General features: G+C 65.7%; 9 protein-coding genes across 14 annotated transcripts in view; 4 read left to right on the top strand and 5 right to left on the bottom strand.

The window, feature by feature from the left end:
- The window catches only part of MTX1 (metaxin 1), a 4,190-nt gene extending 2,932 nt beyond the window's left edge, over positions 1-1,258 (bottom strand). Inside the window, exons 1-3 of one of the 2 annotated variants that reach the window (XM_071456741.1) lie at positions 1,010-1,258; positions 115-298; positions 1-31 (exon numbers count right to left, since the gene is read on the bottom strand). The exon at positions 1-31 is cut by the window's left edge and continues 39 nt beyond it. In XM_071456741.1, coding sequence (XP_071312842.1) covers positions 1-31; positions 115-298; positions 1,010-1,125 — 331 coding nt within the window. In that variant the 5' untranslated portion in view covers positions 1,126-1,258. Of the gene's footprint in view, positions 32-114; positions 645-742 lie in introns of both variants that reach the window. The other variant, XM_071456742.1, reaches the window with a different exon arrangement.
- A 442-nt stretch (positions 1,259-1,700) lies between these two features.
- THBS3 (thrombospondin 3) lies at positions 1,701-8,995 on the top strand. 2 transcript variants are annotated; one of them, XM_071456739.1, is made up of 23 exons: positions 1,701-1,820; positions 2,524-2,730; positions 2,839-3,095; positions 3,187-3,289; positions 3,509-3,535; positions 3,798-3,880; positions 3,976-4,027; positions 4,112-4,260; positions 4,419-4,559; positions 4,728-4,805; positions 4,887-5,039; positions 5,140-5,250; positions 5,352-5,459; positions 5,683-5,842; positions 5,929-6,047; positions 6,170-6,222; positions 6,374-6,567; positions 6,642-6,820; positions 6,927-6,975; positions 7,116-7,312; positions 7,390-7,562; positions 8,402-8,541; positions 8,696-8,995. In XM_071456739.1, exons 1-23 carry the CDS (start codon positions 1,742-1,744, stop codon positions 8,752-8,754), a joined length of 2,871 nt encoding a protein of 956 aa, XP_071312840.1. In that variant the 5' UTR covers positions 1,701-1,741; the 3' UTR covers positions 8,755-8,995. The 2 variants fall into 2 exon arrangements, with proteins under 2 accessions (XP_071312840.1, XP_071312839.1); XM_071456738.1 differs by having other exon boundaries at positions 3,976-4,260.
- A 2,864-nt stretch (positions 8,996-11,859) lies between these two features.
- MUC1 (mucin 1, cell surface associated) lies at positions 11,860-16,512 on the top strand. The gene is made up of 7 exons (XM_071456740.1): positions 11,860-11,998; positions 12,699-13,300; positions 13,477-13,550; positions 13,658-13,800; positions 14,060-14,178; positions 14,281-14,427; positions 15,949-16,512. Exons 1-7 carry the CDS (start codon positions 11,956-11,958, stop codon positions 16,021-16,023), a joined length of 1,203 nt encoding a protein of 400 aa, XP_071312841.1. The 5' UTR covers positions 11,860-11,955; the 3' UTR covers positions 16,024-16,512.
- Positions 16,513-18,945: 2,433 nt separating this feature from the next.
- On the bottom strand, positions 18,946-28,389 carry TRIM46 (tripartite motif containing 46). The gene is made up of 10 exons (XM_071456761.1): positions 28,202-28,389; positions 25,846-26,101; positions 24,687-25,030; positions 24,041-24,184; positions 23,824-23,919; positions 23,447-23,700; positions 23,233-23,354; positions 20,838-21,137; positions 19,950-20,247; positions 18,946-19,617 (listed from the first exon to the last, which is right to left on the bottom strand). The coding sequence occupies exons 1-10, from the start codon at positions 28,262-28,264 to the stop codon at positions 19,242-19,244; spliced, it is 2,253 nt and encodes a 750-aa protein (XP_071312862.1). The 5' UTR covers positions 28,265-28,389; the 3' UTR covers positions 18,946-19,241.
- Positions 28,390-28,725: 336 nt separating this feature from the next.
- Positions 28,726-31,608, top strand: KRTCAP2 (keratinocyte associated protein 2). The gene is made up of 5 exons (XM_071456762.1): positions 28,726-28,883; positions 29,439-29,593; positions 30,252-30,315; positions 30,519-30,585; positions 31,404-31,608. The coding sequence occupies exons 1-5, from the start codon at positions 28,829-28,831 to the stop codon at positions 31,522-31,524; spliced, it is 462 nt and encodes a 153-aa protein (XP_071312863.1). The 5' UTR covers positions 28,726-28,828; the 3' UTR covers positions 31,525-31,608.
- A 453-nt stretch (positions 31,609-32,061) lies between these two features.
- Positions 32,062-32,869, top strand: DPM3 (dolichyl-phosphate mannosyltransferase subunit 3, regulatory). Its single transcript, XM_071456725.1, has 2 exons — positions 32,062-32,297; positions 32,561-32,869. Exon 2 carries the CDS (start codon positions 32,567-32,569, stop codon positions 32,852-32,854), a length of 288 nt encoding a protein of 95 aa, XP_071312826.1. The 5' UTR covers positions 32,062-32,297; positions 32,561-32,566; the 3' UTR covers positions 32,855-32,869.
- A 3,771-nt stretch (positions 32,870-36,640) lies between these two features.
- On the bottom strand, positions 36,641-40,159 carry SLC50A1 (solute carrier family 50 member 1). Of its 3 annotated transcripts, XM_071456751.1 has the most exons (6): positions 39,056-40,159; positions 38,237-38,314; positions 38,011-38,134; positions 37,777-37,935; positions 37,592-37,711; positions 36,641-36,882 (listed from the first exon to the last, which is right to left on the bottom strand). In XM_071456751.1, the coding sequence occupies exons 1-6, from the start codon at positions 39,811-39,813 to the stop codon at positions 36,781-36,783; spliced, it is 1,341 nt and encodes a 446-aa protein (XP_071312852.1). In that variant the 5' UTR covers positions 39,814-40,159; the 3' UTR covers positions 36,641-36,780. The 3 variants fall into 3 exon arrangements, with proteins under 3 accessions (XP_071312852.1, XP_071312853.1, XP_071312851.1); XM_071456752.1 differs by lacking the exon at positions 37,592-37,711; XM_071456750.1 differs by having other exon boundaries at positions 36,749-37,711.
- A 148-nt stretch (positions 40,160-40,307) lies between these two features.
- Positions 40,308-43,496, bottom strand: EFNA1 (ephrin A1). The gene is made up of 5 exons (XM_071456753.1): positions 43,348-43,496; positions 41,814-42,109; positions 41,651-41,716; positions 41,344-41,394; positions 40,308-41,045 (listed from the first exon to the last, which is right to left on the bottom strand). The coding sequence occupies exons 1-5, from the start codon at positions 43,446-43,448 to the stop codon at positions 40,927-40,929; spliced, it is 633 nt and encodes a 210-aa protein (XP_071312854.1). The 5' UTR covers positions 43,449-43,496; the 3' UTR covers positions 40,308-40,926.
- A 4,983-nt stretch (positions 43,497-48,479) lies between these two features.
- On the bottom strand, positions 48,480-59,075 carry EFNA3 (ephrin A3). 2 transcript variants are annotated; one of them, XM_071456755.1, is made up of 5 exons: positions 58,859-59,033; positions 51,625-51,914; positions 49,558-49,623; positions 49,343-49,420; positions 48,480-49,198 (listed from the first exon to the last, which is right to left on the bottom strand). In XM_071456755.1, exons 1-5 carry the CDS (start codon positions 58,969-58,971, stop codon positions 49,077-49,079), a joined length of 669 nt encoding a protein of 222 aa, XP_071312856.1. In that variant the 5' UTR covers positions 58,972-59,033; the 3' UTR covers positions 48,480-49,076. The 2 variants fall into 2 exon arrangements, with proteins under 2 accessions (XP_071312856.1, XP_071312855.1); XM_071456754.1 differs by lacking the exon at positions 49,343-49,420 and having other exon boundaries at positions 58,859-59,075.
- Positions 59,076-62,907: the final 3,832 nt, after the last annotated feature.

The following is a 62,907-nucleotide window of genomic DNA, read 5'->3' as shown; positions in this document are numbered from 1 at the left end:
TCAGCGGCGCCCCCGTGAACCGCGCGTAGGTCTGCGGGAGGGACGGACGGAGGGATAGAGCGGGGCTCTGCCCGCGGGACCCCGGCCCACCCCCGTGCCGGCCCCGGCGCTCACCAGCACAGCCAGGCAGTCGGGATCCACCGAGGGCAGCCCCCAGCCCCCGGCCCAGCAGAACAGCTCCATGGGCGCCGCCATCTTCCGCCGACCCGGAACCGGACGGGCGGCCCCGCCCGCCCCCGCCGCGGGGCGGCACCGACCGGGGGTCCCCGCGATGGAGCGGAGCCGAGCGGGGTCCGGGCTGGGAATGGTGGTGGTGGGGTCTGCAGGGTCCTTGCAGCAGAACCCGCGTCCCGCTCCGCACCGCACGGCTCAGCTCCACACCGCTGGGCCCCGCACCGTGCTCACAGCCCTGCCGTGCCCCGCATCTCTCTGCATTGCCCCGCACCGCTCAGCTCCACGCTGCTCAGCCCCGCACCGTGATCACAGCCCTGCCGTGCCCCGCACTGTGTCACAGCTCTGCCGTGTCCCGCACCGTGATCACAGCCCTGCCGTGCCCCGCACCGCGCTCACAGCCCTGCCGTGCCCCACACTGTGTCACAGCTCTGCCGTGCCCCGCACCGTGTCACGGCCCTGCTGTGTCCCGCCTGTCCCCGCACGGCTCAGCTCAGCTCCACACTGCTCGGCCCTGCACCGCACGGCCCTGCCGTGTCCCGCACCGTGTCACGGCCCTGCCGTGCCCCGCCTGTCCCCGCACGGCTCAGCTCAGCTCCACACTGCTCACGGTGCCGTGCCCCACACCGCACAGTCCCGCCGCGTCCCGCATCTCTCTGCACTGCCCCGCACTGCTCAGCTCTACACTGCTCCATCCTGCTCAGCCCCGCATCTCCCCGCAGAGCCCCACATTGCCTCGCACGGCTCAGCTCAGCTCCATCCTGCTCACGCTTCTCGGTTCCGCACCGCACACTCCTGCTGCGCCCCGCATCTCCCCGCGTGGGCCCGCACTGCTCACCCTGCTCGGCCCCGCACCCTCCCGCAGCTCTCCACGGACAGCAGCCGGGCCGGGAGCCCGCTGGCAGCGGCGGAGGGAAAACGCCCCGTGTGCGGCTTGGGACCACCCCCCTCCATCGCCCGCACCCCCTCGTTACGCGGGATCGCTGGCGCGGAGCCGGGCCGGGGGCGCGGGGCTGCGGCAGCCCCGGGGCCGGGCTCGGCCGGTTGTTATGGTACCGGGGGAAACAGCTGTAAACACGGCCGGGACGCCGCGGGCCGCCCGCCCGCCTTGGCCGGAGCTCCGCGGGAGCGGCTCCGCGGCCCGAGCATCCCCCGGCGGTGCGGAGCGGCCCCGGGGCCCTGCCGGCCCCGGGGGCTCCGCGGCGCGGGGCACCCCCGCACAAGCGGCCCCGCGGCCGGTCCCGCTCTCCCGGGCCGGGATGCTCCGGCTCTGCTGGGGCGGCCCCAGCCCCCCCCGCCTGACCTCCCGGTGAACCGGCGCTGTGAACGGGGGCTGCCCCGGGGCCGGCAGTGCCGGGGGGGGTCTCCGAAGCCCCGGGCCCAGTGCGCTGCGCCGGCACGGTGCCCCTCTCCGGGGCTGGAGCCGCGGCCGGTGGCCCGCCGGTGTCCCCGGGATGCGCCCGGTGATTGACGGCTCTTTGTTTCCTCCTCGCCGGCCCCGCCGGCCCCTCCCCCGTGCGCCACCCCGCCCCGCCGCGCTCCGCTCCGCACCGGCGGCACCGGCGGCACCATGGGGGCACCGGGGAGCCCCGCGCTGCTGGCGCTGCTCCTGCTGGGCGCCGCCGCCGCGGCGCGTCAGGAGCTGCAAGGTACCGGAGGGGCTCGGGGAGGCGGCGGGGCGGCCACGAAGGGGCGGCGGGACGGGCGACACTCGGGGGTCGGCGGCGGCAGACCCCGTCCCACGGCCGCTGACAGCGGCTCTGCTCGCCCCGGGGGAGCGGGGCTGCGGCCACCGGGGACGCTGGAACGTTCACCCCGGGGCGCTGGGTGGCCGCCGGCTCCGGTGCTGGCTCGGGGCCGCGGGGGAGTGCGAGGCGGGGACTGACCCCAGCGTCGCAGCCCCTTTCCGTCTGCCCGGTGCGTCTGCACGGAGCAGGAGGGCACCCGTGCGGCAGCGGGACCGAGCTGTCCGCGCTCCCCCCTAAGCGCCCCGAGCCGGTACCGGAGCCCCGACCGTCCCTCCGGTGTCTCCCGGTCCGATCGCCCCTTACTGGGGCTGGCCCGCCGGCAGCTCCGCGGAGCGGGATGCAGGGAAGCCCCAAGAGCGGGGCGGGCTCCGGGCCGGGACTCTGCCGGTCCCGCCGGTGCGGGGGCTCCGCGGGTCCCGTTAGGAGGCGCGGCCGGTCCTGGAGCGCCACCGCGCGGGGGCGGCCCCGGAGCCCCCCGGGCTTCCCTGGTCCCCCCAGAGCCCGGCGGTCCAGGAACACCCCCACCCACCCTCGCTCTGACCGCACCGGGCACCGGAGCTGCGGCTGCCGGTGCAGTGGCGACCCCGGTGCTCGTGTCCCGCAGTCATCGACCTGCTGCTGGTGAGCGAAGCTCGGCAGATGGCCAGCGTGGCCCACAAGATCCGCATGGAGCTCCTGACTGTCAACGACGTGTACCTCCTGTCCACCTTCCGCCTGCCCCCCAAGCAGGGGGGGACCCTCTTCGGCCTCTACTCCAAGAAGGACAACACCCGATGGCTGGAGGTGTCCGTCGTGGGGAAGATTAACAAAGGTGGGTGGGGATGGACCGGCCCTGGCTGAGCTCCTGCAGGGAAGAGCAGCTCCCAGGGTGCTGCCGGTGCTGGGGGGGAGCTGACGGCCCCTTCCCGCTCCCCTGCAGTCCTGGTGAGGTACCTGCGGGAGGACAACAAGGTGCACTCGGTCAACCTGCAGCACGCGCACGTGGCGGACGGGCAGAGCCACTCTGTCATCGTGCGCCTGAGCGGGCTGCGCAGGGACACGCTGAGCGTGGAGCTCTACGTGGACTGCAAGCAGATGGACTCCAGCGTGGGGCTGCCCGAGCTCTCGGAGATCCCCCTGGCCGAGGTGGAGTCCATCGAGGTGCGCACAGGGGTGAAGGCTTACCAGAGGATGCAGGTGAGTGCCAGGGGGATTGAGAGCCCGGCCAATGCATGCTTGGGGATGGGCAGAGCCCTCCATGCTGACTGCATCTCCCCACACACATCAGGGGTTTGTAGAGTCGATGAAGCTGATCCTGGGAGGGTCCATGAGCCGTGTAGGGGCCCTGAGTGAGTGCCCTTTCCAAGGAGATGAGTCCATTCACAGTGCAGGTAAGGGCTTGGGGGGTTTCGGGGTCATGCGTGTGGGTCGTGGCACAAGGAGGTGGGGGGTGACAGCACAGAGGGATGTTCCTGTCCCTCCTGGCCCAGTGTCCCCACACAGGTGGGAGCTACAGTGCTGCACATGTGCTTACCAGTAGTGACCATGTGAGGTGACGCTGCTGGGGTGTGACAGCAACATTTGGTAATGTCTCGTCTCTCTCCTTGCAGTGACAAGTGTGCTGGCCTCCATCCTGGGTAAGTCCCTGCTCTACTTCCCTCGTTGCCTGGTGTGAGGCATTTGGGGCTCCTCAGAGGCAGAAATCCCTGCACAGCCTGTCCCAGTGCCCCATGTGGGATCAGAGGGTGTGGGGTGTGCCATAGGGAAACGCGCCCTGTGTGAGCATGGGCTGTCAGTTGCCTCATCCTCCTAGCTCAGTGCCAATGGGCAGAACAGTCCTGGCCCACAGCCCTGGGAGATTTTGTGCTGGGATTGACCTTTCCTTTCTGCTGCTGGCAGGTGAGCAGACCAAGGCACTCGTCACGCAGCTGACCCTCTTCAACCGGCTCCTGACCGAGCTGCGGGAAGACATCAGGGACCAGGTGGGACTGAGAGGGTGCTGGCACTCCCTGGGCTGGGTTTTCCCAGAGCACAGTGCCAGCACCCTCCTGATGCTCCCTGCTTTGCTGCCTTGCAGGTGAAGGAGATGTCTTTGATCCGCAACACCATCATGGAGTGCCAGGTCTGCGGTGAGTGCTGGCGAGGCTCTGCTCCCACCTCGGGGGGCAAAGAGCCACCTTGTCTCACCCTTCACCTGCCTCTCCTCTCCTCAGGCTTCCACGAGCACCGGTCCCGCTGCAACCCCAACCCCTGCTTCAGTGGTGTGGACTGCATGGAGACGTACGAGTACCCTGGGTACCGCTGCGGGCCCTGCCCGCCGGGGCTGGAGGGCAACGGCACCCACTGTGCTGACATCGAGGAGGTGGGCACGGGCTGGGGGGCACCAGCAGCCCCGGCACTGCCAGGGCTCTGCGTGCAGAGGATGCTTCCTCTGGGAACGCCTGGGATGGCCTGGGGCAGCAGCCACCCTGCAGGATGCTGTGCCCAAGGATGAAGCCTGTGTCTCTCCTGGTGTTGCAGTGTGCCCATGCCAACCCCTGCTTCCCTGGCTCCAAGTGCATCAACACAGCCCCGGGGTTCCGTTGTGAGCCTTGCCCCCGTGGCTACCGAGGCAACACCGTCTCTGGCGTGGGGGTGGACTATGCCAGGGCCAGCAAGCAGGTGAGTGCAGTGCCATGGGACTGCGGGGTCCCTGTGGGGTCCCTGGAGTGCAGCACAGCGTGGATGATGCAGTGCCTGTGGAGGAGGACAGCTTCTCATGGCGAGGAATGGGCAGAGCTACCCACAGGGACAGGCCCCAGGTGAGCATTCCTCCCACATTACTCACAGGTTTGCACGGATATTGATGAATGCAACGATGGGAACAATGGGGGCTGCGACCCCAACTCCATCTGCACCAACACTCTGGTGAGCAGTGCTGTCCCGCTCCCTCCCTTGCTCCTGGGGCCGCTCAGCTCCCTCATCCCAGCCCTGTCCTCTCTCCCCCAGGGCTCCTACAAGTGCGGGCCCTGCAAGTCGGGCTTTGTGGGCAACCAAACGTCTGGCTGCATCCCCCAGAGGTCCTGCAGCACTCCCACCTCCAACCCCTGCGACATCAACGGCTTCTGCCTGTTTGAGAGGAATGGGGAGATCTCCTGTGCTGTGAGCAGGGGAGAGGGACAGGAGGAGGGTGTGGGAGTACAGCACAGCAGCATTTGTCTTGCCAGGGCCCTTTCCAGTTCCTGATCTCTTCTTTATTCAGTGCAACGTGGGCTGGGCTGGCAATGGCAACGTGTGTGGGCCAGACACAGACCTGGATGGGTACCCGGACGAGCCCCTGCCCTGCATCGACAACAACAAGCACTGCAAGCAGGTGGGCTCCTGCAGGGGAGGCCCAGGGGGTGCAGGATCCACAGCAGGGCTGTGCTCCAGGCCTCATCTCCTCCCTGTCCCTAATGCTGGCTGTGCCTGCAGGACAACTGCCGCCTGACGCCCAATTCTGGCCAGGAGGATGCTGACAACGACGGCATTGGGGACCAGTGTGATGACGATGCTGATGGTGATGGTGTCAAGAATGTGGAGGTGGCTGTGCTGGTTGGGTGGCCATGCCAGTGGCTCAAGGAGGGTTTCTTGCTTTGGCTCAGTTCTGAGTCCCTCAAGATGCTTCTCCTGGGGAGCAGCAGGCTGGTGGTTTGGGAATGGTCTCAGGGTGCTGGCGATGTCTGTCTGCCCTGACCACTGTGGGACTGTGGCCTCTTGTCTGCCCACCACCACACTGCCAACATCCCCATCCTCTTCTCCACAGGACAACTGCCGGCTCTTCCCCAACAAGGACCAACAGAACTCGGACACTGACTCCTTTGGGGATGCCTGTGACAACTGCCCCAATGTGCCCAACAATGACCAGCGGGACACGGACAGCAACGGCGAGGGGGATGCTTGTGACAATGACATTGATGGGGATGGTGAGCTGCTCTTGGGTTGGCCTGGCTGTGCCAGGGGGGCAGGGTATCCTGTAGGGGAGGGTATGCACTCAGCACCATCCTTGCAGGGATACCCAACATGCTGGACAACTGCCCCAAGGTGCCCAACCCTCTGCAGACTGATCGGGACGAGGATGGTGTTGGGGATGCCTGTGACAGTTGCCCTGAAATGAGCAACCCCACTCAGGTATGGCTGGGGCCAGACTGGGCCTGGGGGCCTGGATGATTGGGGCCTGGCCCAGTGGGGAGCAGAGGCTCCTCTTCCTCGCCCCAGGATGTGCTCTGAACTAGGGCTCCGCTCTCCTCCAGACAGATATGGACAGTGACCTGGTAGGAGACATCTGTGACACCAACGAGGACAGGTGGGGACAGCCCTGCCATAGGGTGACCTCCCAGTTGTGTCCTGGGGGGCAGAACTGGGCTCCTGGTTCAGGGACCTGTCAGGAGGGACAATGGGGCCTTTGGGGAGATCCCCAGTTTTGTCCATTGCTCTGACCTTGTTCTTGCTCCCAGTGATGGAGATGGGCATCAGGACACCAAGGACAACTGTGCTGAGATCCCCAACAGCTCCCAGCTGGACTCGGACAACGATGGGCTGGGGGATGACTGTGACAACGATGATGACAACGATGGCATCCCGGACTATGTGGCACCTGGGCCGGACAACTGCCGCCTCATTCCCAACCCCAACCAGAAGGACTCAGACGGTGAGCACGGGGTGGGCAGGGGGAGGACGACCTTCCTGGGCTCAGCCCAGCCCTGACTGAGCACGTGTCCCCAGGGAATGGTGTGGGTGACGTCTGTGAGGAGGACTTTGACAATGACACGGTGGTGGACCAGCTGGACGTGTGCCCCGAGAGCGCCGAGGTGACGCTGACCGACTTCCGCGCCTACCAGACCGTCATCCTTGACCCTGAGGGGGACGCCCAGATCGACCCCAACTGGGTTGTGCTCAACCAGGTGTGGGTGCTGCGCCCCGTGTTTCTGGGGGCTGCGCTGCAGGGTGGGAGCTCAGGGGACTGGGAGGTGCCCAGGGGTGCCCCTCACCCAGCTGTCCCCCCCACAGGGCATGGAGATCGTGCAGACCATGAACAGCGACCCGGGTTTGGCTGTGGGTAAGATATATTCACCCCCTTACTCCCACCGTGCAGGGGAGTAAGAGCCGGTTCTTTGCCCCACAGATGAGGGATGAAGGGTGGGTGGGCTGGGAGCCCTGTGGGGAGAGAGGGCTCCCCGCAGCGTTTCCTGCCTGTAGGTTACACGGCCTTCAACGGGGTGGACTTTGAGGGCACCTTCCACGTCAACACCATCACCGACGATGACTACGCCGGCTTCATCTTCAGCTACCAGGACAGCGCCAGCTTCTATGTGGTGATGTGGAAGCAGACGGAGCAGACTTACTGGCAGGCCACCCCCTTCCGGGCTGTGGCCGAGCCGGGGCTGCAGCTCAAGGTGGGTGGTGGCCCCACCCACGGGCTGGGTCAGGCTCCCCTGTTGAGGCCCCCCCTGAAGCCCCCATGCACCTGCAGGCAGTGAAATCCTCGACGGGCCCCGGGGAGCACCTGCGCAATGCTCTGTGGCACACGGGCCACACGCCCGACCACGTCCGCCTGCTCTGGAAGGACCCCCGGAACGTGGGCTGGAGGGACAAGACCTCCTACCGCTGGCAGCTGGCACACAGGCCCCAGGTGGGCTACATCAGGTAAGCAGGGGGGGCGTGGGGACCGCTGGGGAGGGGGCTGTGACTCCACGGTGCACCCCCAGCAGGACCACACCAGTGGGGGGATGCCGGGGAGAAACCAGCCCTGATGATAACCACGAGTAAGGGTCCTGCCCTGCGGATCCCCCTCAGGGGCAGGAGGATGCCCGTGAGGAGGCCTTGTGCCTCCTGGGACCACCCTAGTGAGGGGATACGGGCCGTGGGGGAGAGCATCCAGCCCCTGAGACCACCGCAGTGTGGGGATACCGGCCATGGGGGGATCCAGCCCCTGAGACCACCGCAGTGTGGGGATTTTGGCCGTGGGGAGGGTTTCTCCCCGGTGGGGCCGCAGCCGCGTTTCTCCTTTAAGGCTCCCGCCGGGACGGCCGCGGCGGGGGGGCTCCGCCGCCGGGCCCTCCGCCCCCCGGGCCCCCGGGGCCATTGTCCCGTCGCCATGGCGACCCCGCCGGCGCCTTTCACATGCAAAGCGCCCGACAAAGGCGGCGGGGCCGGGCCGGGGGCGGCGCGGGGGGCTTCAGCCCGGCCACGGCGGGGGGCCCCGGCCCGAGAATCCAGCCGGTCCGGTGCCCCCGGCCCAGTCTCCCGCAGGATGCCCCGGCTCCAGCCCGGTGCCACCGTCCCCGGGTCGGGATGCCCGGGGCCCGGTGCTGGTCGTGGAGTGGTCCCAGTGGGATCCAGGTGCTGGCCCCGATGGAGTCTCAGTAGGATCCCGATGTTTGCCCCGGTCGGTTACCGGCGGGGTGCCGGTGGAATCCCGGAGCTGGCCCCGGAGGGGTCCCGGTGAGGGCCCGCTGACCCGGTCGGGCCCCGTTCCCCGGCAGGGTCCGTCTGTACGAGGGCCCGCAGCTGGTGGCCGACTCCGGTGTGATCATCGACACCACGATGCGCGGGGGCCGGCTGGGGGTCTTCTGCTTCTCCCAGGAGAACATCATCTGGTCCAACCTGCAGTACCGCTGCAACGGTGAGCAGGGCCCCCCGGGACCCCCGCACCGGCCCGGCGGCCGGCTGAGCATCCCCTCCCTCACCGCTGCGGCGGGCTCAGTCCTGGGCCGGGGGCTTTACCGGGGCTCGCTCCCCTCGGCGGCTCCTGACGCCCCCCGCGCTGCTCCCCACAGACACGATCCCTGCCGACTTCGAGCCCTTCCGCCGGTTCCTGCTGGAGGGACGCGAGTGACCGCGCCCGGCACGGGCCACCCCCGCCAGCGGCACCGGTGGCGCTCCGGGCTCCCGCCACCGGCGGCACCCGGGGGCGCACCGGGCCCCGCCGCTCCTCCCGGCCGGGCCCCGTTCCCGGCCCCCCGCGGACTTTGCACTGCCAGTACCGGGGCCCCGCAGTGCCGGGGCTCCCGCCACGCCTGCCCCGGGCGCTCCGGTCCTTGCCCCACGCCTGGCCATAAAGTTTTGAGTGTTTTCTACCCTGCGCGCCCGGTCCCTTGGGGGTTCCCGCTGGCCCGAGAGGGCCGTGGGTCTCCCCCCCGCCCCGTGCTCTCGGTTCCGTCCCGCGCCGTCCTCCCGGTGGTCGCGGGGTTGGGTCAGCGCCCGGCCGGTCCCGCCGGCGCAGCCCGCGGCGGCGGGAGGCCGGGACGAGTGCAATATTGGTGGGCGAGAGCACAACACTGCACCGCATCCCGGCCCTCCCGCCGCCCCGGAGGGAGCGGAGCCGCCGCCGCCGCCGCCCGGGCCGCTCCGTGGGAACTGCGCGGCGCGCACCGCGGCTCGGCGGCAGGGACCGGTCGCCACGGCGACGGCTGTCCCGGCAACGCGGCGGAATGTGCCCCCACCCCCCCATCCCGCCCGCCCCGGAGAGCGCGGCCCCGGCACCGGCCCGGCCCCCCCGCCCCGCGGCGGCGGCGGCGACAATGGGCGCGGCGGCACCGGGCCCCTCTTAAAAGGGCAACGCGGGGTTGCCCTCCGGTGTTGGGAACCGGACCGGGGCCGGGGCCTGTGCCCGGGGCCGCGGCGGGAGCGCAGCTGGCTCTCCTCGGGAGTACCGGGACAGGTGAAATCACCGCTGGCTACTGAGCGCGTCCTCCCGCGCCCCCGAGCTGCGAGGGGCGACCGCGGTTCCCGTTCCTGTTCCGGTCCTTCTTCTGCACCCTGTCCGATCCCGGTCCGGTACCGTTCCCGGTTCCATTCCCGCTGCGGTCCCGCTCCGCTCCTGCTCCCTCTCCTAGTCCCGCTCCCGCTCCCGTTTCGCTCCAGTATCGGTCTCACTCCCGTTCTGCATTACTGCACTCGACTCCCGATGCTGCTCCCGGTCTGTTCCCAGCAGCGGTTCCGCTCTCGCTCCAGTGCCAGTCTCTGTCTCCCTCCCGGTTTCACTCCAGTAGAGGTCCCCTTTCCCCTCTCGGTCCCGGTCCCGGTCCCGGTTCTGATCCCGGTCCCGGTCCCGGTGCGCGGCGGGAGCGTCGTGCGGGGCTGTGCCCGCCAGGGGGCGCCGCAGGTTCGGGACCACCGGCCCGGGCCGGGCACGCGCGGGGCGGGGACGGGGAGAGTCGGGACCACCGGGCACGGACACACGGACACGCCGGGCACGGACACACGGACACACCGGGCACGGACAGGCTGGACACACGGACACACCGGGCACGGACACACGGGACACACGGGAATCCACCGGACACGGACAGAGTGGACACAGACAGGGTGGATACGGGGGACCCACCAAGCATAGACAGGCTGGACACAGGGATTCCACTGAGCATGGACAGGCTGGACACGGGGGATCCACTGGGCACGGACAGGATGGACACAGGGAATCAGTGGTCATGGACAGGCTGGGCACACGGGATCCACCAGGCATGGACAGGCTGGACACACTGGACACAGACAGGCTGGACACACGGGAATCCACTGGGCTTGGACAGGCTGGACACACAGACCCACAAGATATGGACAAGGTGGATGCATCGACCCACTGGGCATGGACAGGGTGGGCACATGGAACCCACTGGGCATGGACAGGGTGGGCACATGGCTCCTGCTCCCAGGGCTGGTGAGTGAGAGCAGTTGCTGGGACCCTCCTGGCCCTCAGCCCCCCCCACAGTCCTCTGTGGGTGTCTGCAGGAGGAAAAGTGCAGCCCTCACTCTGGGGGGATGGCTGGCTCAGGGGAAAGCCCCCAGAGCTGCGTGGGGAGAGGGATTAGGGCTGGAGCAGAGGGCAGCAGGGGTCAGCATCACTGCACGGGGAGAGCCATTCCTGTGCTGAGGCCTTTTGGGAAGGAAATGTTTGCCCAGAGGTGCTGCCTGCATCCTGCCTGCAGCTGCCTGCACGTGGCCTGGCTTGCCCAGGCTGTGGCCGCTGTGGGGGGAGCAGAGTGCTGCTGGGTCCCACCCCACCTGCACATCCATCCCTTGCCCTCAATCACTGCAGAATTCAGGGTCCCCCTCTCTGCTCCCCTTCTCAGCACCACCTCGCCTTTGGTGTGGCTGGGGTGGCACTTTGGCCTCACATGAGGCTGGCCAGGAGCCAAGTGTGGAGACCCCAACCATGACCTCCCCAGGAACTGGGACCCCCGCAGGAATCAGCACCCTGCTGAGAGACTGGGGCTCTCCCACGGATCAGGAATTTCTGCAGGGCAGGAGCAGAGTGGGACCAGTAGCTTTTGATGCCCATCCATGCCAGGAGCACATGTCACCTGTGCCCAAGCACGGGCGGTGCCCGTTACCTCTGGGGTGGGGCACTGGCACCTGGCATCACCCGTGTCCTGACTGGGGATGGGGGTTTGTACCTGCTGGGGGGGCCCTGGCACCTGGAGGGAGCTTACTGGGAGGTACTGGGATGTGGTGGGGCCCTGGGCTGTACCTGCGTAAGCGTTTCGGGGGGGTCAGTGTTTATTTGAGTGTAGGGCGAGGCGATGACCAGCCGCTAATGATTAACCCTGGGCTGAGCCAGAGGATGAGGCCCCCCCTGCACGAGGGGCTGGAGGACTCCGTGTCCCCCCCCCGTGCCCCTCACCAGGTCGGTGGCTCCGCGCAGGGAGCCCGGCAGATGCTGCTCCCGCCCCTGCCCCAGGATGCCCGGCTGCTGTCCCGTCCTGTGCCCACCGCGGCTGGGTCTGCCCGAGGAATGGGGACGCTGCCAGCGGGGTCTCCCCGAGCCGGGCAAGCGTGAGAGACCCAACCTGGGGGGCTGATGCTGCGGGGACCCCATGGGCGCCGTGGCACCCCCGTGCCAAGCGGGGCAGAACGACCCCCCCTGCCTGGAGCCGGAGGCGGGGCGGGGCCTCCCCACCTGCTCCAGGTGCTCTATAAAGCTCAGGCCGCTGCCGAGCTGCCAGTTCCGGATCCCTGGATTGAGGCGTGTGCCGCCAGCTAACGGGAGAGCAGCGGCTGCCGAGCCCCGAGAGGCGCCGGCACCCCCCGGACAAGCCCCATGGCGTTCCCAGTCCTCCTGCTGCTGCTGGTGCTGGGCACAGGTGAGGGGCTGGGCACAGGTGAGGGGCAGGGGGAGCAGAGTGGGGTCCCTATCAGCGTGGGGACCGGGGGATACTGGAACTGGCAGCATCCTGGCAGCAGGGACGTTGTCCCCGTTCTGGCTCTGGGGTGCAGCGCCCCAGGCCTGGTCGTGCCCAGGTGTGTTGGTACCTGGGGGCTCAGGGCACGGCCCCTCTGCCGTGTCCACAGCTCGGCCAAGGGCCGGGCTGTGCCGGGACCAGCCGGAGCAGGCTGTGCCCGGGGCTCGCGGGCTGGAATGCAGGTGTGTCCCGGTGAGCACCCGGACCCTGCTGGGAACCTGCCTGGGAGCTGCCTGTACTGGCCCCCAGCCAGGCCAGGCAGGACTGGAGGGCACGAGGGCACCCCAGGCTGTCACCCACAGCAAGGGGGGCTTTACTGGGTGGCGTGCCTGAGCCCCCAGCATGGCAGGGACACCCCAGGGTTTGCAGGCTGGGCATGGCGCAGGTGTCAGCGCCCAGCCAGCTCCACCTGGACCCTTGGTGGTGCCACAAGTGCCCGATGTGGGGTGTTGTGAAGGTCTCCTTAGCCTCGTGGGCAACAGCAGCTGGCTGTTGGCTGCTGGGGGTTGTGGTGCTGCCCACAGTGCCCAGCTGATGAGCTGTTTTGGGTGAAACCTTCCCTGATTGGGCTGCAGGCATTGACTCCAGGGGTTTCCTCCAGGTACCCGTGCCATGACCACCGAGACAACCATGGAGATGGAAACCACTGAAACGACCACTGTGGAGATGACCACGGAAACCAGCACCACCACCTGGTTGCCAAATATATTCCCCAAAAGCACACGGGCCAGCCGGCCCCAAACCTCTATCTTTCCCTATGCCACTGCATTCCCTGGCACAAACACCACGAACTTCCAGTTTGGCAACCACTCCACAAGCAATGCCACATCCAATGGCACTGTGGTGCCTGTCCCCAGCAGCCCAGCCATCCCCCATGCCAATGTCACCTCAAACAGCAGTGGCTGGGCCCCCCACCTCGGCACCAACGGCAGCTCTGCCACTCCCACCACCATGCACGGCAGCACCAAAGGCAACGGGAGCACCAGCGCTCAGGTCCTTCCCACCCAGATAACGTCTGAGGGCAGCACAGCTCCCACCCAGGGTGGCCCCAACCCCAGCAAAACCTCAGCCCAGCTGCCTGCTGCCCAGCTGCTCGTCCGTGTCCCGCTGTCCTTCCGTATCATCAACAGGAGCTTCAATGAGAGCCTGCGTGACCCAGCGTCACAGGAGTACAGGAGCCTGAGCCGCACTGTCCTGACCATGGTGAGTCCCAGTCCCACCAGCAGAGGCCCTGGGCTGTGCTGGGAAGGAGCCCCCTCCATTTGGGGCTTTCCATGGAAGCACCTGGAGCATCCATTCTGCCAGCTCTGCATGGAGACAGGAAACAGGGGTGTCTGTGTCTGTGGGGAGGTGGCCATGACCTCAATGCTTCCTTCCAGTTCCAACACGTCTTTGGCTGCGCGGGCTGCATGGGCACGCAGACCTACACCGGGTGCAGCGAGCTGCAGTACAGGTGAGCAGCAGCAGCACCAGTACTGCAGTGAGGTGTTCTGCAGTGTATCCCCCTGCTTTGTACCCCCTCAGGGGGCGGTCTGGGTGCTGATGCCTCCTCCCGTGCAGCCAAGGCTCGGTGGAGGTCCAGTCCACCCTTGTGTTTGGGAACGGAAGCGGTGCCGTCACTGCCGACGCTGCTGAGCAGCGCCTGAGGAAGAGCCTGGACCAGAATGGCTTCATCATGGGCCTGCAGCTGGACAGCATCCAAAGTGAGAGGCTGGGGATGGAGCCTGGGGGAAGCTTGGGGGGCTCCAGAAGCATTGCCCTGCCCTGGTTGAGGCAGGGGCCCTGCTTGGTGCTGTGATGGGCTTGGGGCTTGCAGAGGGTGGGGCTAGTGCACATTCCCAGCGCCTGTGTCAGGCAGGATCCCATGCAGGAGGGCTCAGACCCTGGTGTCCTGTCCCAGGGACCTCTCAGGGCTCTGTCCCAGCTCTGCCTGTGGTGCACACACAGCTCTGCTCCTTTCAGGCTCTGCAGCAGTGATATCCCCAGCTCCAGCACCCATGATCCCGGACTGGGCCATCGCTCTGTTGGTCCTGGTCAGCATCCTGCTGCTGTTCACCATCTTCACCTGTCTCCTCCTGATGGTGAGGCCCCATCCCCACCCCAGTCCTCACCTGCACTCTGCTGCTTGGTGCCCTGTCCCTGTCTCGACACCAGCCAAGCTCTGACCCCTCTCTCTCCCCAAGTCCACCTGCAGCTGCCGCTGGAAGAGCCGAGGGAAGCTGGACCTGCTCAGCCAGAAGGATTCCTACCACCCCATGGCTGAGTACCTGCAGTACCAGAGCCACGGGCGCTACGTGTCCCCCAACAGCAAAGCCAACCCCTACAGCCAGGTGAGAGCAGAGCCCCACACCTGAGGGCTCCCAGAGAGCAGGGGGGCATCCCTGGGTGAATGGCTGGGGTCCCTAGGTTAGTGGGAGATGATGGCAGGGCAGGGATGGAGATGGAAGGGCAGGGACAGAGGTGGCAGGGACAGAGGTGGCAGGGACAGGGATGGCAGGGACAGGGATGGCAGGGACAGGGATGGCAGGGACGGAGATGGCAAGGCAGGGATGGAGATTGCAGGGACGGAGATGGCAGGGACAGGGATGGCAGGGACAGAGATGGCAGGGACAGGGATGGCAGGGATGGAGATGGCAAGGCAGGGATGGAGATTGCAGGGACAGGGATGGCAGGGACAGGGACAGAGATGGCAGGGCAGGGACAGGGATGGCAGGGACAGGGATGGCAGGGACAGGGACAGAGATGGCAGGGCAGGGACAGGGATGGCAGGGACAGGGACAGAGATGGCAGGGCAGGGACAGGGATGGCAGGGACAGAGATGGCAGGGCAGGGACAGGGATGGCAGGGACAGGGATGGCAGGGCAGGGACGGCTGCGCGGGGAGCTCGTCCCTCGCCGGCCCCGCCGGGAGGTGAGTGGAACATTCACGCCTGGCTGGAGCAGCGGCCGGCGCGGGCAGACCCGGCCCGGCTCCGGGGAGCTCCCGGCGACCTTGGGCAGCCTCTCGCCGTGCCCGGCAGCAGGGGGCTCGCTGCCTGCCCACCCTGCCCCTTCTCCTGCTCTGCTGTGTCCCAGCCGCACCCTCAGGCCTCCCGCATCCTCTGCCGTGGGTGGGGAGCAGCGCTGGGGCACGGCAGAGCTGATTGAGGCAGGGGGCTGAGGAGGCGATTCCCGCAGCCAGCATCCCTCATCCCGCACCGGCAGCTCCCAAACTGCAGCTGGAGCTGCTGCTGCGGCGCCGGGAGCTGCCTGGAGGCACAGAGGGCTCTCCAAGGCGATGCTGGGCACGGGGGGCCGCCCTGTGCTCCCCCCAGGCGGGGCTGTGGGCGGGGGCCGTGTCCAGCTGCTCCGGCTCCCTGAGAGCAGCTCACCCTGAGCAAATACCAGGGGCCTGGGTAAATATTTACCTTCGCACTCGCCAGGCCGGCTTATCGTGCGGGAACACGGCCGGGGCCACCGCGGCTCCTCCTGCGCACCGGGAGGGGCGGCCCGGGGTGTCCCTGGGGGCCCAGGGTGCCGGCAGTGCCCATGGGTGGGGGCCCAGGGTGCCCGCAGTGCCCATGGGTGGGGGCAGTATCCCATCACAGTGGGAGGATGCGATTTTTAGTTGCCCACAGTGGGCATGGAGAGGGTGCAGCTCTTCCTGTGCCCATCATGATGGGAGGCTGTGATTTTTAGTTGCCCATAGTGGGCATGGAGAGGGTGCAGCTCTTCCTGTGCCCATCACGGTGGGAGGATGAGATTTTTGCTTGCCCATAGTGGCCATGGAGAGGGTGCAGGTCTCACTCGGCTGCCCCGGGGTGGGGGCTCAGCCCAGTCCTGACACCCCCTCTCACCTTTCCTGCCCCGAAGGTGGCCGGAGGCAGCACCACGAGGGCCGGCACCTTCACCTACACCAACCCCGCCGCCGGCTCCGACAATCTCTGAAGGGATCGCTGGAAGGAGGGCGGCTGCCGAGGGGAGGGGGCGGCCGCAGCCCCCCACTCCCGGGAGGGCAGCACCGGCCCCGGGCACATCCCCCGGTGCTGCTCGGCCGTGGGCAGCGGGAGCCGGATGGTTCTGGAGCAGCCGGATTCGTGCACATGGCAGAACGGCATGAACGGAGATCGGCGGCCGGGAGGGAGGGAGGGAGGGTCCCGCACAGCCCACGGTCCCCGCACTCGCTTGGCTTTGCAACCCTGCTCCGTGCCGGGGGGCGGAGGACGGGGCTGGTGCTCCCCCTGCGGTTCCATGGCTCTTTTTGTGGTGTTATTTTATATCAATATCTCTGTTTGCGGGGTGTTGGTGCCGGGCTCGGCCCGGCGGGGTGGCAGCTCCTCGGCTGGGGTGTATTTATCACAGTTCAAATAAAAGGATGGGGGCAGCCATGTGCCAGGGGGGCTTCTCTGGGACAGGGCTGTCACCCACCTAGGTGGCCTGGGCTTGGGTGGTGGCTCTTGTTTCCCATTGCAGGCACTCCTGGGCTTGGTGCTGGGGGTGTCACCGTGTCCCTGGTCCCTGCACGCCTCTGGATGTGTGTGACACGTCCTGCCAGACCCCGTCCCTCCCACTGCTCCTGGCAGTTTCTGCTCGTGATTTAACGTGTCTGGTTTGACGTGCCCGCTTTCCCCGTGGCTGCACAGGTGGAATGTTCAGCTGCACGTGTGTCCCTGGCTGCCTGCAGCATGTCCTGCTCCCCTCCCCGGTGGGCTCAGGCTCTTCCAAACACTCAGTGAGCCTCAAAAAGGCTCCGGGGGTGCTGGAAGAAGAGGCTGTGTGGCAGCAGCAGGGCACAAACCTTGGGAGCAGCCATCCCTGGTGGCCCCCTGGCAGCTCCAGTTTGAGCTGGGCCTGTTCCTGGGCACTGGGAGTGTTTTGGCAACCGCTGAAAAGGCAGAAAAACAAGGAAACCAACCCTTCCCCAAAGAAAAGCCCATGTGGTGGCAGGCACGGAGCCAGGGCTTGGCTGGGAACAGCCCCAGGAGCAGCCCAGCACTGGGCAGCTGATGGAGCCCTCGGCCACAGAATGTGGGCTCTGGGTGGGGCCCGTGGCTGTGCCAGGAGCCCAGGAACCCTGGCACGTGCTGGAGCTATCAGAGCCGGGCTGGGGTGCAGGCAAGGGGCTGGGGGGGTCTCTGGAGCACAGGGGGCTCCCTGAGATACTGGGGGGATGCACTGATGGGGGGGGGTCTGGCACAGTGGAGCACCCCCCACCCCCAGATCCTTTCTGCCAGCTGGATATGGGGCCTGGGCTTAGGACAGAGCCCCAAAGGGGATGGGGTATGCCTGGCACTGCTGCTTCCCCTCCCAGCCCCCCAGCTCAGGGATCAGAACAGGGGCCTGATTTGAAGGGCTGGGCCCTACAAAGAGGTGCCTGTTCACAGAGAGCTCAGCCCTGTGGCCCCCTCCCCTTCCAGCTCAGGGGCTGGGAGCTCCAGGGACAGGCACCCACCCAGGGGGGCCCTGCCCTGACTGTGGCCCCTCCACCTGCCATGCAGAGTACCCAGGTGCAGGGATCCAGCTCCAATACCCATCTGAGAAGGTGCCTCAGCACCCAGCAGCTCCCCTGGCTGGACTGGCTGACCATGGGACTCCCCAGCAGTGCAAAAGGAGTTTGTTCTGGGCCCAGTGGAGAGATGTCCCCTCCAGGAGCCCCCTGTGATGGGGTGGCAGTGACCACGTGGCCAGGCAGAGCACGGGCAGGACCTGACACGTCAGCACTGCCCGGGCTGGGCAGGGTTGGCACCTGCTGGCCACAACCCAAGGGACAGCCCGGCCCCAAGGCCCCGGTCCCGTGCACGCCTCTGGACACGTGCCTCTGGACAGCCTGCTCTCACGGGCCCATGGCCAGCCCAGCACCACAGCCCTGCTACCCCACAGCCCTGAGACCCCATAGCTCTGTGACCACATGGCCCTGAGACCCCACAGCCCTGCTACCCCACAGCCCTGCTACCCCACAGCCCTGAGACCCCACAGCCCTGCTACACCACAGCCCTGAGACCCCATAGCCCTGAGACCCCACAGCCCTGAGACTCCACAACCCTGTGACCCCATGGCCCTGAGGCCCCACAGCCCTGAGACCCCACAGCCCTGCTACACCACAGCCCTGAGACCCCACAGCCCTGAGACCCCACAGCCCTGTGACCCCATAGCCCTGTGACCCCACAAATCCATGACTCCACAGCCCCATGACCCTCTAGCCCTTGACCCCAGAGCCCTGAGACCCCCCCAGCCAACCCAGACCCAGCTCTTCATGTCCCTTGGCACCCTGCCCCCATGCACAGTCTGGCCCCCTGCACAGCTCAGTCCCATGGCCCCCTGTGCCAGGGAGGCTCTGGACGAGTCTGGCATTGCAGTTTATTGTAGGAAACCATGAAAATACAGCGTTTGTTGTAACAGAACCCAGGAGAAATGACAGCAGCTCGGACAGACCCCGGTGTGGGACTGTTGGCACAGCCCCCACAGCACTGGGGCTCCCTGGCGGGTCAGATCCAGACCCTGCAGGCCCAGCCCACCCCGGCCATGGGTTGGGCACCCAGAGGTGTAACGGGAGCCAAGTGTGGCCCTGAGGCCACGTGCAGGGCTGGCCAGGCACGTTGCTCCCCAAGGACAGGGCAGAGCAGGCGGCAGGCACTGAGGTGCCCAGCAGCCCACGGGAGGGACCCCACGCTGGCTGTGTGCAGGGGCTGTGCCTGGCTGCAGCCAGATGATCCACGTTGAAAATGAGCCATTTTACAAAACATCTTCACACCTTGTTCCAGCCCAGCCTCCCCCCACCTCCCTCTCCCCCACCCCAGCTGCCTCCCCCACCCCAACCAGCACCCAGCCTCTCCCCTGCACTGTCACCCCACTGTCACCTTCCACCCCCCTCCCTGCGCAGCCCTGTCCCCCTCCCTGACCCATCTCCAGGGCTGACCCTCTGCCAGCCCTGCCCACAGCCCCAGCCCAGAGCAGCCTGGGGCTGGCTGGAGCCAGGGGCAGGCAGACAGAGTGAGGAGGGGACGGCAAAGCTGTCCTAGTCCCCCCCATCCCACAAAACAAACACCTGGCCTGTCCCCAGTGGTGGCAGGGCCGGGGCCACCCCTGCTCTGCTCTGCTCCCTGGCCACTTGTGTCCCCCTGGTGCTCGCAGGGTGCCCGGGGGCATGTGGGGACCATGGGCGTGGCTCAGTCCAGCTTGGCAAAGTTCCCAATGGTCACTTTCCTCTCCTGCTTGTTGGCCACCAGCTCCTGGAGGTGCAGGGCCCCGCCTCCGATGAAGCAGAAGGCGGGGCAGACGGGCCCCGAGCAGTCCACGCCGCACTCCCAGAGCTCGCGGAAGGACACGGCGTCGTAGAAGCTCACCTTGCCCTGCTCGTAGTCCAGGCAGATGCCAATGCGTGGGGGCAGGGGCACGGTGCAGCCGTTGGGGTCGCGGGACGTGAGGGCCGAGCCGTGGGACAGCAGGATCTTGCCCATGCCGATGGTGAGGAAGGCGTAGGGAGGAGGCGCCTCCACCGTTGTGTCCTCTGCCCCGCTGTCGTGGCCACTGTCGGGGTCATACCTGTGGAGAGGGGACAGGTGAGTCCTCCCACGGGACAGGCTGGAGATCTCCCCACGCCTCCAGGGACAGGCACCCACCCAGGAGGGCCCTGCCCCACCTGTGGCCCCTCCACCTGCCATGCAGAGTACCCAGGTGCAGGGATCCAGCTCCAATACCCATCTGAGAAGGTGCCTCAGCACCCAGCAGCCCCCCTGGCTGGACTGGCCGCCCATGGGACTCCCCAGCAACGCTGAAAGAGTTTATTCTGGGTCCAGTGGAGAGATGTCCCCTCCAGGAGCTCCCTGACACCCTGCTGGGGAGGTAGGAACAAACCCTGCACCCCCCAAGCTCACCTGGGGCTCACCACATCCTGTGGCACCTGGAACCACTCCTGCAGCTTGCTCTCCAGCCCCACGCCCACCTTGACCAGGTAGGAGCTGGGGTCCACGCAGCAGGCCCAGTAGCTCTTGCCCTGGGTGATGGCCACGTCGCCGATGACCAGGTCGATGGACAGGTGGCAGCTGGTCATCAGGCGCTCGGCGGCGAAGAGCATGGGGATGCCGGGCACGCTGCGCACCGCGCGCTGGTCCTTGCTGATGGCCAGCCGGTCCCGGTTGAAGCCCCAGCGGTTGTCCAGGAAGAAGTTGAGGACTGTGGGGAGCAGACAAAGAGGAGAAAGGTGAGCAGCACAGCACAGTGGGGCGCCCCGCGTTGATCCAAGCACCCATCTGTGGTAGTCACGTATCCTCTGAACAGAGACATAGTTCTCCCAGGATTTTCCTGGGAAGCTGTGAGAAAGCTCAGAGAAAGAATTAAAACAATTGTTATCTCAATCTCTGCACCTAACAGCCAATCTCTGTTTGTCAAAGATGTTTACAAGAGGGAGCTGTCCCTTCTTGACGAACAGGTGAGAGAAGATTCCTAAAGGCCAATCAGGTCTTAGGTCCACCATTGTTTCTATAAGAACTGTAGATTTCTAATAATAAAGTAACTTTTTTCATGCCTTCTGATGATGGAATCTCTATATCACCTTTGTCTGTCCCCAATACCCCTTTGGTGACAATTAGTGACCCCGACATGATCCCATCCCCTCTCACCTGGGGCGGGCAGATGGGTGATGCCCCTTTAGTGACAACTGGTGACCCCGACGTGATCCCATCTCCTCTCACCTGGGGCTGGCAGGCGGGTGACACCCCTTTGGTGACAATTGGTGACCCCGACGTGATCCCATCCCCTCTCACCTGGGGCGGGCGGCGTGTGCAGGTAGATGTCTTCGCTATAGTCCCCAAAGCCCGCCTTGTTGTAGCCCTTCACCCTGAGCACGTAGACACTGTCGGTGTCCAGGTACTCGACGAGGGCGCAGGTGCCCCTGACCTCCTCCCGCCGCTGCCACAGCTTCAGCCCCTTGGCCTTGGCGTCGGTCTTGCGGAACTCCACGGTGTAGTGCCAGGCGGGTGGCGAGTGCTGCGGCAGCCGCCAGCACAGGAAGATCTGGTCGTAGGTGTAGGTGCGCTGCGTGTCGATGACGGGGGCCTCGGGCGCTGCGGGGAGAGGCGGCAGCGGGCGTCAGGCAGCATCCCCCACCCCGCGGGCAGGGAGGCGGCCGGACGCAGGGAGGGGGCATTCCGGGATTCCGGACGGACGGACGGACGGACGCACAACCAGCGGAGTCTAGAGGGGTCTGACTGCAGAGGACCGTGTGTCGGCACCGGAGGAGAGCGAGAGTCAGGGAGACAGAGGAGCTGCTGCTGTGGGGCTCCAGGGACCAGACAGGCTGAGTGCAAGTCAGGAGGGAGGAGAGAGAGAGAAAGAGAGAGAGAGAGAGAGAATGGAGGCAGCAGGAGAGGAGGAGGAGGAGGAGGAGGAGATGGGAATGGAGGGTGGTAGAAGGTACTGGCAGGAACAGAGGCAGGGTGGGGAGGGGAGATGAAGGGTGGCAGGTGGGAGAGGGGTAAGGAAAGAATGGGGATGGGGCAAGGAAGAGAAAGGAAACTGGATGGTGGGGAAGGTAGAAATAGGGCAAGGAGAGGGATGGAGATAGGAGAGGAAGAGGACAGAAATGGGGTGAGAGTAAGATGGAAATACAGAGAGAAGGAGAATGGACATGGGGCAACAATGGGGCAAGGACAAGGTGGGAATGGGATGCAGAAAGGAAAAGAAATGGGGTCAGCACGATAGAATTGGGGTGAGAAGGCAGATGGGAATGGGGTGAGGGGGGAAAGAAATTGGATGAGGAGAGGGGTGGAAATAGAGTGAGGAAGAGGATGGAAATGGGTTGAAAGGGGGAGAGAACGTCTCTCTTGTTGTCTGCAGGGTGCAGATGGGAAAATAAATGGGGGAGGAATGTGGACATAAATGGAGTGAAGGGGGGACAAATATGGGGCAAGGAAGGGAATGGAAATGGGACAAGAGGGGGAAGAAAGTTGAACAAGGAGAGGGGTGGAACTGGACCAAGGAGAGAATGAAAATGGCATGAGGAAGAGGATGGAAATGGGGTGAGACTGGGATGGAAACTGAGAGTGGGGGAATGGAAACAGGATGAGAAGAAAGTGGGAAAAGGGCAAGGATGGGGTTGAAATGGGGCAAGGGAGAGCAGAAATGGAATGAGGAGGGGGCAGAAACTTGGATGACGAATGGGACAGAAGTGAGGTGAGGATGTGGACAGAAGTGGGGTGAGAGCTGAACAGAAATGGGGCGAGGAAGAAAATGGAAACAGGGCAAGAGGGGATGGAAATGGGGTGAGACAGGGCAGAAATGGGGCAAGGAAGGGGGTGGAAATGGAGCAAGGAGTGGGACAGAAATGGGACGAGAGGGGGATGGAAATGGGGTGAGAGGGGGCAGAAATGGGGCAAGAAAGGGATGGAAATGGAGCAAGGAGTGGGACAGAAATGGGACGAGAGGGGATGGAAATGGGGTGAGAGGGGGCAGAAATGGGGCAAGAAAGGGATGGAAATGGAGCAAGGAGTGAGACAGAAATGGGGCGCGAGGGGGACGGAAATGGGGTGAGGATGGGGATGGAAATGTGGCGAGAGGGGGCGGGAGGGCAGGAGGAGCGGCGGCAGATGGAGGAGGCAGAGCCACCGGCTGCCAGCGCTGGCGGGCAGGACGGGGATGGAGGATGGCGGCGGAGCGGGGCCAGGGACGGGAGCGGGATGGAGGGATGGGAAGAGAGAGCGGGGCGGCTCTGGGGCAGGGGTGTGACTTGCCTCAGTTACTTCGGTGACGCCTCGGCAGCGGCCGCAGCCTATAAACAAAGAGAGGTAGAAGCAGGTCTGAAACGTGTCGCCAGCGGGTCTGGCAGGGCCACGCGGCTCCTGCCCTGCGGGAAGCGCCTGCCCGGCAGCGGGGGCAGCTCCGTACTCACCCCGCGGCACTGCTGCTGCCCTCACCTGGCACCATGGCCCTGCCTGCCTGCCCCTGGCCCGGACGCCCTGGCACAGGGCAGGGCAGGGGTTTCTCTGGGGGCTGCTGGGGCGGGGGCTGTCCCTGACGGGGAGGGGGCACCGGCAGATCCGCGAGCAGCCCTGGGCAGCCGTGGCTGAGCTGCAGCTCCGAGGCGGGCAGGGACCCGCTCTGCCCGCAGGGGCTGTGCCTCAGCACGGGGCACAGCCGGTGCCCGGGTCCCGGTGCCTTTACCTCGGATGAAGGCCAGGTCAGTGAGCAGCTTCAGCTCCCTGCTGACATCCAGCTGGAAGTGGCTGAAGGAGGCGTTGGCTGCAGGACGGAAGCTCTGCAGCGAATCGGTGGCCCTGAGGATCCTGCAGCACAGGAGAGCGGGGATGTCAGGGTGGCACCTCGGGTACCAGAGGGTCCCAACGCCCCCAGCAGCCCTGTGCCTGCAGCCCAGTACCTGTTGTGCAGCTGCTTGGCAGCCTGGACAAAGCAGGGGTGGTCAGTCTCCTTCAGCACCTCCTGGGCATAGCCCACCATGCCCGAGTTCTCCAGCATGGCCTGGTGCTCCCGGATCTGGCCGTGCAGGCTGGCCAGCCGCTCCTGCTGGCACTCCTCGATGGCCTGCAGCAGCGTGGCCCGCTTCTCCTCCAGCATGGCACAGAGCCCCTGGATCAGCTGGGACACCTCTTCCTTGGCCTGTGAGCCGTTTACCTGCCGGGCACAGGCATGGCAGGGTCAGCGTGTGGCACCTCCTGGGATCAGAGGGGACTGGGCTGGCTGTGCCACTCCTGCCTAGGGACAACTCAGGGACAGATGGGCACCCTCTGCCCTTACCTCTGTGTGCTTCACTGTCTCCTCCAGCTCAGCAATCTGGGTCTGCACCGTGTCCTGGCTGCTCAAGATGTAGGCGAGGCTCTTCGTCAGCTTCTCCTGCAGGAAGGTGATGAGACGTGGTGCCAGCAGCCCTCGCCCCACACCCCTCATCTGCACTGGGGCTCTGTGGTGCCCCCAATTCCCCACAGAGCCCCAGCCTGGCCCCAGGAGCCCTTACCCTGAGGGCCTGGTAGGCGCTGAGCACCGGGGTGATCTTGTGGCTGGTGTGGGTGCGGCGCACGCGGCAGAGCTGGCACACCAGCCGCTGGCAGGTCTTGCAGTAGTGAGTCACCTCCTCCTTGTGCTCCGGGCACATCAGCCCCTGCACGAGCACAGCAGGGCTCAGCAGGGCTCTGCACCTCCCTCCACCCTCGAGAGTCCCAGCCCTGCACCCCAGATCTCAGCATCACAGAATGGTTGGGGTTGGAAGGGGACCTTGAAGACCTTGTTCTAACCTGCCTGACATGAGCAGGGACATCCTCAACCAGACCCCATTGCTCAGAGCCCCACCTTGGCCTTGAACACTTCCAGGGCTGTGGCATTCACAACTTCCATGGGCAACTTGTCCCAGGACCACACCACCCTCACTACAAGAATTTTTTCCTAATTTCTAACTTAAACTTACTCTCTCTCAATCTGAATCTAATGCCCTTTATCCTGTCACTCCAGGCTCTTGTAAACAGTCTTGCCCCATCCTTTCAAAAGCTCCCTTCAGACACCAGAAGGCCACAATTTGGTAATCTCAAATCTTCTCCTCTCCAGCCTGAACAATCCCAACCCTCTCAGCCTTAATCAAGAGGATTAAGGCGGGCAGGAGGACCCACCTTGGGGCGGAAGGTGAGGGTGGGGGGCGTGGGCTCATGCTGGGCTTTCTGCGTGCCCCAGGGGTGGTAGAGCTTGAAGCACTCATTGCAGAAGCTGGACTTGCACTCTGTGCAGCCCTTGGTGGCCTCCAGCTGCGGGGGCTTGCAGAACTGGCACATGATGGCGGCGCTGATGTTGATGGTCTGCCGGTAGCGCTCCACCACCCGCTCCAGGGTCAGGTTGCGGAAGAGGCTGCCCAGGCCCCGCTCGCCCAGGTCCACGTCCCGCTGGCAGGCGGGGCACGGGAAGCTGACGGTCTGCGGGTGCACGGCGCCCCGCTTGCGCCCCGGGTAGGTGCCAAAGCCTGTGGGAGGGAGGAGGGGATGGGGGTCAGCAGGGCAAAAAGCCCCATCCTCACCTCCATCCCTTCCTGTTGTCCCTGCTCCCAACCTCTCCAGCTGTCCCTGTCCCCGTCCTTTCCTGCCATCCTCACCCCCTCTGTTGTTACTATTCCTACTGCCATCCCCTCCAGTCATTCACTTCTCCTCCATCCATCCCTGTGCCTTCCAGCCATCTCTGTCCTCATCCTCTCCAGCCATCCCTGTCCTCTCCAGTCATCCCTGTCCCCATCCTCTCCAGCCATCCCTGTCCCCTCCAGTCACCCTTGTCCCCCCTCCAGCCATCCCTGTCCTCTCCAGTCATCTCTGTCCCCTCCAGCCATCCCCCTCTCCTCCAGCCATCTCTGTCCCCTCCAGTTGTCCTCATCCCCTCCAGCTGTCCCAAACCTCTCCAGCCATCCCTGTCACCATCCCCTCAGCTACCCCTGTCCTCTGTGGCCCTGTCCCCATCTCCTCCAACCATCCATCCCTGTCCCCTCCAGCCATCCTCCTCTCCTCCAGCCATCTCTGTCCCCTCCAGCTGTCCCCATCCCATTCAGTTGTCCCAAACCTCTCCAGCCATCCCTGTCTTCTGCAGCCATCCCTGTCCCCTCCATCCATCCCTGTCCCCTCCAGCTGTCCCCATCCCTTCTGGCTGTCCCAAACCCCTCCAGCCATCCCTGTCCCCATCCCTTTTGGCTGTCCCAAACCCCTCCCTGTCCCCACCCCCTCAGCCGCCCCCGCTGTCTCCAGCCATCCCTGTCTCCCCTTGCTGTCCCTCCTCCAGCCCCTCCAGCCCCACCTGACTTGAGGAGGCGGTCCAGCCGGTCGGGTTTGGGGACAGCCCTGCGGCCCAGGCGGGGGCTGCGGGTGGAGGGGGTGGCGGCGGGCGAGGTGGGCTCGGAGGTGGGGTCGCAGTACAGGTGGCCGTGCTGCAGCAGCACCTCGCTGGCACACACGTGGCACACGTTGTGGGTGCAGGGCAGGGCCAGCGGCTGCTTGTACATCTCCTTGCACACCGGGCACACCAGCTCCCGCTCCATGTTCTTCATGCTGGTCTGCGGAGAGAGGGGAGCGTCACCCGCTGGGGACAGCGGGGCTGGACCAGATGGGACCAGCACCGGGGCTGAGATCAGCATCAGGGCCAGGATCAGGGCCAGAACCAGGACCAGAATCAGGGCTGAGATCAGTATCAGGGCCAGGATCAGGGCCAGAATCAGGGCTGAGATCAGCATCAGGGCCAGGATCAGGGCCAGAACCCGGACCAGAGTCAGGGCTGAGATCAGCATCAGGGCCAGGATCAGGGCCAGAACCAGGACCAGAACCAGGACCAGAATCAGGGCTGAGATCAGCATCAGGGCCAGGATCAGGGCCAGAACCAGGACCAGAATCAGGGCTGAGATCAGCATCAGGGCCAGGATCAGGGCCAGGACCAGAACCAGAACCAGGGCTGAGACCAGGACGAGGATCAGGGCCAGGACCAGCACCAGGGCCAGGATCAGCATCAGGGTTGAGACCAGGGCTGAGACCAGGACCAGGACCAGGATCAGCACCAGGACTGAGATTAGCACCATGGCTGGGATCAGGGCCTGGGAACAGCACCAGGGCCACGATCAGGACCAGGATCAGCATCAGGGCTGAGATCAGCACCAGGACCAGGATCAGGGCCAAGACCAGCACCAGGGATAGGATCAGCATCAGGGCTGGGACCATCACTAAGGCTGGGATCAGGGCCTGGGACTAGCACTAGGGCCAGGATCAGCATGAGGGCCAGGATCAATATCAGGGCTGAGATCAGCATGAGGGCCAGGATCAGGGTCAGGACCAACATCAGGGCTGAGATCAGAATCAGGGCCTGGGACTAGCACTAGGGCCAGGGCCAGGACCAGCACCTTGGCCAGGATCAACATCAGGGCTGGGATTAACACCAGGGCAAGGATCAGGATCAGGACCAGTACTGGGAACCAGGCTGGGATGGAGACAAGGACTGGGACCATCATCAGGGCAACAATGGGCCTGGGACCAGCACCAGGGATGGGATGAGGACAAACACCAGGAGCAGCAGCAGGATGAGGATCAGGGCTGCCACTGAGATGAGGAATGGAGCTGGGATCAGCAGCAGGGCCGAGATCAGGGCCAGCACTGGAACCACAGCCAGGAGCAGGGCCAGTGTCAGGAGCAGCACTGGGATAGGGGCGAGGGCTGGGACCAGCATCATGGCCAGGATGAGGCCTGGAAGTCAGGGCCAGCAGCAGGATGAAGCCCAGGGCTGGACTGGGGGTGGAAATTGGGGCCACAGCAGGACCAGGACTGGGGCCAGCACTGGCACCAGGACCAGCATCAAAGCCAGGATCAGGCCTGGGGGCAGCAGCACGGTCAGAACCAGGATCAGCTGGGGGCTGAGGCTGGGATCACAGCAGGGTCAGGATCAGGCCTGGGAGCAGCACCAGAGCCAGGAGCAGAGCAGGGATGGGGGGATGATGAGGACAGGGACCAGCATCAGAGCCAGGATCGGGCCTGGGAGCAGCAGCATGGGCAGAATCAGCACCAGGACTGGGATCAGAACCCGGATGGGACCCAGGCCTGGTGTGGGGATGGGATTGGGGCTGTGCCCAGGATCAGACCAGTATCAGGACTGGCAGTGCAATAGGGATGGGGGCCACTACTGGGATCAGTACCAGGATGGGCCCGGGGCTGGGATGGTGGCTGGGATGGGGATGAGGACCAGCACTGGGAATAGTGCCAGGATTAGGCCCAGGGCTGGGATGGGGATGGGGACTGGGATGGGTGTGGGATTGGAACTGGGATGGAGAGGGAGATGGGGGCCAGGATGGCGATGGGGGCTGGGATGGGGACTGGAGCTGGACCCACAGCAGAGCCCTGGGACCGGCGCCAGGACCGGGCTGGGCACCAAGACCGGGGCCGGGATGGGGCCGCCCTCTCGGCACCCGGTGCTCCCGGCTCGACCACGGCTCGGTGTGGGGGGGTCCCGATGCCGGGGGATGCCCGGGGGTCGCTGCGGTGAGTCGGGGTGCGGGTCCGCTGCCCGCCCACCCCTCAAGGGCATCGCCCTCCCCCCCAGTCCCCGCCGCGTTGCCACGGCGACCCGGTCCCGGAGGACCCCTGTCCGCCCCCCCGCTGCCACCGCGGCCGCTCACGCTGATGCGGACGAGCGCGTCCATGATGGAGGTGAAGGTCTGTAGGTCCTCGCCCTCGGCCATGGCTCCGCTACCCGCGCCCGTGCCTGCGGCGGCGGCGGCAGCAGCGGCGGCCGCGATCGCCCCGGTGTGTTGCAGGGAGCGGCGGAGCCGGGGGGAGGGCGGGGGGCGGCGGCGCGCATGCTCGGCGGCGCCCGCCCCGCCGGCACCGGAGGGCGGTGGAGACACCGGAGGGGCGGCACCGGTGTGGGGTTGGGGGGAGCGGCGCGGGGATGCTCTCGCCGTACCCCCGGGCATCCCCCGAGGAGCGACACTCGAGGAGCGGCGCCAGGGGCGGGCTGCGGGCAGGATGAGCAAGGCACCGGTACCGGCGGTGCTCCCGGGGGCGTTCCCGAGGGGGGTCCCGGTGCCGGTACCGGTACCGAGGCCGGTGCTCGGTGCAGGGGTCCCGTCCCCGCGCTGTTCCCGTCCCCGGCGCCAGAGGGCGCTCCGGGACGTCGCGGACTTGCAATGCCACTCCCGGCCGCCAGGGGGGGCACGCTGGGAGGGGCGGGGCCTCCCGCGCATGCGCAGTGGCGCGTCCCGGGCGCTGCTGCCGTGTCCCTCCTGCGCGCGGGCGGAGTGCGCATGCGCGGAACGGCGGCACCGGGAGCGGCACCGGGACGGGCTGGGGGCACCATGGGTAACGGGAGGGGCGAGGGGCACGGGGGGGAACGGGGGGGCACGGAGACTGGGGTGGTGATGAGAATGCCGGGGGCACGAGGGGTAACGGGGGCGTAACGGGGGTAACCGAGGCGGGAGGAGTATCAGGGATAGCGGGGGGACGGGAAAGGAGGGGGAACTGGCGGTACCGGGGCACGGGAGTAACGGGGCGGGGGGCAGTGGGGAGAGGGAATGGAGGTGTGATGGCACAGGAGGGTATTAGGGGCACGGGGATAACGGGGTTAACGGGAGCAGGGGGTACCGGGGCAGGGGGTAACGGGAACAGGGAATGGAAGTGTGATGGCACAGGAGGGTGTTGGGGGCACGGGGATAACGGGGTTAACAGGAGCGGGGGGTACCGGGGCCGGGGGTAACGGGAACAGGGAATGGAGGTGTGATGGCACAGGAGGGTGTTGGGGGCACGGGGTTAACGGGGTTAACGGGAGCTGCGGGGCAGCTGGGCTGGGGGAAGGGGGGCACAGCACGGCCCTGAGCTCAGCCCCGCTGCCGGTGCTGAGGCGGCCCCGGGACTCAGCCGTAGGCACGGGCACGTCGCTGGCGCTGTCGTCGCTGCTGTCGCTGCTGCTGTTCGCAGGGATGCAGATGTACAGCCGGCAGCTGGCCTCCACCGAGTGGCTCACCATCCAGGGCGGGCTGCTGGGCTCGGCGCTCTTCGTCTGCTCCCTCACGGCATCCCGGGGACACCGGAGGGGCTGCAGGGGATGGTGGGCTGGGAACGGGAGCACAGAGGTGGTGTGGAGCAGCCCCCATAGCACCCCCCCACTGCCTTCCTCACTGCACCCCCAAACTGGCCTTGGTGCCCCATTACACCCCCCGTGACCCTCTCTGCACCCCCAAACTGCCCTGGTGCTCTCCCCATGGCACCCCCAAACTGGCCTTGGTGCCCTCCCCATTACACCCTCCTCTGGCCCTCACTGCACCCCCAGACTGGGCCTGTTGTCCTCCTCATTGCACCCCCAAACTGAGCTTGGTGCCCTCCCCACATTGCACCCCTTTGTCACTCACTGCACACCCAAACTGGCCCTGGTGCCCTCCCCATTGCACCCCCTTTGGCCCCCATTGCACCCCCAAACTGTGCCTAATACTCTCCCCCCATTACACCCCCTTTGGCTCTCACTGCATCCCCAAACTGGGCCTGATGCCCTCCCCATTACACCCCCAAACTGGCCTTGGTGCCCTCCCCATTACACCCCCCCCCCCCCCCCCCCCCCCATTGCACCCCCAAACTGTCCCTCACACCCTCCAGAGGGCCCTTCCCTGCAGAGGTCAGGGAGGATGGGAAATGGGGTCAGCAGGATCCCGTTGTGTGCCTTAACTCCACACCCAGGCCTTCAACAACCTGGAGAACCTCATCTTTGGGAAGGGCTTCCAGGCCAAGATATTCCCTGAGAGTGAGTGTTGGGGGAGCCTGGGGGGGACACGGGGGTGACCAAAGGGCTGGGGGTGCCCCAGCAGTGGCACTGGACAGTCCCAGCCCTGCCCTGCAACTGTGGCAGCTCCTCTTGAGCTTTTTCTGGGGTCTGGGGGAAATTCTGCTGCCCCTCCATCCCCAAGGGCAGCCCTGCAGCACCGTGTGTCTCCTGGTTCTCCACAGTCCTCACCTGCCTCTTGCTGGCCCTGTTTGCCTCTGGCCTCATCCACAGGGTCTGTGTGACCACCTGGTAGGTCCAGAGGTGCCCTGGGGGGGTGGGAGTGACCGAGGGGACACTGAGGGGGCACAGGGGACACTGGGAGGGCGGCAGGAGGCTGAGCAGGGAGCATCAGGGGGCTGGTGGGGAGGGCAGGAGAGTGGGATCTGAGGGGAAATTGGTTCAGGAAGGGCAGGAGAGTGGGATTCAAGGAGAAAATGTGGGTTTAGAAAGGGCAGGGGAATGGGATCCAAGGGGAAATTGTTGGTTTAGGAAGGGCAGCACAGTGGGATCCAAGGGAGGGTGTTTGGGAAGGGCAGGAGAATAGGATCCAAGGAGAAAGTGTAGGTTTGGGAAGGGCAGGGGAGTGGGATCCAAGGGAGGGTGTTTAGGAGGGGCAGGAGAGTGGGATCCAATGGGAATTGTTGGTTTAGGAAGGGCAGGAGAGTGGGATCCAAGGAGAAAGTGTTTAAGAAGGGCAGCACAGTGGGATCCAGAGGGAAATTGTTGGTTTAGGAAAGGCAGGAGAGCGGGATTCAAGGGAGGGTGTTTTGGAAGGGCAGGAGAATGGGATCCAAGGGGAAATTGTTGGTTTAGAAAGGGCAGCACAGTGGGATCCAAGGAGAAATTGTTGGTTTAGAAAGGGCAGAAGAGTGTGGTTTAGAAAGGGGAAAGAGAATTGTTGGTTTAGAAAGGGGAATGTGTTTGGGAAGGGCAGGGGAGTGGGGTCCAGGGGGAAATTGTTGTTTTAGGAAGGGCAGGGAATGGGACCCAGGGGAAAGGTGTTGGGGTGAGCCTGGCATGTTGCTGCCCCCAGCAGCTGAGCAGCCTCTGCCCTTCTGCCCCTGTAGCCTCATCTTCTCCATGGTGGGTCTCTACTACATCAACAAGATCTCCTCCACTCTCTACCAGTCCACAGCGCCCGTCGCTCCTCCTGCCAAGGCTGTTGGCAAGGGCAGGAAGAGAAATTGATGTCCTGCTGCCCCTTCCTGGGGCAGCCCCCTCCCTGTGGCCGATCCAGGACCCCCCCCTGCCCAATAAAGCCATTTCTTTGTAGCTGCTTGTCCCCTGTGCCAGCTGCCAGCCCAGCTCCTGGCCCTGCTGTGTGCCAGTGTGGCTGGAAGCGGCCCTGGAGCCTGGGGTAGGTTTTGGATTGCCCAGAGGTGGCCAAAGGTGGGAGATGTGCTGCTGGCACCCTGTGTGCCCGGACTTGCCAGGGAGGAAGATCCCAGCAGAGCCAGGCTTGGAGCAGACTGGAGTGGGCAGGGGGCTGTGGGAGTCCAGCCCCAGCTGTGCTGGCACAGCTCAGGATGCTGCCCTTGGCAGGGCATCACAGACCCGTCTGTGCCCTCCGCACGACACCGGGGGGGCACCGGGGCTGCCCGGTTGTGCGGGGGGAGGGTGGGAACGGCGCGGTTCCCGCAGCCGTGGGAGGGCGGGCGGGACTCGCTCCCACGCTGGCTCCCTGGCACCCCCTCCGACCGGACGTAGAGGAAACCAGATGCTTCCTGCGGCCCCGGCGGCGGCCCACAAAGCCCGGCGCTTCCTGCCGCACCGGCAGCGGGGCCGCACCGGGGCTCCCGGAGGGCTCCCGGTGCTGCCGTGCCCCGCCAGCAGGGGGCGCGCTCCGCCGCCGCTCCGCCGAACTACGATTCCCGGCAGCCCTCGCGCGCGCGGCGCTGCAGTGACGTCATCACTGCGCCGGGCGGGGAGCGGGACCGGCACCGGGAGCGGGACCGAGCCAGGTGGGGGTGGGGCAGGGCCCGGGTCCCGGTCCGTGTCCGTGTTCGGTTTCGGGTTCTGGGTCTTTGGGGAGGGCTCGGTCCGGCGGGTGGAGGCCCAAGGGGAATTGGGGCAGCGCTCCAACTGGGGTCAGGAGGTCCCGGAGGAGACTGGGCCCGGTGCGGGGCGCTCCGTCTCTCCCGGTCCCCCCCTCCTTCTTTCTCTGCCCCTCTCCCGTTTTCTCCCCTGTTCCTCTCACGGCTCTCCCACTCTCCTCTCCCCTCAGGCCGCCATGACCAAGCTGGCGCAGTGGCTCTGCGGACTGGCCCTGCTGGGCTCGGCCTGGGCCGCGCTGGCTCTGGCCCCGCCGGGGCTGCAGCCGCCGGCCCCGCTCCGCCAGGCGCTGCTGCCGCTGCCCGTCTACCTGCTCGTGGCCTTCGGCTGCTACTCCCTGGCCACCGTGGGCTACCGCCTGGCCACCTTCAACGACTGCGAGGAGGCGGCGGCCGAACTGCAGGAGCACATCAAGGCGGCGAGGGCCGACCTGCGGCGGCGGGGGCTGCGCCTGGGAGCCGAATAAAGGCCCGGGACAGTGCTGGTCGTGCTGTGTGACACCGGACGGTGCTGTGTGTGACCCCGGGATGGTGCTGGCCGTGCTGTGTGTGACCTGGGACAGTGCTGGCCATGCTGTGTGTGACCTGGGACATGCTGGCTGTCCTGTGTGTGACCTGGGACAGTGCTGGCTGTCCTGTGTGTGACCCCAGGACGGTGCTGGCCGTGCTGTGTGTGACCGGGGACACGACGGGGCCGGGGGTCTCTGGGGGTGCGGGCACAGGGAGCCTTGGGGGCTGCTGGAAGGCACCTGGAGGAGTCACTGGGTTCTCCCTGGGGAATCACCCAGCTCTCGCTGATGGGGGTTCTGTGAAGGGAAGGATTTCCATGAGGGTCCACTGAGAGCCTCAGGGGCTGCTGGAAGGCACCCGGAGGGATGATTTTGGTTCTCCCAGGGGAAGCACTCCGCTCTCGGGGTGTGCAGGGAGGGCTTGGGGGTTCTGAGAAGGGCACAATCTCCGTGTGGGTCCACTGAGAGCCTCAGGGGCTGCTGGAAGACACCTGGAGGGATGATTTTGGTTCTCCCAGGGGGATTGCTCGGATCTTGGGGTGTGTGGGTTTGGGGGTTCTGAGAAGGGCAGGGTTTCCATGAGGGTCCACTGAGAGCCTCGGGAGCTGCTGGAAGGCACCCAGAGGGATGATTTTGGTTCTCCTGGGGGAATTGCTCAGCTCTTGGGGTGTGCAGGGAAAGTTTGGGGGTTCTGTGAAGGGAAGAATTTCCATGTGGGTCCACTGAGAGCCTTGGGAGCTGCTGGAAGGCACCCGGAGGAACCACTGGGTTCTCCCAGGGGGATTGCTTGGCTCTCAGGGTGTGCAGGGAGGGTTTGGGGGTTCTGTGAAGGGCAGGGTCTCCGTGCATGTCCCCACTGTCCCTGGCTGAGCTCTCTGGAATTTGGCTCTGAAGTGGGATCCAGACACATTCCCAGCTCAGATGTGGCTCACCCCGGCAGGTGGGAGCTGGAGGAGCCCCATCCCATCCTGCTGGCTGAGTTCCCAGCAAGGAGGAGAGGGACTGCTAGGGTGGGGCAGGCGCCACAGCCTTTAAATTGTGGTGTGCTGTCCCCCACCCCACCCAGCAGCTCCAGGGCAGCTCCCCCAACTCCTCTGCCCATCCACAGCACCGCACTGGGCTTCACTGGGAAGAGGGAGGGGTGGGGGGCTCTGTCTGGGGACCCCCATTCCTGCTCTCTGACCCCATGTGCAGGAACCTGCTGCCCTGGCAGCCACCAGCTCCTCCAGCCAAAGGACTTTGGGATTTTAATTAGCAGCTGTGAATGCTCTGCAGAAAGGAGCAGTTGGGAGCAGGAGGGAGGACTCGGGTTAATTAGCAGGAGCAGCTAATTAGCTGTTTCCTGAGCAGCAAAGGCTGGTGGGAGCAGAGTGGGAAGCTCTGAGCCCTCGCTGGCACATGGGTGGTTGGCTGGGGGGGTGACATTGCCCTGGATTTGGCCACGTGGGGCCTTGGTGGGGTCAGGACCGCAGCAGGGCTACTGACAGCCTTGTGTGGGCTACTGAGGGTCACCAGGGGCTGCTCATGATCATTCAAAAGGGCTAAAAGGGCTACATCTATCCAGTGGCTACTTGTGCTCATGCAGGGGCTACTCATGACTCTCTGCAGGCTACTCATGGCAATCCGGCTCCATCCTGGGGCTACCTGTGGCCTTCCAGCCAGCCAGGGAGCTCCTTGTGGCTATCAGGGGCTGCTGCCAGGCTACTCAGGACCACCTGGGGCTCCTTGTGGCCATCAGGGGCTACTGACAGCCAGCCAGTGGGTTCCTTGTGGGCATCAGAGCTACTGACAGCCAGCCAGGGGATCCTTTTGGCCATCAGGGACCACTGACAGGCTGCTCAGGACTGCCTGGGGCTCCTTGTGGCCATGCAGGGGCTACACGTGGCCATCAGGGGCTACTGACAGCCAGCCAGGGGGCTCCTTTTAGCCATCCAGGGGCTGCTGCCAGGCTGCTCAGGACCATCTGGGGCTCCTTGTGGCCATCCAAGGGCTGCACATGGCCATCAGAAGCTACTGACAGCCAGCCAGGGGGCTCCTTGTGGTCATCCAGGGGCTTCTCACAGCCATCTGTGAGCTACCCATGACCCTGTGCAGGCTACTCATGGGAATCCAGAGCTTCTACTCATGGCCACGAGGAGCTACTTATGGTCATGCAGGGGCTACTCAGGGCAATCCAGAGCCTCTACTCATGGCCACGAGGAGCTCCTCCCAGCCCTTGTGGCAGCAGCTCCTCCCTGCATGGAGGCATCTGGGAGCTGGCACGAGGGGCCACGTCACAGCCGCTCCCGGCACGGGGCAGCCGGAGCGACCGGTTGGCAGCCAAGGTGTGGCAGTGGAGAAAGCTGCCCTTTCCCCAGGCTGTGGGGCCAGCCTGGCAGCCCTTTCCCGAGGCTGTGGGGCCGGCCTGGGAGCTCTTTCCCGAAATTGGGGGCTCTTCCCTGCTGAGCCAAGTCCCCGGAGCAGGCACGGGAGCCCAAGCTCCACAGGGCAAGACAGAGCACGCCGGGAGCTTGTCCTCCTTCCCTTGGCACCACGCTCAGCTCTGTCCCTTTATATGGATTTTTGCAGGCTGTGTGTGAGGTGTGCACAAGCAGCAGAGGCACAGCACAGCTCCTGCCAGCGTCCTTCATCCCAATGGTGTCACCTGGCTGGAGTGTGGGATGAGACTCCTCGGTCCTGAGGGGGTCCTGCATGGGGTGGGGGTCACTTTCTGCAAGGCCCTGGTGTCTGCTGTGTGATTTGGCCCCTCCACTGAAGCACCAGCCCGATATCTTCATTCCAGATCTCTGTTAATTGGTTAATTGACAGAGCATTGATGTTTGATCCAGGCCTGCTCGACCCACGGGGGTTTAACAAGGATTCCCATCGATTCCTGTTTCTCTCTGTGACCAGAGCTGCTGCCACAATTTCCTAGTTCCTGCCATGGTGGCTGCTCCTCAGTTCCAGAGATTTTTACCCCCACACTGTGATGGGTGGCTCCCTCAGGGGGCTCAGAGCAGCACTGGCTTCCCTGGGGTCCCCTCGTGGGGGGAGCATGGGATGAGCTCCTCAGTCCTGAGGGGGTCCTGCATGGGGTGGGGGTCTCTTTCTGCGTGGTTCTGGTGTCTGCTGTGTGATTTGGCTCCTCCACCGAGGCACCAGCCCGATATCTTCATTCCGCATTGCTTTTAATTGATTAATTGACAGAGCAGCGATGCTTGATGCAGGCCTGCTCAATCCAAGGGGGTTTAGCAAGGATTCCCATCGATTCCCAGGTCCTGCCATGGTGTCTGCGCATCAGTTCCACACTTTTACCCCCACACTGTGATGGGTGGCTCCCTCAGGGGGCTCAGAGCAGCGCTGGCTTCCCTGGGGTCCCCTCGTGTCCCCAACACCACGGCTGATGCCTACCGAGGGTTTGCCAGAGCCCAGGGTGTGTCAGAATGAGCCTCCCCCAAAAAGTAGCCCCTGTATGGCCATAAGCAGCCCCCTGGTTGGCCACAAAGAGCTCCCAAAGCAGCTGTAGGGCCAAGAGCTGCACCATCCTCTGAGCAGCACCATCCTCTGCAGCAGGTAAAAGAAGCAGGCGCTGGGAAGTCTCTGATTTATTAAAAGGCACTTGAATCCATACAAAAGTGACACCTGGACCCTTGGAAGCCACTCAAAAGCCCTGCCCCTCGAAATCCTGCTGCCAGGCAGGGCCATAGGCATGGAAATCTATCCTCCCACCCTGGGGTTTGAGGGGCTTGTGGTACCCCAAAGGATTCACTGAGAGCTCCGGGGCCTTCGCTGAAGGATGCAGGGCTGGAGGCAGGAGATCCTTCCTGGTGTCCCACTGGGAGTGGCCAAGGGGACAGCGGTGGGGCCAGCCCAGGGCAGAGTTGGGGTGCTCCTGAGGGCACCTCTCAGGCAGGCAGGGGGCTGTAGGGCTTCTCCTGCTCTGGTCTGTACCGCTGGAAGAGCCAGAACCGCACAAGGCTGGTGATGATCCCTGGCACGTTGGGGACCTGCAGGAGGACATGGGGGGACAGTGGATGTACCCCTCCCCCCTGTGCTGCTGGGGGAGGTTTATTGGCCCCATCCCAGCTAATTAATTAAAATCAATAGTCATCATGCTTGGCTGGGTGACACAGGCAGGGCTGAACGGGGCCAGTGCTGAGCCATGAGAGGGGAATGGGGTGGGGTGAGGATGAGGATGGGGAAGGATAGGATAGGCTGGGATGGGATGGGATGTGATCCATGGGATGGGATGGGATGGGATGGGATGGGATGGGATGGGATGGGATGGGATGGGATGTGATCCATGGGATGGGATCCATGGGATGGGATCCATGGGATGGGATGGGATGGGATATGATCCATGGGATGGGATGGCAGTGGGGTGAGGATGGGGATGGGGAAGGATAGGATAGGCTGGGATGGGATGGGATAGAATGGAATGGGATGGCAGTGGGGTGGGGATGGGGATGGGATAGGATGGGATGGGACAGGGGTGGAATGGGGTGAGATGGGAATGGGATGGGGTGAGATGGGGCAGGAGAGGGACAGAACAGAATGGGATGGGATTGAGAAGGGTGGAATGTCTATGAAGCAGGCCAGGGTGGGGTGGGATGGGGATGGGACTGTGTGGGATGCGATGGAGGAGGATGGGTTGGGACATGGTGAGATGGGATAGGATGGGATGGCACCCCTCAGCATTCCACCACCCCAACCCACTGTGATGTAGGGATCATGGAGCTGCAGGCCATAGAGTGTCCAGCTGCTGGAGGCCACGAGGGTGGTGACGGTCAGGGGAAAGGACAGCAACTGCGTGGACTTGCTCCGGATAACCTTGGCCTGCAGGAGCAAACGTCAGGCAGGGCCTGGGCTGGCAAGCCCCAGCTCTGCCAAGCCCCACACACCAGGTCAGCCAGCGGTGAGAGGTACATGCTGATGGTGAAGACGCTGCAGAAGAGCCCCAGGTGTGTCAGGCGTGTCCCTGTGTCAACCAGGATGGTGAAGTAGCCACAGCCAGTGACCACCACAGCCAGGAGCAGCAGGACCTGAAGCAGCACGGGGCGCTGGGAGGGACAGCAGTGGGGGATGTCAGGGTGGGGATCCCCCATCCTCCCCATCGCCCCAGGCCCCTGCCCCACCTTGGCAGGGCTGTAGTAGAGATACACCAGGATGTAGAGGGTCTGCAGAGCTGCCCCGATGGCGTTGACGGTGATCACTGTCCCGTCCCCCTTCAGGCAGCCATAGCCCAGCCAGCTCAGGTTGCTGCAGGGATATGGCACAGGCACTTGGCTGCAGCCTGGGGGATCCCCCCAGCCCCTCAAATCTGTATGACCCCCCCCTCCCCAGGACCCGACCCCGCTGTACTTGGCATCGGTGGTGAGGAAGGGCAGGAACTGGATATTCTCCACGCTTTTGGTCGCCAACATCTGGCGCAGGTCAGACCTGGGGAGGGCGGAGGGCAGCGTCCTCCTGGGTGCCTGGCAGTGCTGAGGTGGGGGAGGCTCCAGTCTCTGCAGCCAGCAGGCACTGTGCCCCAAAAGTCAGCACCACCCCCAATCCCTCCGCACCAGCCATCCATTGCCCACTGCACCCCCAAACTGGGCCTGATGCCCTCCCCACTGCACCCCTTGGCCCTCCCTGCACCCCCAAACTGGGCCTGGTGCCCTCCCCATTGCACCCCCAAACTGGCCCCCATTACATGCCCCTACTGCCCTTCCCACTGCACCCCCAAACTGGGCCTGATGCCCTCCCCATTGCACCCCTATGGCCCCCACTGCACCCCCAAACTGGGCCTGATGCCCTCCCCATTGCACCCCTATGGCCCCCACTGCAGCCCCCAAAATTCCTCTGGTGCCCTCCTCATTGCACCCCAACTCTCCCACCAGGCCCCACACTGCACCCCAAAGCCACCCCTGGGGTCCTCATCGCACCTCATCCTCCATGGGCCCCCTGCACCCACAAATCCCCCTCCCCAAGGCCCACACTGCACCCCAAAGCCAGCCCTGGGGTCCTCATCGCACCTCATCCCCCATGGCCCCACTGCACCCCCAAGCCCCCCCCTGCAGCCCAAAACCAGCCCGGGGTCCCCCCCTGCACCCCGGGCCCTCAGTGAGCCCCGAGCCGGCCCCGGTGCGTTCCCCACCGCTCCCGCCCCGCCCGGGGCCGCCGCCGCCGATCGCTCACAGGCCGGTGGCGAACATGGCGAGGGTGGCGGCCAGGCAGAGGCCGGCGAGCACCGACAGGACCATGCCGGAGCCCGGGGAGCGCGGCGGGGCCGGTGCTGCCCGCGGCGGGGCCGGTGCTGCCCGCGGCCGAGCGGAGCGGGGCGGAGCAGGACGCACTACCGGGGAGGAGCGGCGGGGATCCGGCTGCGAGCGGGGGGAGCAGCGCCGGCTGCACCGGCGTGACCGCCCCGCGGGCACCGCGGAGGGCACCGGGGAGGGCACCGGGGCCGGTACGGGGGGAGGAGCCCCGAGGTGTCGTGTATTCAGGTTTGGGGGTCCCCGGGCATCCCCAGGGGGAACGCCTCGGTGCAGATTGCACAGCCCGGGGGTCTCAGAGCCCTGTGAGCCCAGCTCCCCACCCCCGCCTCCTGCAGGAGTTGTCACATATCCCTGTGACAACGATTCCCCAGGATCCACACTGCCCTGTGACCCCACTGTCCCACCGTGCTCCCACACATCCTGGGGGTCACACATCCCTGTGACAATTCCCCAGGATCCTGCGTCCCTGGGATCCACAGTTCCTTGTGACCCCAGAGTGCCCCCACACATCCTGGGGGTCACACATCCCTGTGACAATTCCCCAGGATCCTGCATCCCTGGGATCCACATCTCCTTGTGACCCCACTGTCCCAGGGTGCCTGCACACATCCTGGGGTCACTCATCCCTGAGATCCCTCTCCATGACCCTAGAATCCCCAACATTCGGGTGTCCTGCATCCCTATGCCCCAAAATCTCACCTCTCCAGGGCCCTCCCTCCCTGCAGTTCCCAATTCCAGGGACCCCACATCCCTGCGATCCCAGCTCCCTGCACCCACACTGTCCCCTGCTCAGGGCTCCCACATCCCTGGGGTCACCCCGTGGGGGTCCCTGGGGTGCAGCCAGGCTGTGTCCCCTGCCCAGCCCCCTCCTCACCAGCAGTGGGATTTATCCCATCCCCCGGGGTCTGTCACATTCCAATGGGGTTTGTCCCGGGACAACCCCTGCCCCCCACCTGGAATCTCGCTGCAGTGCAGGGGGAGGGGTCCCTACCCTCAGGGGAGGCCTTTGTGTCACCAGATAAAGCCGGGGACAGTGCCAGCCACTGTGGCACTTTGCCACTTAACAGCCCCGTGCAAACACCAGCCAATTAATTAATTAACCAGCCCAACCCCCCACAGGGGCCAGGAGAGCCTTGGCCCAGGAGGGTGGGGGAGGTCTCGGGAGCTCGGCATGGTTTTGGTTATTTATTCCCGACAATGGTATAAAAAGTCCCGTGTTAGAAAGCTGTACAAAGGGAGTTCTGGGGGGCCCCTCCGGCACCCAGCGGAGGGGAGGGATGGGGAAGGGATGGGGGATGAAGGCAGGGGTAGGGGTGCAGCACAGGGAGGAGTGAGGTGTTTCTCATAACCCCTCTCCCCTGGCTGCAGGGCATCTCCAGCCTGTCCGTGCTCCCTGGCCACTGACACTGGGGTCACCTGGCCACCCCCACGTCCCCGCCTGCAGGACACATTCCAGTTCCAGCCCACCACGGGGAAAGCCCCGAGGGTGTTGGGCGAGCTCAGCTGTGGGACAGGGGTGCCAGCCCCCTGCCCCTCTCCAGTCTGGGGCACCTCAGCCCCTCCAGCTCCAGGCTCCCGCTCGGCCTCTGGCTGCCAGGAGCATCCTGGAAGGGCCAGGGAAGCCTGAAGGCTCCAGCTGCTCCGATGGCTTTGGGGCCTCCAGCCCCATAATACTGACAAATCCTTTCCTTGCCCAGATGTGCACAGGGCAGGGCACCCGGGGCAGATGTGCGGGGACCACGGGGGTCCCCAATGGCCACAGCCTCGGTGGGTCCGGGCACGAGGGGCAGCTCAGAGCCCCTGTGGCACCAGGAGGGGCAGGAGGAGGCTGATAAAGGTGAAGGGGCGGCTGCTGCTGCGCATGGCCGAGTTCTGCCCCACGCTCCTCAGCACGTGCGCAGCTGCATCGTCTGTGGGGGGAAAACAGAGGAGCCATCAGTAACCAGCAACCCCAAAAGAGAAACCGTTCCCCAAAAGACAAGCTGTACCCCAAACCAGCAGCACATCACCCCTGCAGAGGGTTGCCACCAGCCTTGCTACCTCAGCCGGCTCCAGAGCCCCCAGGAGGGGCAGATGAGCCTCAGTGCCCCTGGCAAAGCCCTGGGGGGCTGTGTTCAGGCCAGTGCCCCCCAGCAGGCTCAGCCTGGTGCCCCCAAGAACACCCTGCCAGCCCAGAAGGGAACCCCAAGCCCTCAGCCCCCAACTCACCTGCCTGGATCCTCCCCTTCTGTGTCGAGGCCGGGGCAGGCGGTGCTGGAGCTGCAGAGCAAACAGGGGCTCAGGGAGGGAAGGGCAGCACCCCAACCCCCCCAAAACGCCAAAATCCCGTTTCTCTGTGGGCTGTCCCCCCCCTCCCCGCCCCCACCAACACCTTCCCGGCCAAGCTGCGCGTGCCCACACCCCGGGCTGGCCAGGGGCCACGGCCAGGCCGTGACTCAGCGCAGCCAAGGCCACGCTGGGAAGGAGGGGACGCGGCTGGGGGGGCCCTGAGGGGGTGGTGATGTGTGATACTCACTGCCTTTGCCTGTCACCGTCACCTTCAGCTTCAGGCAGGCTTCGCCGTGGTGGTGGATGGGTTTGGCTGTGAAGGGAGAGGCGGGTTAGGAAGGGATGGGGGGAGCCCGATGAGGAATCCCTGCAGCACCTCGGAGCCCCCCCCGCAGCTCCCCAGCACTCACAGATGTAGTAGTAGCTGTGTCCCTCCCTGAACTCCTTGCCCAGCGTGAAGGGAGTGAAGCGCTGGAACTTCTCTGAGAACTTCTCGGGGCCGTGCAGGGCGCTGGGCTTGTCACACTCCCAGCGGATCTGCTCCTTGGAGCGGGGCTTGCAGGCCTGGTACTCCTCCAGCTCCACCAGGTACAGCGTGTAGCGCTCCATGGCCCGGGGGTCCACGCTGCCCTCCTCGTAGTGAGGGCAGATAATGTCCAGGTAATCATTGAGACGAACCTCCACCGTGTAGTCACTCCACAGAAACCTGCGGCAGGAGGGTCGGCAGGGGGGTCAGGGCTGCCTTAGGGGTTTTGCTTGCACCCCCAAATGCCCCACACCCAGGGGGGGCAGCACCCTGGCCACGGCAGCGCTGCCTGGGGGCACCTTTGGGTGCACCCTTGCCTGTGCTGAGCCTTGCAGCACCTGGAAGAGCTTCCAAAGGGCAGCGCCCCCTTCCCTCTCCCTCCGGCTCGGCCCCCCGGCTGTGAGAGGTGAGCGCACCCCAGTTCCCAGCGCTCCCCAAGGGCCGGGGAGCAGGGAGGGGACCCGCTGGGACGCGCAGCCGGCCCGCACCCTGCCCGGCCCAGCGCTGCCGGAGCGGGAGGCGTCGCGGCTCTCGCCGTGGGGCAGCCAGCCCGGCTCCAGCTGCGCCCCACACCCCAGCCGGGGGGGGCACGCCGGGGTCCCCACCTCGCCGGCTGCGGTGGCCTCGAGAAGGCACAACCACCCACGGGGGCACGCCAAAAACCTGCTGGGGGGACGCAGAGGACACAGCCCTACAATCTGGGGGAGTCCTACACCCCTGGGGGACACGGCCTGGGCAGGGGGGAGAAGCCCCATAGCCTGGGGAGGGAGTGACTCAGGCCAGAGAAGGAGGGGAAGCCCCACATCTCCCCACGGGTGCCTGAATGTGGGGCACCCTCATAGCCTGGAGGTCTGGGGAGTGAGGGGGGCTCCCCAAAAGCCGAGGGGGGACACTCCTAGAGCCTGAGAGCGCTCATGCCCTGGGGGGAGCACCTCTAAAACCAGGGGGAGTCACGGCTGCGGCCGGGGGCGGGGGGGGGGGGGGGGGGGGGGGACCCTTAGAACCTGTAGGGCTGTAGCTTGAGATGGGGTCACCCCGCAGCCCTGGCGGCCGGTGAGCGGGGGGGCCCCGATCCAGGTCTACCCCCCCGCACATCCTGCCCCGTGTTTGTCAACACGGTCCCCGGGGCCGGCGCCGGGGCTGGCGCCGCGCCCCCCCCGCGGGAAGGAAGCGGCCCCTTCGCACGGCCCTGGGAACGGAAAGGCCCCTCCGGGCGCACCTGGACCGGCCCCGCCGCCCCCGGCACGGCCCCGCCGCGAGCCCCGCACCGGCCCCGCCGCCCGCCCCGCACAAAGGCCGCCGGGGAGCGGAGCGGCGCCGCCCGCGCCCTCGGGGCGGCCGGTACCGGGCTCGGTGCGCGTTTGTGTGTGTGTGTGTATGGGTGGGGGGGGTCCCGGTGGCAGGCGGGGGTCACTCACCGGGGGTTGGAGCTGTTCCAGAACACCGTGTGCCGCTCGGCCGCCGCTGCCCAGCACAGCCCCAGCCCCAGCAGGGCCAGGGGCACCCCCGGCTGCCCCATCGCTCTGCGGGTGCTGCGCTCCACGGGCGGCCCCGCTCCCGCCCCCGCCTTATGTACGGCCCCGCCGCCGCCCCGCCCCCGCCGCCGCCGCCCCGCGTTCGCACAACAACACACGGGACGAGGCGGCGGGGACGACACACACACGACACACCCCCCAGCGGTATCGATCTGGGGGACAGAAACCATGGAGCCGTCCCCACACCGAGGGCAGCGCCGGCGGGGGGATGCGCACTCCCGGACACCGGGACCGGCAGCGGGCAGGGGGACGCAAACCCTCCCTACCGAGACCGGCGCTGACCGGGACACAAACACACCCCCCCAGCACCGGGACCGGGCCGGGGGACACAAATCCCCGCCCCCCCACCGGGAACGGCACCGGGAACGGGACGCGGTCCCCTGACAGCGACCGGCACCCTCCCCACACACAGCACCGCGCTCCAGGTCCAACCCAGCTCCACACACACCCCATCCCCCCACACGGGACCGGCCCCGGGCAGGGCCACCCCCCAAAAAGTGACACACACCGGGCAGGGACTCCACACACACACAGGGGGGCTGTGGGTGCAGGATGGGGCTGTGGGTGCAGAATGGTGCTGTGGGTGCAGGATGTGGCTGGGGGTGCAGGATGGGGCTGTGGGTGCAAACAGGGGGGCTGTGGGTGCAGGATGGGGCTGTGGGTGCAGACATGGGGCTGTGGGTGCAGACATGGGGCTGTGGGTGCAGAATGGGAGGCTGTGGGTGCAGGATGGGGCTATGGGTGCAAACAGGGGGGCTGTGGGTGCAGGGTGGGGCTCTGGGTGTAGAATGGGGCTGTGGGTGCAGACATGGGGTTGTAGGTGCAGGATGGGGCTGTAGGTGCAGGATGGGGGGCTATGGGTGCAAAAAGGGGGGCTGTGGGTAGAGGAGGGAGAGCTGTGGGTGCAGGATGGGTCTCATGGGTCTGTGGGTGCAGAATGGGTCTGTGGGTGCAGAATGGGGGTCTGTGGGTGCAGAATGGGGGTCTGTGGGTGCAGAATGGGAGGCTGTGGGTGCAGAATGGGGCTGTAGGTGCGGAATGGGTCTGTGGGTGCAGGATGGGGCTGTGGGTGCAGGATGGGGCTGTAGGTGCAGGATGGGAGGCTGTGGGTGCACACCAGGGGCTGTGCATGCACACTGGGGGGCTGTTGGTGCAGGAGGGAGAGTTGTAGGTCCAGGATAGGGGGCTGTGGGTGCAGGATATATACGGCTGCATGTGCAGGATGGGGCTGTGGGTGCAGGATAGGGAGATGTGGGTGCAGGATGGGGCTGTGGGTGCAGGATAGGGAGATGTGGGTGCAGGATGGGAGGCTGTGGATGCAGACAGGGGGGCTGTAGGTACAGGACAGGGGTCTGCATGTGCACAGCTGGGGTCTATAGGTGCAGCACAGGGGTCTGCAGGTACACCATGGGGGTCTGTAGGTGCAGCGTTCAGTCTATAGGTGCAGCACAGGGGTCTGCATGTGCAGAGCTGGGGTCTATAGGTGCAGGATGGGGGTCTGTAGGTGCAGCACAGGGGTCTGTGGGTGCAGAGTTCAGTCTATAGGTGCAGCACAGGGGGTCTGGAGGTGCAGGACAGGGCTCTATAGGTGCAGGATGGGGGTCTGTAGGTGCAGCACAGGGCTCTATAGGTGCAGGATGGGGGGCTGTAGGTGCAGCACAGGGGTCTGTAGGTGCAGGACAGGGCTCTATAGGTGCAGGATGGGGGTCTGTAGGTGCAGCACAGGGGTCTGTAGGTGCAGCATGGGGGTCTGTAGGTGCAGCACAGGGGTCTGTGGGTGCAGAGTTCAGTCTATAGGTGCAGCACAGGGGTCTGCATGTGCAGAGCTGGGGTCTGTAGGTGCAGCACAGGGGTCTGTGGGTGCAGAGTTCAGTCTATAGGTGCAGCACAGGGGTCTGTAGGCACAGAGCCGGGGTGGGCACCGCGGGCACGCTGCCACTGGCTGGCAGGAGCGCGGTGCCGCGCTGTCGGCTCCCGTTTGCTCCGACACGGATCCATCCGTGTCCCGGCCGGCGCGCGACGCTCCGCCGCGTGTTGTGAAGCGATAACTCAGCCGCATTTGCAAAACAACTTTCCTCTTGTTTATTCCATAATGATCCATTGATTGTGGGTAATGTTGCGTGCCCTGTGCCGCAGCGGGCGCGCTGCGCTCCCCTGGCACACGCAGGGGGCTCCGGCAGGCGCCGGCACGGCCAACCTGAGAGCGGCCGTGGCTCCAAATCCTACGGGCCCGGGCCGTGGGGCTGGGTGCCCCACATCCCCCCGCACCCCAGCCTCTCTCTCCCCACCCCCTCGCTCCCAGGGAGGCTGCTTTGCTTTGCTCTCATCCGCCCTGCTTGTGGCCAGGCCTGACATCATCCATAATGACAGTGCCAGGCCTCTGTTCCTGGGATGCCGGCGCTGCCGTGGCTTGCACAGGGGAGCACTCCTGGGAACACGGCTGGGAGCCCACGTGCAGGCCACGGGGATGGGTGCAGCACCAATCCCGTGGTCCTGGCATCACCCTGGTACTGCCCCCTCCACGTCAGGGACAGACTGTGCCTGGGGAAACCAAGGCAGGGAGCACTGATGGGGGAGGGCTGGGCAGCCCCTGGTGGTTGAGCCTTGTGCTGGGCCTGCCAGGGGTATAAGGAGCCTCCTGGACACCACGATGGATCCATCCTGTGGCACTGGGATGTGGCACCCAACCCCGCTGGCCAAGGGGCTCCCCTGTCTCATCTGCCATGGCCCCAGCCCTGGAGCAGGACAGGGAAGGGGCTGGGAGTGAGGCCACGTGGACACTCTGAGGCCCAGAGTGGAGGAGCAGGAGTGGAAAGACAAGACCATGTCCCCTGCTGAGGACAGTCTGAGACAAAAACTGGGGCTAGAGGTGCCCCATTACCTCCTTTGGGACCCAACGGTGGGGCACAGGGTGGGCAGCACCCTGGGTAGGGTGGGAGCCCGCCTGCAGTGGCACTGGGGGTGCCAGTGGTGGTGTGCACATGGTGCACATGGTCACGGCCACGCACCTGGGAGCAGGTGACAATGGGCTGGGATTGGTGCCCAACATGGAGGGACAAAGGTGAAGCCGTTTCAGGCTGTAAACATCGCTGCTGCTCCGTGTGGGGCAGGTAGGCTTGGCCAGAGGCCGCCGAACTCGTGACAGTGTTTGTGGTTTATTGGCTGGGGACACCCAGGAGTGCCCTGGCCCCTGGCTGGGCTGACGTCACCCTGCAAGGCTGGGGGAGGAAGAGGAGCCGTCCAGTTTGTGGCCGGGAGCGAAGGCCACGGTGACGCAGTGCCAGCTGCGTGCAGCCTGGCAGGTAGGCATGGCAGGTAGGCATGGCCTGGTGCCACCCTGGAGGGGGCAGAGCTGCAGCCCCAGGGCTGTCCAGCCATGCCAGGACCTCATGTTTTGGCCACAGAGCCCTGACTGGGCAGGGGAGCTGCCCTGAGGTGAGGCAGAGCCTCGTGTGCCACACCTGGCACTCATCCCCCTGCCTGGATCTGCTGCCCAGGCTGTGAAACCCCAAAGTACCCAAGGGGCACCCAAACCTCAGCACTGGGGTACCAACAATGGCCCCCAACTTGACTTGGGGCAGCTGGGCCTGGGATTTCCCTCTACCAGCACCCAGAAGACTCCTGGTGGGTCTGGGCTGTCCCCCTGTGCTCAGCCCTGGAGTGTGGGGCACACCTGAGCCAGGTGCCCACCGAGCCATGGGTGGTGCCATGCATGCCCAAGAAGCGGTGCCAGGGTCGAGGCAAGTGGCAGGAGAGATCCTGCAGGCAGAGCTCTCTGTGCCAGGGCAGTGACTCCGGCTCTCACACCCCCGCAGGGCACTGGCCACCCAAGCTGTGCCAGGCTCACTGTGCCACGTGCCACCAGCATGGCACCACACTGGCACAGGTGCTCTGGCCAGCCCTGGCAATCAGCCCCTGGCTGGATATGGCCCCTGGCAGTGGCAGCCGTACTCCCCCACCCACGCCGTGCCCACCCTGCCCTGGGCCAGCAGGGAGCTGCGGGTGGCACCCGGGGACCCCGGCAGGGGATCCATGGCAGGGAGCTCAGCCCCGTCCGGGCCAGGCCTGCCGGGGCGCGGGGGGGACGTGGCGAACCCGGCGCCTGCTGGGAGAGCTGCCAGGACCCGTCTGACGGGTTCGTCGGCTCTTCCCGCACCCGGACAAGCCCGGGCCGGCGGGACACCCAACCACCGCCCAGCAGCGCCTGCTGGGTGGGGGAGAGAGGCTGCCCTGCTCTCTGGAGCTGGGGGACCCCCTTCCCCAGGAATGAATCCACATGGGAGCGGGGCCCTCGCAGCCCCTCATCCCTGCGGGAGTTGCTGCTCCCTCCCTGGGGGCACGGGGCCCCCCAGCCCCGCAGAGTGCAGGCTCAGGAGCCCACGAGTGCCCCACTGTGTCTGTGGGGGCTGTGGGGCTCTGGGTACCCCAGCAACACCCCCCTTAGATGCGATCCCAACCTCAGGCACAATCCAGCCCCCACATCCCCTTGGCTGGAGGTGCTGGGGGGGAGCTGAGGGCGTCCCCCAGCCCTCAGGAGCCGCCCGCGTGTGCCAGATCCCCCCGGAACAGGCAGGAGCCGGCATGCCCGGCACAGCCAGACGCGCCGCAGGGGCGATGCCGCAGTTCCCATGGCGTTGCCAGCACCCCGTGTCTGCTCGCTCCTCGCAGCTGCTGAGGATGGCAGGGAAGGATCTCCCGCTCCCAAACGCCGCCCCAGCACCCCCAGGCCTGCGTGCCACGGGCCCCCCGCGCTGCCCTTACCTTCAGATACTCCTGCTGGCCGCGCCACGTTCCTGTGGGAAGCACCACGTCCCTGCCGGCGCTGGGGGTCGATGGGGAGCAGGGCCAGCGGTGGGAAGTGCCCTGCATGGCCCTGCCAGCGGTACCGAGCCCGGTGTGCCTGGCAAGGCGGGTGGCACGGTGGAGGTCAGCCCTCTCCTGAACGCCTGTCCGAGCCGGAGCCCCCCTGGGACCCCTCCGAGGGCTGGAAGTGCTGCACGCCACCGTGACAGGGATCCCTTTTTTTATCCTTTTATTAATTTTTTTTATAGACTAAGAGCAGAATATGAAAATCACCAGCCAAAGCACTTGAAAAAAAGATCGAGAATGTTTTTTTTTTGTTTGTTTGTTTTGTTTTGTTTTTCCCCAAAAAGTGTCTGTGCGTTTGCATAGGTCGGGTCTTCACGGAAGACGAGGAAAATCCAACACGTTCGACTATGTACAAGCCAGCCCGGGGCCGGCGCCGCTGCCTATGGTACAGTATAGATATAATATCTCTGTAGTCGCTCTCTGTACAGTATGTATAGATCTATATGGGTATGTACAGACTGCCCGGCCCCGGGGGTCCCTGCTCTCATCGGGCTCGGCGCTGCCCCCCAGGCACGGAGCAGCCACGGGGAGGCTGCGGGCAGGACCCCGCGCTGCCCGGGAGGAGCCGCATCCCTGCGGAGGTGCCGGTCCGGCCGGATCGGTGCGTGCCGCGATCCCTGCCTCTCTCCGGGCAGGGCTGCTGGTCTCGCCGTGCTTCCCCGCTGGCTCTTACGAGGGGCAGCGGATCGAGGGGGCCGCGCTCGGCAGAGCGGCGCTGGCCGGGCCCCCGCGGGCGCCGGGAGCTACGAGGCCAAGAGCGTCATGAGGAAGAGCGCGGCGGCCACGGCCAGGGGCAAATGTTCCCGCTTGGGGCTGGTGCCGCTGATGCTCTTCTCCAGCTTCGGCATCTCCGGGTTGAAGTTTTCTGTGGAGGGGAAGGAGAGGATGAGGAGGGCAGCAGGGAGGCCCTGAACCCCCACCCCGTGGCCGGGGCTGCCCCAGGGGCGGCGGCGGGGAGCGGGGAGGGGGGGACACGGCGCTGCGGGCCCGGAGGCTGTGCCTCACTCACCCAGGTCCTCGATCTTCACCTCGGGCCGCAGGGTGAACTGGGGCAGGGTGGGCGCCAGCTTCTCCCCGGAGTGCGACGCTGTGGAGGGAGAGAGGGGACGGGGGTCACGCTGCCCGCCCCGCACCGCAGCCCCCGCATGCAGCCACCGCCTAAGGACGGACGGGGCACCCAGGGGCCAGCCCCGCCGCCCCCGGGACGGGCACGGGGGTACTTACTGGAGGCGCAGCAGACAAACACCTTCATCTTCAGGCAGGCCCGGCGGTGGTTGTGTGTCGGCGTGGCTGCAAGGCAAGAGCGGGCTGAGAGGGGCTCCGTGGCAGGAATGCCAACCCCAGGCACCCCGGGGCTGGGTGGGTGTGGACAGAGAGGGGGCTGGTACTGCCCAGGGGTGTGCTCTGGGCTGGGGAAATGCACCAGCACCCCAAATCCTGCAGCAGTGCCCCACACCAGCACCCCAAATCCTGCACCAATGCCCTGCACCAGCACCCCAAATCCTGCAGCAATGCCCCGCAGCAGCACCCCAAATCCTGCAGCAATGCCCTGCAGCAGGACCCCATATCCTGCACCAGCACCCCAAATCCTGCAGCAATGCCCCGCACCAGCACCCCAAATCCTGCAGCAGTGCCCCGCACCAGCACCCCAAATCCTGCAGCAATGCCCTGCAGCAGCACCCCAAATCCTGCAGCAATGCCCTGCAGCAGCACCCCAAATCCTGCACCAATGCCCCACACCAGCATCCCAAATCCTGCAGCAATGCCCTGCACCAGCACCCCAAATCCTGCAGCAATGCCCTGCACCAGCACCCCAAATCCTGCAGCAATGCCCTGCACCAGCACCCCAGGCCTCACCATCAGCTCCAGCATCCCAGCCCAGCACCAGCATCAGGCACCAGCACTGCAATCCTGCAGCAGCAGCCCCTGAACCCTGATCCTGCAGCAGCATCCTGCATCCTCCATCATCATCCCCCAGCACCCCATCATGCACTGGCACCCTCATCTTTCCCCACACCCCTATCTGTTCCCTGCATCATGTAAACAATCCCTCCCCCTGTCCCTTTGCTCCTTCACCCCCTCCCTGAGCTCCAGGTTCCCACTCTTAGAGGGGAAAGAGCTGCCCAGTTTGGGGGTGCAGGGGAATCAGCCAAGGGGGACGCAGACAGACCCAGCTGGGGTGGGAGGACCTGAGGGGACCCAGCTGGGGTGGGACCTGCGGTTTGGGGGCTGTGTGGGGGTCCCACCTTGGCACCCCACGTACATATGTAGTAGCACTCACACATGTAGCAGCACTCACACATGTAATAGTACTCACATATGTAGTAGCACTCCTCACACGTGTAGCAGCACTCACACACATAGCAGCACTCACATGTAGCAGCACTCACACATGTGGTACTCCTCATACATGTAGCAGCATTCACACGTGTAGTAGCGCTCACACACGTAGTAACACTCACATATGTAGCAGTATTCACACATGTAGCAGCACTCACACATGTAGCAACTCATACCCGTAGTAACTCACACCTGTAGTAACACTCACAGATGTAGCAGTACTCACACATGTAGCAGTGCTCACACACATACTAACTCACACACATGTAGCAGCACTCACACATGTAGTAACTCACACCCATAGTAACACTCACAGATGTAGCAGCGCTCACACACGTAGTAACTCACACCCGTAGTAACACTCACAGATGTAGTAGTACTCACACATGTAGCAGCGCTCACACACGTAGCAACTCACACCCGTAGTAAAACTCACAGATGTAGTAGTACTCACACATGTAGCAGCACTCACACACGTAGTAACTCACACACGTAGTAACACATTTGTAACAGTAGTCACACATGTAGCAGCGCTCACACACGTAGTAGCTCACACCCATAGTAACTCACACACGTAGTAACAGAGCTGTAGCATTACTCACACATGTAGCAGCGCTCACACACGTAGTAACACTCACATCTGTAGCAGGACTCACACACGTAGTAACTCACACCCGTAGTAACACTCACAGATGTAGCAGTACTCACACATGTAGCAGTGCTCACACCCGTAGTAACTCACAGATGTAGTAGTACTCACACACGTATTAACTCACACATGTAGCAGTACACACACATGTAGCAGCACTCACACCCGTAGTAACTCACAGATGTAGCAGTACTCACACATGTAGCAGCGCTCTCACACGTAGCAGTGCTCACACACGTAGTAACTCATACGCACGTAGCAGCGCTCACACACGTAGCACGCTCTCACACGTAGTAACTCACAGATGTAGTAGTACTCCTGCCCCGCACGGAACTCGTAGCCCAGAGAGAAGGCGCTGTAGCGCTGGAACTTCTCCGAGAACTTGATGGGGCTGTGGGGCGCGTGGGGCCGGTTGCACTCCCAGCGCTTGAAGCCCTGGCTGGTGTTGCAGGTGCGGTAGCCCTCCGCGTTCACCATGTAGAGCACGTACTGCTCCAGCCGGTGCTCGGGCACCGAGGCGTTGTAGTGAGGGCAGTAGATGTCCAGGTAGTCGTTGACGTTCACCTGCACCGTGTAGCCCTCCCGCCGCAGGCTGCAAGGGAGAGAAGGATGGGAGGTCAGGCTTGGGGAGGCCCTGCACATCCCCAAACAGGGTTCTCCAAGGGGAGCCAGAGGTTGGGTGAGTTTGCAGTGAACTGTGGGAGCAGTGGTGCCCCCTGTTCAAGCCCTGTGTGGAGCCCCTGACACAGTGGGGCCCCTGCACAGCTTGAGCTTCACCAGTGGAGCAGAATCCCCGTCCTGGAGGGCACGGGTGGGCCTGGGGGTGGGGACAGGTGCTGCTGGGGACAGGTGTCAAACCACACGTACAGGTGGGATGGGCAAGAGCACGGAGCCTCAAAGGGGAGATGATGCACACACAGACCCAGAAGGGCGTCCGGGTCCCACAGGCATCAGGTTCTCCACGGGACAGCCCGTGGGTGTGCGGAAGACCCCGGAATTCCTTGGAATTCCCGGGCATTCCCTATTTCCAGCAGCCTGGAGCCGACCCACCGCTGCCGCCCACCGCGGCCCTGGCACGCGCCGCAGCTCGGAGCCAGGATTTCTCACCCTGCTCCGGCTAATCCCGTTAGTTCGTTAATGCCGTAAAGGGTGGCCCTGGGGGAGCCTCATTTACATTGATTAGGAGCAGCAATCCCCTCAGATCCACTCAGGAGAGGCTCCGCTGGCTCCTAATCCGCGCCCGACGGAAATCCCGGCCGCGGTAATCCTCGCCGCCGCGCTGACCCGCTGCTCCTGCCAATTAATTACCACCCGCCGCTGGCTCGGCACCGGACCCTGACCGGCCCCGCATCCCGCAGGACACGGACAGCAGCATCCCGGCACGCGTGGCCGTGGAGCTCCCCAGTGGAGCTCCAGCTCTGGGCGCATCGCTCCGCATCACGGCCCTTTCCCCAGCTCTCAGGGCAAACCCCACACCGTGCGCCCCCAAAGCATCACTCGGGGTTCCCTTGGCCGTGGGTGGGGGGTTCGCCGCCCCTCCCGGAGCCCAGCGGCTCCCCGGGTCTCTCCGGCAGGGCTGGGCAGGCAGCGGGCAGGGCTGCGCCTGCAGACGCCCCACCCTGCACCATCGCCCCCGGCGCTGTTTGAGGAGCCCCGGCGCTCCGCCAGCGCCCGCGGCACCGGAGCCGAGCTCGGAGACAGAGCCGTAGCGGGACGCGGTGCCGGGAGGCAAAGCGGGGGGACAAGAAACGCCGCCTCCGGTACCGGGGGGCAACGCGGGGGGAAGCTGATGGCAGAACTCATCACTCGTGGGACAGGAGCGCAGCCCCACGCGGCCCCTCCCTCGCTGCGCAGCCGCTATTCCGCAGCCCATCCCGGCACCCGCCGGCAACCGCTCCGCCGGGAAGGTGCTGAGGCAGCCACCCTTGCTGAGCGGGCGCCGGGACCTTTCATCTTCCCCCTTTGATGTGGTGGGAAGGGGGGCGGGGGGAGAAAAAGGCTTGTTATTAAAGAAATGGCCCCAAGGAGAAAATTGCAATTAACTCCACGCGGGACGCAGAGCTGGGACGCCGGCGTACCCCAAGAACAGCTGCCCCACACCGGGGCGGGCACCCGCAGCTGGGGCTCCCCACAGCTGTGCCATGGGACAGAGGGACTAGGAGAAGTGCCACAAGTGACACTCTGTCACGGGGTGCTGGGGAGAGGTAACCCCCCCGTTCCCCTGGGGCACCCAGTGCTGAGGCACAGTCCCCTGGGACCCCAGGCTGGGGCTCGTTAAGCCACAGCTCATTAAGAAGCGTGGCTGCTGATAAACAGCCTCACTAACGAGGCACCGAAGCCTCCCCTGGGCCGGGGGACAGCAGCACCCATGGCAGCGTGCAGGAGCCCCAGCTGGTGGGGCAAGGGCCCCACGGTAGTGACTCCCATGGGCATTGCCAGGAGCCCACAGGCAGCACCAAAAGCTGGGAGGGGATGGGGAATGGCCCCACATGGGGAGAGCCACAGGGCCACCACAGCCCGAGGCACATCCAGGTGACCCCAGCTGCAGCTTTGGTCACAACACCGTGTCCCTGCCACGCTTGGCTCCTACACGGTCACTGCAGAGCAGCAACTCTAGATACCCCCAAATCCCTCAGTGCAACGGCCCAAATGCTCCAAGATCTGCTGACAGCACCACCCAGAGAGCCCGTGGGCCTTGGTTTGGGATGGAAGGGCAGGAAGAGACACTCTGAGAGAGGGACTGCCTCTTTTCTCACCAGCACCCATCCCAGAGCAGGCACGAGCTGCCTGGTCCCGTCCAGCTCCGCAGCTATCAGGAAGCACCATCCCCCGGGTTGGGATGGACCCTCCACACGCCAGACCCTGGCAGCCACGGCATGGCCAGTGGGGCCGGTGGGCTCTGGCAGTGCCCGAAGGGTTAAGTGCGGGAGGAGAGCGGGCAGCATCACTTCTGCACGACTGCGTTTGTAGAGCAGGGCTTGGCGAGGCGGTGGTACCTTCCAGCAGCCTGTCATGCTGGGCAGATGGATGTCCCCTGGCAGCACCGGCCCCGGGCTCGGTGCCCACCGGCCCCGCACCGGAGGGACGCTGGTGGCACCCTGGTGGCACCTTGGCTACCTGGCACGCCGCAGCCACCGGTGAGCCGGGCGGGCGCTCCGCTCCGCTCCCATCTGCTGCCATAAATCCGGGCTGCGTGCCGCACGCTGGCTCCCACACTGCCGAGGGCGCCTGGTGCACTGCAGCACGCCCTGGCAGCAGTGGCACGGCGGGACCGGACCCCCGTCGGGACCCTCACCCTACAGACGCTCATTCCCATGGTGCTGGAGGGGCCTGGAGGGCAGCGGGGCCAGAGCCGGGCTCAGCACCCCGCACTGGCGGTGCCAGCATTGAGGAGCAGGGCAGTGTGGTGTGTCCTCGATGTGGTGCCCCCCAGCACTGGACAGCCCCCAGCACAGCCAGGCTCTTTGTTCGGCTCCAGTAGCTTCGTCCTTTTGGCGCATCCGGGGCCCATCCATCACCCGGGGAACAAAAAAGTGCCATTGATTTACGAGTCCCCTTCCCGTCACCCCGCACCACAGCGAGAGGCAAAGGCGCATCGACCGCTGTGGCCGGTCCGTCCCACCGGACGGAAGGACGGACAGACAGACAGACCACCCGTCCATCCTCCCGCACCCACGGCGGGGGAGCCGGGGGGCTCAGCGCAGCCCTCCCCACGCAGGCAGCGCTGCACAGTCACGGCGCCCAGACGGCCACGCACACGCGCGCTGGCTCGGCAGACAGCGCCTGCGACGCAGCCCACGCACACGGGTGGCACCGAGCCACAGCACAGCCCCCCCGGCCTCGCCTGGCGCAGCCGCAAGGCGCGGGCGCTACCGGCACACGGTGTCCCCGGGGCCACCTCCCTGCGTGGGGAATCGGGGCTCCGAGCGGGGGGGAGGCGAGGGCTGATCCGCACGTGGAGGGAGCGGGCGGCACCCGGCGGGACAGGGAGAACCGTCCCCAAGCTCGCCGGGACTCCAGGAGCACCCTACAGGTGCCCCCCGCCGCTATCGACGGCCATACAATCCCTGTAATCCCGGCTAAAGCCGGCACCTTCCCGTGTTGCTAACAAGATCAATGAGGTTTCTAATTGGGTTTTAATTAAACCATCAATCTGCAACCGGTGACTCAATTACCAGCCCGGGCAGGAGCAGGTGGCCCCGGCCCTGTTGCACCCCGGCACCGCGGCCGCTTCTCCCACGGGAACGCCGCCGGTGCTGCCGGGGCTCGGAGCCGCCCCGCGCCGTGACTCACGGGGCACGGCTCGCTCTGCCCATGGGCACCGCTCCTGCTGCGTGCTTGGGCCTTCTGGGTGCCCAGCCTGGAAGGCAGAGTATGGGGTGGGGGCTTCCCGAGCCCCCCAGGCAGCCTAGGGGGGTGTTGTGGGCACTGTCCCTAAATTCAGCTCCACAGGTGGGCACGGAGCTGCCCCTGCTTGGGCACGGAGCTGCCCCTGCTTGGGCACAGAACTGCCCCTGCTTGGGCACGGAGCTGCCCAGCACCTCCTGCTGGATGCCCCCAAACCCACAGGTCCCTCCTGCTGTGGGTGACTCCTCCTGAGCTCTGTGGGAGCCCGTGGATGGGGTGGGGGGATCTGGGCAGGCACTGCCCTGGTGTTGGGGTTTGGCTGCTGCAGAGGAGCCTGGGCCCCTCCAGACCTGCTCTGCAGGGCCGTGGCTCCTCTCCTGTGTGAGACACTCCCCAGCTCTGCACTGAGGCTTTCCAGAGCTCACTCCAGCCCTCTCCAGGGCCCACTCCAACCCTCTCCAGAGCCCACTCCAGCCCTGTTGCCTGCAACACAGCCTGGGCCAGATAAAAGCCACCTTGAAGAGGTGAGCGTGGTGGCAGAGCCAGTGCTGGGGGGAGCTGCACGAGCTGTGTGCCTGCACAAGGTGCCACAACCTCCCTGCACACAGGTGGGCCCTGACCCCCACACCACAGCCAGGCACCTTGTGTGTACCCCTGTGTCACCACAGCCCCCTCTCTGCCCCCTCCATGGCACCAGTGCCCTCAGCACGAGCATCCTCAGGTCCCAAATCAGTCAGTGGCACAGTGTGGTACACCCCAACCTGCTCTGGGGTGATCCTTGGGGTGCAGCAGTGTCGGGAGCACTGGCCATGTCTGTCCATGAATTGCTGTCCCCATCTTGGCATCTGGGACACGCAGCAGGGACAGAGCCTCCAGCATGCCAGGGCCCAGCTTGTCTGGGGACACTTCAGAGACCCCTGACCCTGACCAATGGGTCACCCCAGGGTCACAGGCCCCACAAAAGCTGCTGCTGGGTGGACATGGCTGTCCTGCACCTTTGTCCCGTGCCACCAGGCCTGTTCCTGGCAGGACTGGGGAGTGGAGGGCAGGGATGAGTCAAGGGTCATCCCACACCCCCAGGGCTTGCTGGCTGCCACCAGGGGAGGTGATGGGACAGACGGATGGAATGCACAGCTGGACCAACAACCAGGCCGAGCAGGAGCAGGATTTGAGGATCCCACCCCCACACCTCCCCTGGGCTTTGCCAACACACCCCAAACCCATGGCATGAGGGGTGCTCTGCCTGCTTGGGGACCCTTCCTGGCCTCCTGGCACCCCCAACCATTCCTTGTATGGCCAAAGGGGCTGAGCTGCCACCAACCCCCTGCTTCCCAAGGCCCCATTGGGCTGCTCCCTGGGCTGCCCCTCATCCTGTCATCCCACTGAGGGCACCAACAGGGGTACCCAGGGTAGCATGGCAGGAGCCACAATAAATTTGTGGCCAAGGAGTGGCCACAGCCAGCAACCCCCTCCTCCCCAGAGAGCCCCGCAGGGCCACGCTGGGCTTGTTTATGGCTCCACTTGCAGCAGGGTTGCTGGGATTTGCAGGCTGCGGCCCAGGGAGCCTAATTCCCCCCATAATTTATCTAATCCAGACACTTTGCCGTGCGGCTATAATTGCGTCCGAGCTGCCGCACTGCCTAACAATAAATATCAGCTCCGGAGTCCCTGGGACACGGCTCTGCCGCAGCCGCCCCCACCGCGCCGCCCATGCCCTGAGCCGGACGCCGGCGGCCGCGCCAGACACGCCTGCGCAGGGGGTGCGGGCATCTGGCTGCGACACCCCCGCCTTGGCACGGCCCGGGCACTGCCAGCCCCTCCGCCCTGTCCCCCGAGAGGTGCCAGGGCAGCGGCAGGTCACGGTGGAGATGGGTTAGGGGAGCCACGGAGAGACAAGGGTGAGGGTGGCACAGCTGCCAGCATCGTGGCGATGCCAGGGTGTGGGGATGAGGTTGGGGGTGCAGGGGGTCCGGGCAGAGCAGGGGGGTGCGGGGGGATGTGAGTGTGGAGGCACCTCGGCATTGTGCTGCGCCTCGGCACGTCGCACACACGCACGATTTATGGGGCCCGAGCTTCCGCCTGGCGACACAATCTCAATGGCAGGGGAGGGGGCTGCCGGGGCTGCTCCCACCCTGCACAAAGGGGTGTGCGATGGGGGGAGAGCCCAGCAGAGCCCCTGCACCGACGGGCGCCAGAGGATGCTCTGGCTGGATGCATGTCCCCGCCACACCCCTGGGCACTCGCACCAGCGAGGGACGGAGAGGTGGGCGATGGCAGCAGGCGCAGATCCCCGTGGAGGGGTCCACGGACGCACCACAGGCGCGCAGCCCCCATTTCCCGAGAGGGTCCAGCCCACACCGTCCCCATCCACATCGGCTCCCAGCTGTGGGCGCGCCGGCGAGGGCAGGGGCAGCCCCAGCTCAGGGTGTGAGGGAGGGGCTGGGCGGCCAAGGCCACCGACCCCCGACTGCTCCGCTCCCGGTAGCCGCTCCCACCCTCCGCTCTCGCCCCCCGCTGTCCCCGCAGCCCCGGAGCCGTCCTGGGGGTGCCACTGCCGCCGGGCAAAGACGATGGGGGGCGGCAGGCACCTGTCGGGCCCCCCCGCCTCCGCCGCGCCGCCGGTGCCGCTCCCGCACCCAGACATGCGGGGGGCGCGACTGGCGGGGGGAGCGGGACCCCTGCCCGCCCCGGCGCACCGGGAGATGGATGCCCGGGGGGGCCAGACCCTCCCCGCTGTCCCCGGTGGGTCAGCGCTGGCGGGGGCCGGGGGGGGGCTCCTCCCCCGGTGCCCACGACCCCGTCGCGCCCGCACCGGGAGCCGCCGAGCCCCGCCCGGCAGCGCGGCCACGGGGACACGAACCGGCCGGGCGGCTGCCCCCCTGCCGCCGCAGCGATCCCCGACTTCACGGGCAGGGCGAGAGGCACCGGGGGCACCGGCAGCCGCGGAGCGGCGGCCCCGCCCGCACGAGGGCGCCGCGAGGAGACCGGCACCGGGGGTCCCGCAGTCCCGGTGTCGCCCGCCGCCCCCAGCGCATCCTTCAGCGCGATCCCCGCCGTGTCGCCGCCGCGTCCTTCCCGGCGGCGCCCCCCACCCCGCACGGCGCCGGGGACACCCCCCCACCCCCTCCACCACCCCCCACCCCCACCCCGCCTCCCGGTGCGGGTCCCGGCGCCCCCGCCCGCACTCACTGCGGGTTGGAGCTGTTCCAGTGCACGGCGTGCCGGTTGCCCAGGGCCCCCGGCGGCCCCCGGCCCGGTAGCAGCAGCAGCAGCGGGAGCAGGGGCAGGAGCCCAGCCGCCATCCTGCCGCCGCCCGAGCCCGCCGCGATCCCGGGGAATGGAGGGAGGGAGAACCGAGCCCGAGCCGCCCGCGCCCCGCGGCCCCGGCGCCCAGCTCCGCCCCGCGCGCGCCCGCCGCCGCCGCGCCCCCGCGCGCGCTCCCGCCGCCACCCCGGGCCCGCCCCGGCACCGGCTCGGCACCGGCACCAGGCTCGGGGCTGCGGGTCCCCGCGGGTGGAGACACCGGGGCCGGGTCCCGGGAGGAGAAGGTGGCGCCGGGGTCGCGCCAGGACCCCCATGAGCGGGGGGTGTTACCTGTGTAGGGTCCTGCTGCCATCGGGGTCTCACTGGGACCCCCGTGGGTGCTCCCACACCTGGGTGCACCCCTGCCTGTCCCTGTGGGGTCGGGTGCCACTGGGATCTCCCTGGCACACCCACGGCTGGGGGCGGCAGGGCCAGGAGCCGGCGGGATTGGGGTCGCTGTGGGTGGGAGCTCTGGGCTGTGGGGCAGCAGCCCCTGTGGGTCCGTGGGAGCCGTGGGTGCGGGCTCAGGGCCCCAGAGGGTCCTCCCGGTGCCGCTGCCAGTGCCATGGGGGTCACATGTGTTCTCAGAGGGGTTTGGCCACCCTGGAGGCACAGGAGTGGGTGGGAGGGAGTTTGCCCATGTACCAGGACAGCCTGGCTACCGAGGAACACAGACACAGTGCCAGGCTCTGCCGCCTGCCCTCGGGAGCCAGCACTTGGCCAAGTGCCCACCCACATGGGCAGGCCCTTGTTCTTCCCACACCCCAAGGGTTCCTGGAGTGGAGGTTCCCAGGGGGAGCCCCGGGGGCTGGGGGGGCTCCCCTGGGTGTGGGGATTGAGCTGAGTGCCAGCTCCCACTGCCCGTGGGATCCCTTAGCAACTGCTGTGCAGCACTGCCCGGCAGAGCCCAGTGCCAGGTGATCGGCACCCTGGCACACGTGGGCACGCACGGGCACACTTGCACTGGTGCGGGCACACGCAGCTCAGCGGGGACGTGCAGCCCAGCGGGCACATGCAGCTCAGTGGGCACACACAGCTCAGGGGTTATGCACAGCTCAGTGGGCACAGTCAGCTCAGGGGGCACACTCAGCTCACTGGGCACACTAAGCTCAGTGGACACACTCAGCTCAGGGGTTATGCACAGCTCAGGGGGCACACTCAGCTCAGTGGGCACATGCAGCTCACTGGGCACACGCAGGTCACTGGGCACTCAGCTCAGCAGTCATATGAAGTTCACTGGGCACACACAGCTCAGTGGGCATGCGCAGCTTGCTGGGCACATGCAGCTCACCAGGCATGCACAGCTTGCTGGGCACACTCAGCTCACTGGGCACACAGCTCAGGGGGCACACTCAGCTCACCGGGCACACTCAGTTCACTGGGCACACAGTTCACTGGGCACACTCAGCTCAGGGGGCACACACAGCTCAGGGGGCACACTCAGCTCACTGGGCACACTCAGCTCAGTGGGCACACTTAGCTCAGGGGGCACACACAGCTCAGGGGGCACACTCAGCTCACTGGGCACACACAGCTCAGGGGGCATGCACAGCTCAGGGGGCACACTCATCTCAGCAGGCACACTCAGCTCAGGGGGCACACTCAGCTCAGTGGGCACACTCAGCTCAGCAGGCACACTCATCTCAGGGGGCTTACTCAGCTCAGGGGGCACACTCAGCTCACTGGGCACACTCAGCTCACTGGGCGCACACAGCTCAGGGGGCACACTCAGCTCACTGGGCACACACAGCTCAGGGGGCACATGCAGTGCACCCCCAGCTCCCACGTGGGGCCACCATCCCCAGCCCAGCAGCCTCTGCCTCGGCAGTGCCGGCGTCGTGCATCACCTGGAGCTTTGGCAGCCTTGAGGAGCTTGTGAATGAAACCAGGAGGTTCCCAAACCGTGGCTGGGCTTGCTGAGCCGGCCCGAGCTGCTCCTGCCAGGAGCTATCTGTGTGGTGTGGTGAGCGTGGCCAGGGTGGTGCTGTGCCAAATGTCATGTTCCCATGTCCCCAGTGGGCCTGGTGACTCTCAGGTGCCCTGTGCTGAGTCCTGGGGGGGTCTCCTGGCTCCCCAGAGTTTTGGGAGGAGATCAGTGTGGGAGGAGAGCCACCCCATTTGTCCTCAGGGTCCCTTTGGCCATGTGGATGCTGCCCCAGGCCATGGAGGGGGACAAGGAGGATGATGATGGGCAGGGCCCCTGGTGTCACTCAGCACTGTGGGAGACCCGGTTCTGTGATGCCCACGGCAGGGCAGTGCCCCACTGCCATTCCCCATCCATACTGGTGGCACTGGGAGCCCAAGCCCCTGCCAGAACCCCGCCACGAAGGGGGAGGGGGCCAGCGGAAGGGCCCGGAGGACCAAAAAAGCCTCTATTAATTATTCATCCGAAGAAGTGAAGTGAAGAAAACACAACACGTGGAAAAGGGCTCTGGCTGCCTGGGGGTGGGAGCGGGGGAGAGCTGGGGAGGGGGGCACAGGGGCCGGGGTGAGGTGGCAGCGGCAGCGGTGGCATCCCAGGGTGCCGCACACCTCTGGGAGGACCCAGAGCACCGCGCTGCCACCATGGAAACGCCTTGGCTCGGCAAACCCATGGCAACACCCACCTCCACATGGAAACCCCCCCGCTCATGGCAACGCACGCTCCGCCGTCAGCACCCGCACCACGGGGGTCCCCCCGCCACGCACGGCCCCGTGCGGGGACACGGAGGGACACGGAGGGACACACCCGGGGGGCAGAACGCAGCCCTGAGCATCGCGGGGTGTGCAGGTGTCAGCACCCAGCAGGAATTACCCCTGGAATTACACACGGAGGGGCCTTGGCCGGGTTTGGCACAACGGGAGGCGGCGTCTGTGGCGGGATGGCTGGGGACACACCCTGGTGGCTTCGCTCTCGAGGGGATGCGAGGCCATGAGCTGTCCAGAGCTGGGGCATGGAGCAGCCCTGGTTCCCTGCTCTGACTCCTCCACGCTGTGCCCATGGCAAGGACCGGCAGCTTTTGGCGTCAAAGCGGTGGGGAAAGCCTCCCACCTGCCGTCCGTGAGCCCCGAGGGGCTGGAGCGTGTCCCCGGCGGGGCAGGGGACCCGCTTGGCCCGCTTGGGTTGATGTTTAACCGCGACTTCCTGTGACAGAATGTCGCAACCGCAGAGCAGAGCCGGCATTCAATAAATCATCGCGCCGGGCTGGGAGCTGGGCTGGGGGAGAGGGGAGGGGGCAGCGCCCAGCCGAGCGAGAGGGGGAGCCGATAAATAATTCATTAAATAAATAAACATGGTGAGAGTGCGGGGAGGAGGCAGGAGTGTAACCAAGAAAGGGCTCGGTGAACGCGGGCATGAAATATTCACCAGCCACACCTAGCAGGGCCCAACGCGCTGAGCTCAGGGCTCCCGGCCCGCCCGCGGGAGCCAGGTGCCGGCACGTGTCCAGCCAGACACGGCGAGAAGAAGCCAAAGGCATGGCAGGGAGCATGGCCTGGGTCGGGGAGCAGGCAGCTGGCAGGGCTGGCATGGCCTTGTCCTGGCTCCTGGTGGTGTTTGGAGCAGCTCCTCACAGCCCCATGCGGGTGTTTGGGCACAGGTCTGTCCTGCCAGGCTGGCACGCCTGGGGCACGCTCAGCACACACCGTGTGCCCAGCAGCCCTGCTCCTCCCTGCCCCTTCCCTTTTATATCCCATGGCAGTCGTTAAATTTGAATGAGGCCTCACGGATGGTTGAGCTGCGCCAGTGCCTCGACGAGCGCTGGGCGGGCATCGCCTCGGGGAGGGCACAGGGGCTGAGCCTTCCCATTTCCCAGGGAGAGGGGGGAAAACCCAGCTCTGGAGGAGTCCTGGGGAACAGCCTGGGGCTGGGCCTGGGGATGCAGGGGAGGTGAAGATGGGTGGCCAAGGTGAGCCACAGATCCAGGCAGAGCAGCCTCTAACCAGAGGGACCAGAG

Source organism: Agelaius tricolor, unplaced genomic scaffold, assembly GCF_023055355.1.
Source record: "Agelaius tricolor isolate 1412-34295 unplaced genomic scaffold, bAgeTri1.0.p SCAF_66, whole genome shotgun sequence".
Lineage (NCBI taxonomy): Eukaryota > Metazoa > Chordata > Aves > Passeriformes > Icteridae > Agelaius > Agelaius tricolor.
Note: the sequence above shows the minus strand (reverse complement) of the source record. Positions and strands in the feature narration are given on the sequence as shown.

Excerpts from the sequence above, each read along its gene's own strand:
- THBS3 (XM_071456738.1), top strand. The coding sequence starts at position 1,742 with ATGGGGGCACCGGGGAGCCCCGCGCTGCTGGCGCTGCTCCTGCTGGGC. Across the intron at positions 2,731-2,838 it reads CGTGGGGAAGATTAACAAAG|TCCTGGTGAGGTACCTGCGG; the intron begins GTGGGTGGGGAT and ends GCTCCCCTGCAG. Across the intron at positions 3,290-3,508 it reads TGAGTCCATTCACAGTGCAG|TGACAAGTGTGCTGGCCTCC; the intron begins GTAAGGGCTTGG and ends CTCTCCTTGCAG.
- MUC1 (XM_071456740.1), top strand. The coding sequence starts at position 11,956 with ATGGCGTTCCCAGTCCTCCTGCTGCTGCTGGTGCTGGGCACAG. Across the intron at positions 13,551-13,657 it reads TGCAGCGAGCTGCAGTACAG|CCAAGGCTCGGTGGAGGTCC; the intron begins GTGAGCAGCAGC and ends CCTCCCGTGCAG. Across the intron at positions 14,428-15,948 it reads AAGCCAACCCCTACAGCCAG|GTGGCCGGAGGCAGCACCAC; the intron begins GTGAGAGCAGAG and ends CCTGCCCCGAAG.
- TRIM46 (XM_071456761.1), bottom strand. The coding sequence starts at position 28,264 with ATGGCCGAGGGCGAGGACCTACAGACCTTCACCTCCATCATGGACGCG. Across the intron at positions 25,031-25,845 it reads GGACCGCCTCCTCAAGTCAG|GCTTTGGCACCTACCCGGGG; the intron begins GTGGGGCTGGAG and ends TCCCTCCCACAG. Across the intron at positions 24,185-24,686 it reads CCCTCACCTTCCGCCCCAAG|GGGCTGATGTGCCCGGAGCA; the intron begins GTGGGTCCTCCT and ends GTGCTCGTGCAG.
- KRTCAP2 (XM_071456762.1), top strand. The coding sequence starts at position 28,829 with ATGCGCGGAACGGCGGCACCGGGAGCGGCACCGGGACGGGCTGGGGGC. Across the intron at positions 29,594-30,251 it reads TCTTCGTCTGCTCCCTCACG|GCCTTCAACAACCTGGAGAA; the intron begins GCATCCCGGGGA and ends CTCCACACCCAG. Across the intron at positions 30,316-30,518 it reads GGCCAAGATATTCCCTGAGA|TCCTCACCTGCCTCTTGCTG; the intron begins GTGAGTGTTGGG and ends GGTTCTCCACAG.
- DPM3 (XM_071456725.1), top strand. The coding sequence starts at position 32,567 with ATGACCAAGCTGGCGCAGTGGCTCTGCGGACTGGCCCTGCTGGGCTCG.
- SLC50A1 (XM_071456750.1), bottom strand. The coding sequence starts at position 39,813 with ATGCAGGACACCCGAATGTTGGGGATTCTAGGGTCATGGAGAGGGATC. Across the intron at positions 38,315-39,055 it reads GCCATGTTCGCCACCGGCCT|GTCTGACCTGCGCCAGATGT; the intron begins GTGAGCGATCGG and ends CGCCCTCCCCAG. Across the intron at positions 37,712-37,776 it reads TCTCACCGCTGGCTGACCTG|GCCAAGGTTATCCGGAGCAA; the intron begins GTGTGTGGGGCT and ends TTGCTCCTGCAG.
- EFNA1 (XM_071456753.1), bottom strand. The coding sequence starts at position 43,448 with ATGGGGCAGCCGGGGGTGCCCCTGGCCCTGCTGGGGCTGGGGCTGTGC. Across the intron at positions 42,110-43,347 it reads TGGAACAGCTCCAACCCCCG|GTTTCTGTGGAGTGACTACA; the intron begins GTGAGTGACCCC and ends CTCCTGCCGCAG. Across the intron at positions 41,395-41,650 it reads GACGGTGACAGGCAAAGGCA|CTCCAGCACCGCCTGCCCCG; the intron begins GTGAGTATCACA and ends TTTGCTCTGCAG.
- EFNA3 (XM_071456755.1), bottom strand. The coding sequence starts at position 58,971 with ATGGCGGCTGGGCTCCTGCCCCTGCTCCCGCTGCTGCTGCTGCTACCG. Across the intron at positions 49,624-51,624 it reads GCAGGAGTACTACTACATCT|CCACGCCGACACACAACCAC; the intron begins GTGAGTTACTAC and ends CTTGCCTTGCAG. Across the intron at positions 49,199-49,342 it reads GGTGAAGATCGAGGACCTGG|AAAACTTCAACCCGGAGATG; the intron begins GTGAGTGAGGCA and ends TCCCCTCCACAG.